Below are 52,538 nucleotides of genomic sequence, written 5' to 3'. Positions count from 1 at the left end.
TTGTGTCAGAGGTTGAGCAAGCGATATCACATAACTGCATCTTGGGTTCAGTGTGGGGCAAAGTCATTTGAAACAAAACCTAAGCAAAAAAGGCAAACAAAAGGCTTTGCACAGCCTAAGCCATCTTTCTTAACAGTTTGTCCTCATGTCTAGAGGGCAGTTATTCACTGGCTGTGTTCAGTAACTGAAAAAGCTGGCTGCCTGGAACACAGTCTTTTTACTGGGAGCAGATTCCTACAAGGATTCAGTTAATGTGCTTCCCTGTGTTAAATTGTTATCATCAAGCTGCCAAACTAGAAAGATGCAGCAGCCAATTGCTTATTTTGCAGAGACATAGCTCCACAGTCAGAATAATATCAATTGTAAGGTAACTGTGGCACATTAAGAAGTGCGGTACTTGGCCAAGTAATGCTGTGGTTGTCAGGTTTGTTTTGTATTAGTGAATATGATTGATTTTATATATAGCATCCATCATTCACACAGTGAGCAAATTAAAATGTATTTATTCTTTGTATCACTAAAGCACTCAAAGACTTCTTCCATTGTAAGAAACTGCTGCTAAAAGCCATAGTTGCACACACAGAGTGAGACTGTGTCTCTGCAAAGAACTGCTTGTCCAGCAGAGGAAGGGTAGGAAAATGCAATTATAGTCATAATTTTGATTAGGGAAACACAGATTCAGAAAACTTTTGTCCCTCTAAGATGCTTATTGTAGGTTAAAACTGATTAGGAAAATTAAGGGAAAGACTTGTGTCTCCGGAATAAAGAAGCTGTACCTGAAGTGAGAAGAGGTGCAACAGGCAACTGAACCCTGCAAGGCTTTGAAGACCCTGAGCTTCCTTTGAAAGTCCAACTGAACTGATGGGTATCAGCTCTTGGTGAGTTCTCTGCCCCAGATAGGACTATTTAAGAGAGCAAATGACTCAATATTATAGCTAGGAAACACCAAGACAGTTAATTTGGTACCCTGACAGGTCTTGCTTCTAAGGGTTCAAGACTTCTGATGCATGGAGCAGTGAATCTCTATGGAAGGTCCCAGCCAAGGCTGGGGCTTTTGTCTTTCCCTGCAACTGTAGCCGGAGTGAGGGACAGCAAAGGCCATTCAGGGATGAAGGCTTTCCCTGAGCTGTGAGAATGGCTGCTTATGCCTCATGCCTGGCCTTCCTCTTGAAGACAGACATGAACAGCAGCAATAAATGATTTTGCACTCCATTCCTAGAAAGCCTTTAGTTTACTTTTCACTTCCCTCTTGCCAAGACTCGAGTATGTTTCATTTGTTGAAATATTCATTCTTCCCCATCCCTTGGAAGGAGCATTACACATGAAAGCGTGAATTGCTTCTAGGCAGATCTCTGCTTCCTTCCCACTTGCCTGCAGAAAGCTGCACACCAACGATTGCAACATCTACCTTGTGCATGTGCCAGGTGGTGGTCATCTGCTGTTTACAGTGTGCAGAAACAACCTGGTGATCAGCCTTTTTCTACCTGAACCATTTTCAAACCACCCTTTGGCAGCCAGAACAGGGACGGTGATGGTTCCGAGTCGCCGATGGTACCTTGCAGCGATGAGCACAGCACGCACTGCGTTTGTTCCATACCCTATCACGCTGTTGCTGCTTTACACCCTATTCTGCATCCTAACTGTTCATTGCTTTGGGTAAGTGAATGTTCCTGAAGAAATGTCTGTGAGGTTATATGATATAGAGTGCAAATCAGTGCAGACTCTGCTTTCACATTGTGTGGCACACGATTGCTGTCTTGAGTGATTTCTGTATTTCTAATGAACAGCAAAAGATGTCAGTTTGTGTAGCATTAATGTAGTGTCATCTGTCTGCCTTTAGAGGAGTAATCCTGTTGGTAAACCTGAGATGACAAATCGTTGTAATGTGGAATTCTGCTTGCAACATGCAACCTCTTCCTGTGCTAGCTGCCTGCCAATGTGTTGAAGAGACAGGGCTTTGTTTTCTTTCAGTACATAAATGGCAAGAATATGGCTGATAGTTGTTTCTTTCCCTGCTAGCTAATTCATTTTGCTCTTCCAGAGGAATGTGGTCAATCAGTGACTGTAATCTTTCCAATCTAACTATTTTTCCACTGTTCTCTGAACTTTGAGCTCTGGTTTCATGCCTCAGTGAGCTGATGAGGTTTTATACTTCCTATATTCCATGTGTTTTTTAATATGCAGTAATGGGAGAGCCCCTTGCTAGGCACTGAATTGTACTTGAAGCTTCAGACGATGCTGTTTCTTGTCTTGGTGGATGAATTGGGAGCAGCCCTGGGGTAGTTTACTTGTCAAAGTAGGTATGAAAAGAAACTAATTGTCAACGTTTTACTAAAGCTTCCCACTTAGATTAGGTGCAACAAGGAAGCATTCGTCTGGGAAGAGGATTTAATCAGAAATACTGAGTCTGTCGAAAGAGTAAGCAGCATTTTAGCAGTGGCATCATGGAAACCTAGGAGACAGTTGTCATGTGAGAGGGCGAGAGGGGACTGGGGTTCAGGTTCGTTACTGAGATGAATGGGATTAATGAGTTAATGATTACTGTGAACTGAGAATAGAGTCTAAAGACTAAAGGGTTTGGCCAGCTACAGAAAAAATAGGCTGCTCAGCAAAGGGAGGTGTTTATGCTGGTTATGTGCTGATTGCACACCAGCCCTTAGCATCAGGTCTGGTGTTTGTCATGGACATGTCTGCCCTTGGAGCTGTTTATCATGTACAGCAGCGAAGTACCAAAGTCCTGCCCATATAGCAAGCAGCAGGGGGCGATGGCACAAGGGCAGCAACTGATGGTGCAGATTTTACTGCTGGCCACTTGGCCAAGTTATTTGGTAGGGCTTGCACAGCTTGAGATAAACCCCTAGGCTGGTGGGGACATGGATTGAGTTTCCATGCTAGATCGAACGTATGTCCTGGAGTCACCCCTGCTCAGTGCTCTGCAGGCTTACTCTTGGGCAGTGGGTCTCCTCTTGGGTATTGAAGAGTGGATTGGGTTTCATGTAGAATCAATACCATCATTAAATCAATACCAGTACTGAAATCTAGAGGCTGCATAGAAGATCTGATGAGGTCTAACATGCATTAGTTCCCTTTAGCCAGTAGTTTTGCCTATAGGTAAGCCAAGTTGCTCTGTCCTCACAACTCGGTGGTTTCACACCCTGAAGCTCTTGTGTCATTGAATGCAGTGGTGAAAAAGAGTCCCTTAACCTCAGCGGTACCAACAAGAGCATGGCCAACAGCAGACATGCCCGGTCCGTGAGTGACCTGCCGCAGCCTCGTGATTGCACACTGTCCGCATGGTCCTCATGGAGCCAGTGTGACCCCTGCCAAAAGAAAAGGGTGAGTGTTTGTGGTTTAGGCACAAAGCCTGAGAAACCAGGCTCTTTTGTCTGTGGGGTTGGGCAAAGAGCAGGGAGCTGCCAAGGAAAGCCCTGTGAGGTGAGACTGCAGGCTTTTGCTTTCAGGTGGCTTTTAGCTCTTCAGCTCACCACCCCCCCCTTACTCCAGGCTGTCTCACTGTCCTGATAAGGAGGTGTAAGCCCAGGCTTTGCAGTACCTTTGTGTCCAACACAGTCCTCTTCCAGCATCAGGGAAAAGCACCATCCCCACTAATGGTCCCCCATGGGACCTGGAGATGCTGCCTCTCAGGATTAAGATGCTTTTTCTTGCCTGCAGTGAGCATTTTCTACCTAAGAAGCCCCATCAAATGAAAGTAATGATCTCAGATGCATGAAGAGCAAAATCCCCATTGCTAAAAAGACCTCTGCTAACAAGTTGGAGAAGTCATTCCCAGGCTTAAGCAGGAATAACCAGTGATGGGAGTTGGGAAGAGTGAAGCTTCATATCAAAGAGTTAATCTGAAAAGCTGGGGAAAAAAGGAGGGCTAACATATTGGACGGAGTAATTGACTGCTTCACAGCAGTGTTGTGGGCGGAAAAAATCCCTAATGATGCAGAGGGCCAAGTAAATACACTGACAGAAAATAACAAGGGATGTCGTTACTAGTGCTAATTGAAAGAGAGGAGATGTAACTGAATCCTTCCTTCCTCTTGCAAATGCCTGCACTACTCTGTCAGCCTCATTTAAACAAACTGTCAAAGAAAAGCAAACTTTCCTTCATCCCTTGCAGTCCTCAGTCCTTCTTTAGTAGAATTGAAACTGTGGCACATCAGAAACCTTTGAGATGAGGCACGTTGCGAGCATCACACTTCTTTGCCGACGCTACGTTTTCTAACATGACAGCACTCTTAGATCAGATCTCCCAACACCAAGTTTGTTTTTTTAACTAGGGAAGCGTAAAATTCCCAATTTCTGTGCACTTTGAGTCAATATTTTTTATTTCATCACAGTACAGATTCGCCCGCCTGGAACAACCTTCTCAGTTCAATGGAGATCCCTGTGATTACACTGATAAAGAAACTGAAGACTGTGTTACAAATAATCCTTGCAGGAATAAAGTCAGATGTGATGGTTTTGTGTGTGCAGTTACAGGTAAGGACTTAGGGGGTGAGGAGTGGTGATGCTCAGGTGGCTTCTCTGAAACCGCTACACTGAACTTTCTGCTTCTACATGAGTTTGCAGGGCCAAAGAGATGTCAGGAGTTGACCTTGGTCCAGCCATGTTTATGCTGTGATTTATACCATGTTTATATCAGTGATTTTGAGTGAGCCATCAGACAACATCTATCAGTCTAAAGCATGCCTTTAACATCTCCAAATAGGAAATTAAAGCCCAGTTCTATCAGCAAAACCTGTAGCACAAGTGGATCTAACAGCAACAGGGAAACATGCATTCTTGATACATGGCATGGGGCATCTTTGACACAACGCCCAAGAATACAGTGGGATATGATGGTGGGCCTCATGCCATTTCCCTCCACCCCTATTAACAACTAATTACTCAGGGACACTGTACCAGCATGGGAAAGCAAGACAGCAGTGAGCTGTATCCGAAGGACAACTCAGTAATTATGTACATGGGAAGGGGGGAGGGAAATAATAGCATATACAAGGTATCTGAACCCAGCATGTGTTCTCAAAACGAAAAGATTTTATCAACAGTCTTTTTTTTATACTTCTGTTGAGGTTGTTGATGTTTTTTATAGGTTGAGCAGGGAATTATAAGATTAGGACAGTTTTTAGCCAAGCTGAGCAGGTGGAGTTTGGCAAATCAGTGCAGATAGAGAAGAAATATCTTCCGTACATTATATGACCATTCATTACAGGAGTTTATCGTTTCCAGGCTCTCAGTCAGGGTGTGTGATAGAATCATAGAATCAAAGAATAGTTATGGTTGGAAAGGACCTTAAGATCATCAAGTTCCAACCCCCCTGCCATGGGCAGGGACACCCAGGGAGAGGTGATAATAGATTGGTTTATGAGCAATTTACACCTTGCACCCTAGGGAGATGCATTCCACGGAGGCTGCTTTGCAATGGGGATGATGACTGTGGGGACCAGTCAGATGAAAAGAACTGCAAAAAAGTGTTTAAGAAATGCGACCAGAAGATGGAGCAATACTGGGGAATAGAGAATCTGGCAAAAGGGTAAGTCAGTGAGCTTCATGAAGTGGTTCCTTAGTTAGGGATAAGAATGATCTTATGTGGCTGCAGACATAAATGTTGAACAGAGAAAAGACGCAGCAACTGCTGTATCCAGGAGTTAAGATGTGACAGCCTTTGGGGTCCTGATCCAAAGCCCGATGGGAAAATCCTTATTGACTCTATGAGCCTTTTAGAGAGAAATGAGGTGAGTAAAAGTCCCAGATATACCCAAGGGCGCTTGTGCACCCTGTGAAGACCATCAGCTCAGTTTACAAATGTTGTGCAAGGGCCTGTGTGAGCTCTTTGTGTTGCCAAAACTTGGCGAGTAAAGAGGGAAGTGTCAGCACTGAAGGTTTCTCTGATGTCTATGGGTACTTACACTTAAATGTATCATTGGGAGAGTTTCTGTAATCCAGTTATTTTGCACAGATGGGAATACAGTTAGACTTTGGCCTAATCCAGTCTGTGGGAAGCAGGAATGTCCCATCCTTTAGGAACTGAGAGACTACTTCAAACTGTGACTTTGAAATAAAAGCAAAAGATGGTTTGTTAAAATGTGAAGATAATGCTATATCATTCATTGTAGAGTGACTTAAATCAGCATCTTTGAGCAACCTGGTCTAGTGGAAGGTGTTCCTGCCCGTGGGATGTTTGTGACTAGGTGGTCTTTAAGGTCGCTTCCAACCCAAAACATTCCGTGATTCTATGATCTTGGATTGTCTAACACTGAAACCTGATTTGTATTTTTGAATTGATATTTTTGTATTGTTTTTGGGGGAGGTGAAAATTCCTTGGATATCTTCCACGACAGTGAGAGGTTGTAGAATTTGTGTCCTTTGTGTGAGTGGGGTAGGATGAACCTCCATGCTAGCAAACTCCAGTTTTGAGGGGATTAAAATCCAAGTCTGAATTGATCCAGCTTTTACAGGCTAAAACTGTGGCAACTTTCTGGAAGATCAGACTGTGTGAAAAGAATTTTTTCTCATTCTGCAGGGAAAAAAATGCTTTTTACATAAAAAAAAAAATCACATTGCAAGATAAAAATGATAATTTCCTTCTTGCTCTCCAGAGATGCGGCTGCCTCACATGGCACTGCTGATGCTTTGTACTTCTGGGTTTAATCAAAATTAAAAATAATGTTGGACAATTATAGGAACATGCTTCTCATCTCTTTGAAGCTACACTTGCTCAGTAATTTGCTTTCAGTGGCCTTCCCTTCTTTCCAGCTGATTCTAAAATTAGAGTTAATATTTTACAGCTTCGGAGTCATTATCACGCAAGTCCCTCTCCCCAAAATAAGGAGAGGCAGATCTAATGGAGAACTGGAGTGCTAATAGGGACACAACATGAGCAATTCACCTTCTTTTTGGTGTATTCTCATCTAATGACTTGTTAGTATTTGGGGGTGAGTTTGTGGAGGTGGGTGCCATGTCCTCAGCTCTGTGCTAAGAGGGTGATGTGAGGGGGTCCTGATAGTGAGCAACAGGAGCAATAGGAAAAGCAAATGATGGGGTTTAATCACCTCAGCTAAAAGGGTTGCACTGCTGCATACTTTCTTATGTTAAGATTACTGTCCATTATCCACTAAAATCAAACGGAAGCTTCCCAGTGTTTTCAAGGACAATTGCTTGAGTACCTTTATTTGTGTTCCCTCTACTGACCTCTGGTTGGTCTTTGACCAGCCTGGCAAAGCCTAGGACTGATAAACCAGAACAAAGAAAGGTGAATTAAAAAATAGTATGGATTAATAATACAGGCTGTCAAATCTGTCTTTGAAGATCCTGCTGGTTGCTGCTATACTAGTGCGGGCATTTTGGGATGCTCAGGGTGGGCAGCCTGGTGGGACAGGGGCTTGGCTGGTCCAGTTTTTTCTGCTCTTCCCAGAGAGTTCCAGTACAGACTACAAAAGTTGCCAGTGCTGGTGGCAGGAATCTCTGGTGTTGTTTGTAGCTGGATGTGTAAATCACTTTTCATATTCATCAAAGTGTCCATATTTGACTCTTTTTCCTTCTTGTTAGTCAGTTTTTCTGGAGCAACTGGGTTGGTCAGGCAGGGAAAAGGCAAAACTGTCTTTTGGGTTTCAAAATAAAGAATCATAGAATCCTAGAATAGTCAGGGTTGGAAAGGACCTTAAGATCATCCAGTTCCAACCCTGCTGCCATGGGCAGGGACGCCTCACTCTAGACCATGTCACCCAAGGCTCTGTCCAAGTATGAAACAAGGAGCCCTCAGCCAAAGAGGACAGTCTTTTGCCATTCTCAGCCAAAGCATTTGATCTTTACTTTAAAATAGGTAATAATCTTGGCATTTTGCTGTTATGCTTCATGTACAGGTTAAATATCTTCACAAACAACTTGGAAGGATTAGTTCTTGATCACAGGTACTATGCTGGGGGGTGTTCTCCCCATTATATCATGGACACAAGATTCAGAAAGCCATACAATGTAGAAAGCTACACACCAGAGGTATGTGTCAGATTTGCCCGCAAATATACATGTGTGTATTCCAATAGATTTAGTGTGCAATACTGATAAAGCTTCATTATTAATCATTTTATAAAGCATCACAAAATTCATGATACCCAATGGAATGAGACTGAATTTAACCCTGCTTCTAGAACATCATCATACCCCATGTACTCCTCTCTGTGAAGTTGGACACATCCCCTTACAATGTCCATGTGCACTTGAATAGATGGAAGTGCATCTTTCATGCAAGATGCATGTTCACTTGAACCTTGTCATTGCGAAAACCGAGCCTAACTATCTCAATGCCATCTGTCCAAGAAGGCCCAAAAGCCACTCAGCATTATAGAGTGCCTCAAGAGCCAGGCTGGGAAAGCTGTCCTCGTGCAACAGGCTAGGATGTAGCCACACACCACATGCTTTGTGTGAAAGCTTCAAAGCTGTACTTCAAATGTTATATATTTGACCTTAATGCTTTTGATGGCATAGCATGATATTTTTGAGTGTTGCCCAGTAGGAAACCTTTTCCTTTTAGAATTCATACTTCAATTGATGTCTGTGTTCAAGATTCACCTTCTTTGCATGAGATTGACATACTAAGTAAAAGCCTAAGGTCATTGCAGTACAGAGGAGGTAGTAGCTTTCCTGCTGCTGTAAATCAAGTGTTCTTGAAGTACCAGTGTTAATAATAATAGTGCTTTGCAATTATACAAGGCTTTTCATCTTCAAAGTGCAAGCATTAATTCACAAGTATATTTGTATCTGTATTCCTTCCCTGTGCTTCAGGTATACAACTGCTATGCAGGAAATTAGATGTGTTGTTTTTGCTTTCTTTTTAGACCAAAGGCAAATATGAATTTACAATGACTGAATACGACTCCTACTCAAATTATGAAAGCAGTGTCCTGAAGGCAAAAGCTTCGCAGTCTAGCTTCAGCTTTGGTGTAAAAATACCACGAGTGTTTGAACTTGGTTACAATTCAAATGACAACAGGTTCAAGAAGTTCATTCAAAGGATGAAAAGGTTTTCTTCAACTGTAAGCACTGCTCCACTTAATCCTCTGCTAACATGTTGTCTGTATGGGTGTGTATATCGGTCTGATCCCCATCCTCAGGCCAGCAGCCCTGACTAGGATACATGACATATTTCATCTTGATGGGACTTTACAGCTTGCGTTGGTCAAGTGTTTACTAAGGCCACAACAACTTCATCTTACAGCTTACATGCATCCAGGAGCTTTTCTGTTCACCTGTCGGCCAGGAACCAGACTGCCTGACCTCCAGAGTCAACCACAATCTATCACAATTGTCCAGTGTCCTGCTAGGCAGCCACATTTGGATGTTTGTAGTGAAGTTATTTAGACAGAAAAGAAACTAAGAAGCCACTTCAAATGACCTTTCTTCCATACAGTGGACTTGCTAGTAGATGTACAAGTGACATTGCTAACAGGGTCTTGGTGCTGTACCCTGGCCATGGGGTGTCGTGCACCTTGCCCTGCCAGCCATTAAGAAGTTCTTACTACTGATGCCAAAGGAGTCTGGCAGGTCAGTGTGCATAAGCAATGCTCCTCCAAGGGAATCTGCACAGGTAGAACTGGGGTTTAGCTAATGAACACTGGAGCCCAAGGTTCTCTGCCCTTTGGGTGGGTTACAGTGACTAGTAGAGAAATATGGGGTGAAAGAAGGGCAAATAGGATTTCTGCAGTTCTAGAAATTCTTGCATCTGTACACACAGTCCAGAAACCAGACTGTGATGTGGATGGCTATTGTCATCCACACAATATGCATTTATTGTATGGATGATATTCAGCAGTGTCTGTGCCATCATTGCTGAATGTCATCTCCCACATGAAGAGCCATCCCTCTTTTAGAGGCATCAGCAAGGCAGGAACTATAGCTTCAGTAAATGCTAATGCAAGCAGCAAAGCCAAGGTGTTCAACTGTGGGGCAGCACTGACAATAAAGTAAAACAAAGACTGCTAGCAGGCCTTCCATGGGTTTAATTTTACACAGACACATCCCATTTTACTTGGCTGATGTGGTCTGTCCGCTGAGTACATCATTGACCACATCATTCACGCACAACACAAAATAAGGATGGCACAATCACTTCCAGTCTCATCTGCAGAGATTCGGTCGTAGCTGTGATCTGAGGTGTACTTTAGGCTGGCTGGAGATGCTTTAATCTATAACTCCTAGGACTGGTTTATGAGATTTAGTCTGAGGTAGTGTGCAGCATCATTTGATTTCTCTTTTTTTATCTGTTATTGCAGTAAACAAACCTAGCTCTTGTCAATGCTTTAATAGTAGCACTGATCTATATCTCTCCCTGCAGTATAAAGCACATTTAGGAATGGCAGAGTATTCCATGTTGCTATTAAACTCGCATTTGCTTCCTGCAAAGAGGCCTTTCCCATGACAAGATCAGGGGTGTGTGAGAAGCATTTACATATATCCATAAAGAAACCCAATTTTGTTTTTATTATTTAACCTACAGTGTTCTACATTGAACCCCCCAATGTGCTTGTCCTGCTGGCCCCCAAAAAATGGATGCTAAATCCTTTGAACATAAAAATATACCTCTTCTTTTCCTGACTTTTATGCCAGATATAATATTTATCCCTGTACACATATCTACACAGACATTTAAATACATGTGTGTTTGTGTTTCCTTTTTTCCTCTGATTTTCATTAATGGCATATTCTGTGGAATATAAATATGAATTTGGATCAGAATCCCCATTTTGCATATAAATCACCAGGATTTTAGATTTCATAATCTTTCAGGATAGCTTGTGAGAGGCAAAGGCTGGTCAACATTATTAGGGGTAGAGCAGTCTCAAGGGATGCTGCTTGTGTCCTTGCGCCCTGCATGTGTCAGAGCAGAGCCTGGAGCCTCTGGAGCCCATATCCTAGTCGAGCCCTAAGTCATCACCTTACTTGTAATGGGTGTCTCCCCCTCTTCCTTCTACCCTAATACCCGTCAGAATCCTGATTTTTGGAAACTTTGCTATTAAAAGGTTTGGTTTTGCTAAATTTAAAGATTTCCAGTTGCAAACTTAAATTGATAAATCCTGACCAGCATTAATTATTTAATAGCAAATAACTACGTGCTGTCACAAGAATATCGTCCCTCAGTTCTGGCTTCTTTTGTGCCTCTGTGTTTCTTGTAGTCCAGCAAATTCATTCATGCCCGTTCTGAGCTGGCTGTTGCTGCTTACAAGCTGAAGCCCCGAGCCCTGATGCTGCATTATGAGTTTCTGCAAAGACTCCATCAGCTTCCATCAGAGTACAGCTACGGGGAGTACCGAGAGCTCTACAGAGATTATGGCACCCATTACATCACGGAGGCTACTGTCGGTGGCATCTACGAATACACTTTAGTCATGAACAGCAGTGAGCTCCAAAAGGCAGGTACGTGGTTGTGAAGAAGCTTTGGAACCAGCTTTTTGGTTGGGAAAACCTCTCTGTAGGCACCCAGTGATGGTTCAGGTCTGAGGTCAGAAAACAGACATAGTGGAAAAAGGAGTCAACAACATCTCAAAGAAAACCTGCAGGAAGTATGGGAGTATAAGTGCTTTATGGCAGTGAGTAAAGAGCCTGGTTTTCAAACCATGCTCAGCATCATGGGCTTCCTCTAGCTCTCAAGCTGTGGGTGCTGCCAGTTCACAGAAAAAGGGCCCTGTAGCAAGTATTTTAGGTGACACATTTTGGAGGCTGACAAGATGTTGAGATGAATGAGAATCGTGTAGCTGAATGCTTTTGTTAGCTTTGAAAACCTTCACCCAAGTTCTTTTTCCATTGCTTTTCAAATGACAGTTTTGAAACACCTTTCGCCTCGAGAGCTTTTCCAGCATGTAGGAAACAGTAAATAATTTGCTGGGTGACTCTTGTGCCTGACATTGCTCTTGCTCTTTGACTCTGGCTTCCTTTTCTGCGAGAAATGATGATTGTTGTGTAGGACAGAGCGCGCCGTGTGACATTAATCAATAGCTGCACTCTCTTATTTATTCATTGGCATGGGAGTGAGTAACTGCCTTCGCTGTCTGTTTGCAAAAGCATTTTGTGGGCTCTGCTGTGTGTGACTCAGTTTGCTCTCTGCTGTCTAGGAAGTTGCTTGCTCTGTAGTTAGATACAGCCCAGAGGGACACAATTTAGATTCAGATTTCAGATATTCAAATCATTAGCACTGCCCAATTTCTCAGCTGTTGGTGTGGGCCCATCACAAGCTGTGTTCCTTTGAATTAATGTGAATCACTGTTTGCATCAAAATGCTACTTGTCAGCATGTGCTGACCTGGATGAGGATCCTACAGTAGTACCAACATTTTCACACTACCCCCAGTGCTGAGCTGAGCTGTAAGCTCTCCCTGGGGATCAGTAGGTCTAGTCTGATAATCCAGGTTTTTCCCTTCAAATCCATTATGCTTGTGCTGGAAATCAGGTCTTCTTTTGCAGATGGGAAGAAATTCTTCCCTGTGAGGGTGCTGAGGCACTGGCACAGGGTGCCCAGGGAAGCTGTGGCTGCCCCATCCCTGGCAGTGTTCAAGGCCAGATAGGATGGGGCATGGAGCAACCTGGTTTAGTGGAATGTGACCCTGCCTGTGGCAGAGATTGGAACTGAATGAGCTTTGAAGTCCCTTCCAATCTAAACTGTTCTATGATTCTATCTACTGTCAAACTAGATACTATATCAAAACATCATGTAGTTAGTACTTGCACTTCTCTTACATACAATCCAATATGCCAGATGTGGATGTGGTTCATGTTTTAATGCTTTCAGTGGGAAAGGTGTCAGGAGAGAGGTCTGGATTGTGCTGTACAAGGATGTCATAAAATAGTGGTTCCTGCCCTCAGGTGTACATGACTATGAACATTAATAAGGGCCATCCTATGTCAACCCAAAACTCAGTGCGTCTTCTCTTCTGATCTTGACACTGGCCAGTATCAAATGTATGAGAAGAGCATAAGAGCACGGCAGGCATACAGCAATACTTGTGTTGTGAGCTATGTAAACTCATGTACAAGGTCATTTGTATCATCAAGACATGAGTTTAACTAAAAAAAGTAAAGAATTCAGGGAGAGATGGGGGATTACAACAAAAAAGCAGAGAAAGAAATGAGATACTTGAGTGTCATGGCTGGAGTTTCACCATGATAACTGCTTAAATATTCTTGAGTGTCAGGACAGCAAGGACTTTGGAGGAGAACACAGGAAGGATGTGCAGCTTTTTAGGGCAAATTCTTATATGTCAGGGAAAACCACTGTAGTAGAGCTTTATGGAGAAACTGCTATGAAACAGTTACGGTTCTTCTGACAGCAAAGGACTGGAGATGTGAGGTACCAAAGGGAGGAAAAGCTGCTTCATCTGGTACTCTGAATAAGCCTGGCTCCTGATGATGGGAGTGAGCAGTGAGTAGTCCTTTGTCAAAGACATTTGGTGTTTAAGTCACAGCCGAGGCTCCCACCCATTGCAGCTCTTCATAACCCAATACAGCTGGGTTAGCAATTAAAAGCCTCCTCTTCCAGCATTTACCTTGCATTTCCCCTCGGTTTCAGAGTTCTAGAAAAGGCAGAGATTTAATTTCATAGTATATAGATCTGTTAAATATTCAAAAAAAAAAAAGGCTTCTTCATCGCATCTTTTTTTCCCAAAGGCAAAATACTTATCAACTCCCATTTTCTGTGTAGATGGACATAAACCATCAAACATTTCTATTAAAACTCCACATTTTTGGTGTCTATTTAAGGTTTTTCTCTGAGTGATGTCCAGAAATGTGCACAGCGTGGCTTTAACATTGGTGTAAATATTTACAGCGTCTATCTGAGTCTTGGAATAACTGCTGCCGGCTGTAAATCCCTTCTAAAAGAGATTGGAGGTAAGCATGAAGCACTTCTCCCATTTGATTTCTAACATTTGTCATAGTGAAAACACGGTTTTGTGGTCTTGTCTGCTTAGCAGAGGTGTAGATGTCTCAAAGCTTGGTTATTTGCTGGGTAGAGAAGAAATATCTGTTCAGTGTCCCAAAGAAAAGCAGGGACAGATCAACCATTACCCGGCTGGTTGATGGTTGCCAATCAACCCATCTCTCAGCAGAGAACCCAGCATGCTCTTTTTTACACCCAAAAAAAAACCCAAATGGGGGAAACAGGGAGGTAATGGTTTTGTGGAAGCCTCAGGGGACATCTGGGAAGCTGGGGTTGTTGCAGTGGGAGGAGGATGCACCTGAAGACATGCAGAGGAGAGCAGGCAGTATTCATGGTGGTGAGGAGCATCGGGCTGTAGAACGACCTGCAAGCTTAGAACCATAGGGAGGAAACTTAGGATCAAGATATATGGTGCAGGACAGGAGTGTGGGAGTGCTGCTGCAAGGAGGGCCCAGGGTATGCAGGGTAGGAAACCAGGCTACAGGTGTGGCCTTTTTCTCTTCAAGAGGCCCATTTTTGCCCTCTCAGTGGGACAGGTCATATACAGGGGTGTTTAACTGTTAGCATTTAACTCAATATCTTGTATTCAGAATATCAGTATCTTGTACTAGGAAGAACTTCTCCCCTGTGAGGGTGCTGAGGCGCTGGCACAGGGTGCCCAGAGAAGCTGTGGCTGCCCCATCCCTGGCAGTGTTCAAGGCCAGGTTGGACACAGGGGCTTGGAACAACCTGCTCTAGTGGAAGGGGTCCCTGCCCATGGCAAGGATTGGAGCTGGATGAGCTTTAAGTTCCCTTCCAACCCAAACCAGTCTGGGATTCAACTGCAATCCACGAAGACATACCTGAGCAAAGCTGGCCACTTCCTGAATGCATTTTTGCAGACAGCACCTCCAGAAAACAGTATGTGGAAGATTTCATCGTCCTCATTCGTGGTGGAGCAAGTGAACACATTACTTCATTGGCTTACAAAGACCTGCCAACGGCTGCGCTCATGCAGGAGTGGGGAGATGCTGTACAGTACAACCCTGAAATCATAAAGCTAAAGGTACTGTACCCATCACTTCATTCGGCCTCACTTGGCAGAGCAGCTTGGAGAACTCTGTGCTTGAGTAAACAGGATTTAAAGAAAACAGGGAGATTTATGGGGCAAATGATAGATGTGTGTAATGCAGATTAGTTTCTCTAAGACTGGGTGTTCAGAAAATCAAAGGTGTGATGTGTTGGAAGTATGTGAAGTAAACAGCTTTAACCCTTCTAACTTGGTGATGCAGATGTGGTCACTTGCTGCCTAACAGGCAGATCAGACGATGAATCTTCTGCTTTACCAATGTATCACTTATCAAATCATACGTATCTGGCAGCTTATATTTTATAAGAACATTTCTGTTCTTGAAACTTCAGCCTTCCATGAGCACTAGTGACTATTCAGCAGCGATTCTCTGGTTCAGAGGGTCAGGTAGCTCACCATCCATGCCTGGGTGTTCGTGCAGCTTAGATAACCTCAGAAATACAAGTTAGGTTTTGAAAAGTGAAAGGGTTTTGATCCTGAAGAGGTTTAGAACTGCAGGGCACTGTAAGAGTAAGTGAGTAGAAGTATGTCGCTATTCTGGCTCATCATTTTTAATGTCAAAATAAGCTCACTCAGAGTGAATAGTACAGAGGTTTGAGAAAATATCCTTTTAAACAGGAGTTTGGACTGGTAGTGTTGGAAGTTAATTCTATTATTGTATTTGATTTAATGGTGAAATTCAATTTTAGGCGGCAAATCTATTTGTAAAAGGTGCTTGTTGCTCATTGAAAATCCCGACATTACATTAAAAAAGAGATGAATTCTAAAAAACTATGAAACAAAGCAAAAATCCCTATTTTGGAAACACAGCCAGTGCCTGCCTAGCACTTGATGCAGCAGAGGTGGCTTTCCCAAACCCCTGGTGTGCTGTGGACTGACCTTTCAGAAGTGCCCTGGGAGGTCTGTGGGCAGGAGACAAGAGAGCTGCAACCATCTGTGCTAGATCCCACGTACAGAAAATGCTCCCACAAGAAATGGTGATGTTCTTTGTCTTGCCTGGCATCAGTGACCAGGCTGCCCAGTGGACTGATGTAATTTGGATCTGGTTATCTATAATCCTTCATTTCCATACCAATATCCCTGTGGGGCTTGAAGATCAAAAGTACCAGCAGAGTGTGACTAAATGTCAGCCCAAGAATGCTTAGTTAGGGAAAACTAAAGCAAATCAGTTCATAAATCATCTGCTGAAGGGACTTGGCAGGTCACTCTTAGTGTATTTCCTCATTTGTATGATCTGAATTCAAAAGGCAAAGTATGGATCACATAATTGATGAAGAGAGGATGTGCAGCAGGAGGAAATGAGCATTATTTTATTGAAACATTCTTCTATTTCTTGTAGACTGAACATGCCTCTGGCATGAGTGGGTGACTGGCAATATTGAGACCATTCTTTAACTTTCCCTTGTTCTCAGGGGAAAAACAGATGAGTAGGTCGAAGTCTTATGGGTCCCTGCTGCATGTTCACTGTATTCTGCACCCCCCATATCTTCTGCCACTGACCCCATCTGCAGATGAAGATCACTATCCTCTCCCTTCTGAAGACAGTGAAAACCCGTATCTTGGCTTCACAGGGAGAAATCAGCCTTCAGATGTGAAGTGGTTATAGTGAAAGTGCCAATTTGAATGCCTGTGACCATGGCTGACTGTGGCTGTGCTGTGTGGCTGTAGGAGGAATGAAGGAGATTCTTGTGAGTGGGTTTTGGGGGGACCTTCTTTAAATCAGAGTGAGAGGCGCTCAGGTGACAAGTTTGAGCAAACTGATAGGAAAATGTCAATATCAAAAGAATGGATGAGAAAGGATTCAGTGAAACTTTTTTGCCATTTTGTTAACTAACTTGTGTTTCGTTATGCATTTGCAACTCCTTTGGTGTCATAAACCAGGGGAAGGATCCCTGTGAGTATTCCTGATGTCGTTACCTTGTCATTTGCAGGGTTTAGGGGAATACTAACGGGAAACCTGGAGCCTTTATTTCCCTCTCCAGCTGTACTACCACCGAGCCCAGCGATGCTCACACCATCTTAAATCTGGTTTTGAATGCAGTTTCTTCCCTCCCTGTAGGCAGAGCCTCTGTATCAGCTGGTGACTCCAACTGACTTGGCTAATGCAATCACCATAAAAGAGAACCTGCGACGGGCTCTTGATGAGTTTCAGATGGAGACGAGTTCTTGTCGCTGTGCTCCCTGCCACAGCAATGGCATCCCCTTTCTGCAAGGTGGGTGGATTTTGCACCTCTTCCCTATGAATGAAATGAGCTGGGAATATGTGGGGAGTGAGTAAGGTTGGTAAGTGATCTGCTCTTTCGTTTCTCCTGTCACTTCTTTTCCAGGTAATTAATTTTTTGTATCTAAGTTGGTCTATTTCTTCAGTGCCTCCAGTAAGTAAAGCTGGTAAAGTCGAGGGATGTGTCTTTGTAAATGGGGGTGACCATCTGTATCAGTTTTGTGGAAGAATTTGTTCCTTCTCAGTTATGCATTAAAAAAAAAAAGCCTTGACATCTTTAAGTCTCCTCCTTTGCTTTTAAGACTGCATCCATCCTCCTAGAGAAGTGACTACTGTCTCAGCATTAATTAGTGTTTGTAAAAGCGTTTTGAAGATGAAAAGCACCATACAAGTGCCAAGCGCAGTTAGCACCATCACCTCCCCCCACTTCTAGTAGAAGCTGTCCTCCTTTGTAAGCAGGTTGTGATTTAAAAATGAAGGGGAAAAATAATCAAATTGAATGAAAACTGCACTGCTTAAACAGAGAGATATGATGTGATGAGAGCTTCTAACAAAAGGACCATTCTGTCAAGTGCCTAATTCCAATCTGCATCTGCAAAAGTCCTGATGAGAACCGTTATCATTTAAATGTATCATCTAATGCAGAAACCATCCTTTCACATACCAGCTAGTTGATTGTAGAACTTAAAGGATTTTTCTCGTGATTATCCTTGTTTAACTAACTTTTTAGGAGCTGAATCAGGTTAGAGTTTCTTTTAGGATCTTCTCAACAAGAGGTTTTAAATGACCATTTATTTTCCTAAGTGGGAGATCCCATTCTGCTGTGGGATGCACATCCCAGCCCTGGGCAGCCAAAGTGGGGTTACACGGACTTTTCCTCTGCCACAAAGCCAAGCTGGAATACTCCTGTCCTAGATGCTCATTCTTGATCCTGCAGTTTGCTCCCTCTCAGCTCTACCAAGATAATCTCCTTTGGAGAGGAGCAGAGGGACTCTGTGGTATCCTGGATTGCTGAATTGCTACACTGATGTAGTTGAGGTTGAGCTGCAATAGCAGCGATGGGAACAAATGACCAGGAAGGTGAGAGGGATGGCAGGGTAGTCACAGCTCCCTGCTTTATTGCTGTTTTATACTCTCACCATTAGAGAAAGATGCTGATAATTCACCTGCTGTCCCTTCCCCACAGAAGATGAAGCCCTGAAAACAAATGGGCATCTGGAGGGAGCTGTGACCTGAAGTCTCTAGTCCCACCATCTCTGCTTACTTTCAGGAACCGAGTGTGAATGCTTGTGTCCCCTTGGCTACAGTGGCACTGCCTGTGAGATCAACGAGAGGAAAGGTAAGGTGGACCCCAGATCCATGGAGACAGTCCCAGATATATTTAGGAGTGTCCAGGGATGGCACCTGATGGATGGGGAGTAATGTGCTGTCTGTCCCTGCTATGCCCAGCCCAATTGACAAGGTGTTAGGGTTCTGCAAAGGTGACAGATATGCTTTGCCTGTCCTCTTCTATATTTCTTTGCCACTCACAGGGGGGTGGCTTTATTTTGCAGTGCTAACATGCATAAATGTCCTGGCATTTGTATCAGAATACAAACTCCTACCTAATTTACAATCCACGACAAGCCTCAGGTTTCCAACAGCTCTGTTTCTTAAGTTTTTCCCTTTGATACAGCCAGTATGTTGCAAACTGGTTTCCCCCAGATATGCTACCATGCATTTTAATCTTTAAATCTTATTATGTTGTTTTGAAGCATTTACTGACGCTTCTTGGTCACTTTTCTATCACTGCTGCCTTCCAACTGATGCTCTTAACTCCTAGTTTAGGATGATGGGTGGATTTAATCATTTTGTTTACTTCTTCCAGCTCGTTGATTTAGGTGCTAAATAATACCAGATCTCAGGCACTCAGAGCTCTGGCACCATCCCACAATTTGATGTACTGCATCTCTCATTGAGCTTTGTTTACAGTCTGTTATCCAGTATTCATTCTGTATGACTGCGTCCCAACTAAGCCAAGCTGAAAAGTGTTTTAAGCCAAGATTTCACCAAGCAGAGGGTCAATTTTGTAGGTGTTTCTAAGGAATTCTACGAAACTTTAAACTGTGGAGTCTCTTACACCTTGTTCCAGTCTGCTTACCACACACGTAATCGAATCTGACCCTCCCAAAGACTCAAATCCACCCACTTGTCAACATATAACTTCTTTCCTCACACCCCTTTCATCCTTTTATGTATTGCCTCCAAGTTCAGCTCCGTGATTCTCAGGATTTTGAATTCATGTCACTCACATGCTCAGGGTCCAGAAGAAATGGTGTAACAGGAAAAGCGATGGGTAGAAAACTGAATATTCAAGCTGTTGTTCATTGAAGAAGAACACTCTAACATTTCCCCTAGCACTTCAGAATGTGGCTGACATGAGTTTAGTTGCTGTTTTTCTTACCTAGCCTTGACTAAGTCAGAGAGAGAAACATCCTACAAGCAAATATAAAGCTAATCGGGTTTTTTCCCTTGTCCTTGCTGTATAAAGTATAGCTTGAATGAACACCAGAAATATTGCACAGAGAATTAACATCTTTAAAACAATCACTCTTTCTTGTTGACTCAAGTATATTCTTTAGTGGTGTGGACAGGGGCAGAGCTGTTTGTATTAAATATGATTCATGGAAGCTGACAGCTATTCCCATGGAAAGAGCTGCTCTATTCTGACAATTCTTCTGGCTTTGGGTTCTTCTTTGCAGATGCTGCCATTAATGGAAACTGGGGTTGCTGGGCCAGCTGGTCTCCATGTTCAGGAGGTCAACGAACAAGGAAACGACAGTGCAACAACCCTGCCCCACAGAATGGTGGTTCATCATGCTCAGGGCCTGATGCTGAGACTGTTACTTGTTAGAGGGAATCATTAGGAACTTACACAGAACTGATGAGCAGTTTGCAAATGGAGTTGGAGAATGTCATCTGACTGGCTTATTAAGTTGGCCTCAATCTGCTTATGAGTTTCACCCAAGTGCATTGAAGTTGGAAGCACTTCAGAAGATGTTGGGAACTGGATGTGTGTTACAAATCACACCTTCAGACATGCTTTGCAGTTGTCTCATGGGACTGAATGTGCTTACTCTTCTTAATAGTTTTACTTTTCTCTGTTTTTATTGCAATGGGCTGAGACAAGCTTCATCTCCTGCCTTCTTTGGTAGCTCATGATTTTAAATTTCACTTGTCTTGTTTGTGAAGGTTCCTTTGAGATAAGGAAAGACTGTTTGATCTTACGTGCACCAGAATGTGCACTAATATGCAGCTTCTGTGAAGGAGCTGTGTGATATGGAGCAAAATACAGCATATTAAAATCTAAATCTCAACAAGCACAATAGTATCTCATGTGACATTTAAAGCTGCTGTGCCTCGTACCCCAGTTTCCCAATTTATTGTATTTAACTTTAAATGTCCATTGTATTAGAGATTGTCTTGAAAGACCGAAAACTGAATTGGGAAGAACAGCCTGGGGACACCAGTGTTGTTAGACTATATAGCAGTCGTATTCCTCCTGCAGCAATGAGCTTCCTCCTGTGCATTGCTTGAAGTAGAACAGATATACTGAGAGTATTGGATATGCCCTGGTATGCTCAGATACACCGAGGCTCTGGTTCTCTTGAAAGGGAGGGAAGGATAGGGGGATGCTGCTTGGATGGGGAACTGGAAAGCAGCTATTGCTCCTTCTGCTTCTCGGGGATATTGGAAGGAAGGTGAGATCGCTACATGTGCAAGATGAGCAGCCAGCTTTTCTGCCATGGGCAGGATAAATGGAACATCTTGGAACAAACATCTTTGCACATCCCCTGAGGTCTTCTGCCTTTAGTAGTTGCCTCTGCCCCAAGCAGGCTCTGGTGCATTGGTTTGATCCCATGAAATCCTGTATTTCAGCAGCTGCATTGTTAATCCACTCAGGCTAGGACATCTGAGATGGAAAGAGTTTGCTATGAAAAGACTCAAAGCCTAGTGAATGGTTTCCCCTTTGTTACTGTCCCTGGAGCTGTGCATTGCAATCCAAGTAAAGCAAAAGAGAAACGTGTAATGTAATACTGTGCACTATTTCATGACTGACCTGAGCCTGGATCATTCCAGGGACTTTTCCTATGGCCCTATTGGTGGTTAATGATTTTTCACAAAGACATTTGATGGGGCACCATGTAAAATAACCAGCAACAGCTTTGCTCCAGGAGAATGATTCCACCAGTGCAAAGTTGTTTATAAGTGTTGTGAGTCTTCTAACATTTGCAAGGTCAAACGCTATTCCGAAGGTTTCTAGCAATGCTGGTGATGATGGGTTGGTATCATCAGTTCCTCTCCTTTCAGGCTGACGTTGTCTAAATGTAACAACTCAGGCTCTCTGACATCTGAACAATGGAACATGCATTTAGTTGTAGCCCTCATGCCGCCTCCACACTTATTGACAAGGTTTCTGTGACAGCTTTAAGAAAGGAAGAGCACATTGCATATGTAAAAGAAGAGTGCTCTGTACTCATTATGGGCTTCATAATGGAGCTGCCAACCCGAAACATTTCTGTTATCCACTGTGTCGCTGTGATATCTTTTGTCTGATAAAGATTTGTCAAAGAGGATCATTTTGGGTCATGGTCAATGAGGTCACTGTTTATGTGAAGTATGTTATTCTTCAGAGATTCCTAAAGGGACACTTTGGAAGCTCTGCAGCAGAGAACCCTGGCCATGGTTCATGGGTGCCTGTGAGGACAGATACTGCAGTGTGGTTGCCTGCCCTTCTTGAGAAGCATCAATGTAATCTGATTAAGGAAATTTCCTAGATGAGTCAAGTGGCTTTGGTAAATGTGACCACCTCTCCGGATCATCAAGCTGGAGCAAGCACTCTGACACATAGCCATGGCACATCTGTCCACTGCTGTGGCGAGGAGAGCCAAATGTAGGAACCTCAATTTGAACTGCTGCTCCCACATCAGAAAAGCCCAGGGTTTCTGAAATGGAAGTGCCTGGGTTTGGATAGTTAGCTGGGGTTTTGGAGGAAGAGAGGGGAGATTTGACAATCATAGAATCATAGAATGTTTTGTGTTGGAAGGGACCTTAAAACTCATCCAGTTCCAACCCCCTGCTACAGGCAGGGATATCTTCCACTATCCCATCTGCTCTTCGATATCAGCAGGACAGTCTAACTGAAGTATGATTTCAGTAGTGGTTGAATATGGAGCCTAAAGGCTTAGAAGGCTCCCATAAAGGACGTAACTTTATCGTGTCCTTGTGATTTTGTGCTTTGATTCAACTAACTAATGATTTATTATGACCTGGAGGGTAATAAAATATACTGTGCTGAAGCTTTTATTGTTTCATTTTGGTATGCATTAAATTTTGGTACTATCTTTTACTGGTGTTTCTAACTTCCCCCTTCTGTGTAAGCTTAGATTAATAACCCACACATGAAAACAGGAAGGCAGCAGGCAGGTTGTGTGCATGTTCTGCACTGGTTGTGCTGCTCTAGACAATTTCTCTGGTTAAACCACTTGTCACAATGGGCTTTACTACATCCCATATCATGTTCTCACATAATGAAAAGATATCTAGTAATTTCTCAGAAAAGAAATACAGGAACCATGGAGAAGCTGTATTTTCTTCACCTCCATGCTTGAAAACATTGCTGCTGTGATTTATGTTGGATCCGGCCAATGTGGCTCAGGCAACTCCCGAAAGAGTATTTTAGGTAAGTTGTAATTGTCACATCGAGATCTCCCAGGACAAAACCAGCTTGTCTTTTGCAGCCTCTAACATCTCCATCAGCAGTGGGTAAATCAGACTGATTTCCAGCCTGGATTCACATGCTCCCTGTCTTCTCATATCACAGCGACACTTTACATTTACCTGTGAGGCTGGAATATGATCTAGGCTGCAGCTGGGGACTTGCAAACCCTGTGGTAGCTGTAGTATTGCTAAAATACTCTACCATGCTCCTGTTTCTCCCACTATCAGATGGATGTAATTGTTCCTTCCCAGGTTCTCACCCTGAAAGACAGTTTTTCTGGAAAGACCCAGTGAGTCCATGCAGAGGTGTTAAGAGTCCCCAGATTTCCAACTCCTAGTTCTTTTACTTTGATGGCTAAAGAGCCCAGTGAGCACCCAAGATAGCAGCCAGATTTCAGGTCCAATTACTCCTGTAGATTTGCCTTCTATATCATAGAATTACAGAATAGTTAGGGTTGGAAAGGACCTTAAGATCATCCAGTTCCAACCCCCCTGCCATGGGCAGGGACACCTCACACTAAACCATGTCACCCAAGGCCTCGTCCAACCTGGCCTTGAACACTGCCAGGGATGGAGCATTCACAACCTCCCTGGGCAACCCATTCCAGTGCCTCACCACCCTAACAGGAAAGAATTTCCTCCTTACATCCAATCTAAACTTCCCCTGTTTAGGTTTGAACCCATTACCCCTTGTCCTGTCACTACAGTCCCTAATGAAGAGTCCATCCCCAGCATCCCTATAGGCCCCCTTCAGATACTGGAAGGCTGCTATGAGGTCTCCTCGCAGCCTTCTCCAGGCTGAACAGCCCCAACTTTCTCAGCCTGTCTTCATACAGGAGGTGCTCCAGTCCCCTGATCATCCTCATGGCCTCCTCTGGACTTGTTCCAACAGTTCCATGTCCTTTTTATGTTGAGGACACCAGAACTGCACACAATACTCCAGGTGAGGTCTCACGAGAGCAGAGTAAAGGGGTAGGATCACCTCCTTTGACCTGCTGGTCCTGTTTTACTACCCCCTTGCTTTTCTAAATGAACAAAAATAGAGAGGAAGACAGTAATTATTACCATTATAAACCTGTATTTTTACTTATTTGTAATGCAGGACCAAGAGTCTCGCTGTTGATGGAGCAGCACAGCAAACGCCAGTCCCTCCACAAGCTCTTCAGAATGATGCGTTTCTTTTGTTTCAGGTTTTTGAGGTAGGATTAAATCTTTTCTATCCTGTGCCTCTGCATTACAGAGTATAAAGAGGAAGACAATATTTTTTTGAGCTGCTCCTGCTGGGGAATTTTTGCCTGCTCTAAAATCACCAGCTCAAAGGGATGCAGGCGTTTGGGCAGTCAGCGTGACATTGACCCCGAGGTAGAAAACAACTCTGTCTCAAGCACTGCCCTTATCTACTCTTCTGTTAGCTGGTTATCTGGAGACTGCACCTTGCCACCTCAGGTGTATTGTCATCAATCATTTGCTATTTTCTTTTGCGTACTGGTTCCTCTCTGCCCTTCCTTTGTTAATAACCCAGTTTGCCTATATCCATAAAAATATCTGATTGTGATACCATTTATCCAAAGCACCATACATCCATCATGTACTTATGAGCGTGATAAACAAGGTCTCCTGGGAAATATGCCGCAAGAAATATATAGGATAAATAACTATATCAAATGTATGTCAGTGTGCAAGAGAGGAAAATCCATTCATTAAAACCAGGGTGGAACTGCAGTGTTTTATTGTACCCTCCAAGCTTTTAGTTTAAGTAAGAAATGCACGTTTTTGCTGCTTATCTCATCTAGCACAACTCTCATGCTGGCCACTTCAGCATGAGATATATTAGCTGCTTTGACTGGCATTGTAAATGTGTAATTGCTCATAATCTGTTTTTCTTTCCCCTCAGACCTTACAGGCAGCTTCTCCCTTTCTTTTGGCTTCAGCTTCACTGCTCCCGAGTTTCAGCCCTGTGGATGCCTGAGCCTGGATGCAGCAGGGGACTGGAGTGGGAGGACAGGGGCTGCATCCAAGCTGCCTTTGGCATTTGAAGGAGACCCTTGGGTTTGTATTTCATTGCCTGGGCAGCAAGGTGAACAGGGAGGATGCACAACTGCAGGTAAATCAGAGGTTATTTGCTCTTATTTTTATATGCTTCATGGTGGTATTTCCCATTTCTTTATCACTTGGATTTATTCTTTTTCTGTGGTTCTGCAGCCTGTGATCTGCCCTTCTAGAAATGCACTAAAAGCAGAGGATGCAGGCTGCCTTCCTGCAGGCTCCATCCTTCCCCAGCCTCCAAGGCATCAGATCTTCCTGTTCATTAATTTTTTTCCCTCTAGTCCCAAAAGGAGCATACTCAGCTTTCTAGCTGAGGTGACTTTATACTCATTTACTTTCAGTCATTGCCCTGAGTCCTAAGCAGTCAGTGTAAAGGTAAGAATTGCCTAAGAGCCAAACTGGTCATTGGTGCAAGAGCACTGTGTCATGTTTCTATATAACCTGCCAGCCCAACGCCAAACAGTGCTGATAAAACCACTGATGGGAAAACTTTTGATCCTTCATTTCACATTTGGGATGTCTAAATCATACCACTATATGAGTGCTTTGTGCTGCTGCATTTTCCCAACATAGAAGGCATCAGATTCAAGCCCTTGGGAGCAAATTCATCTCCGGATGACTTATCACCTTTACCTGGAAAAGCAAAGTTGACAAAAAGGGCACAGCTTTGCCACTCATCATAGGGATTTTTCACAGAACAATTCCATCTCAGTGTTCAAGGCAACCTGGTTTTGTTGTCTTCTTAAACAAAACCAGCCCATAGTTTTGTTTTCAAGCAAAAGTGGTGAAAAAGTCATCCTTTGGCAAACATGCACACTAAAGAAAATACGGGACCAGATCTTCAGGTAGCATATATCAGCTCTGTTGAAGGGGCAACACTGATTTACATCAGCTAAGTGTCAGACTTTAAATCACCACAGACACGCTGTTGAAAAACAAGCATTTCCAAGAAGCAGAGCTCTAGCGGAGTAATTCCTTTCACTAAACCATGATTCCTTCCTACTCCCTCTTCCCATTCACATGTATATAGAAGTGCCCCTTTGTGCTTTGAGGTTTTGTTGCTGTTGTTGTTTTTCACAATGCCTAATTCCTTCTCGGGGCTTTTTCCCCCTGCTTTCCTTGTAATGAAAAGCACACTAAAATGAAGTGCCATTCGCCTTCCATCCACCCCAGGTTTTTGCTGCAGTTCATTAATAAAAGGGAACTGTGGGCTCTCACTGCAGTCTCTGGACACAGTTCAATACTGTGTGTATTCTTGTGCTGAGATTTACATCTTATGCTCAAAAAAGCCCCTTAAATCAAGCACCCTGTTAGCATCTTCTCCTTCTCTGGGTGCCCGGGAGATAAAATGCCTGTGTCCTAATAGTCAATTCATCACTGATTTTAAAGAGGACTAGCCTTCACTTCTGTGTGAGCATCCTCTGCCAAATGATTGTGTTTAAGCCTCTCTTTTTGATCTGTTTAAGATTCTTCATCAGCTTGGGTTCACATTTTGCAGTGATGCTCGGCGTCTTTAGGCTAAATCCTCCTCCCGTGCAGATCAGCATATGGCTTTGCTGCAAACGCAGCCCTGGCCAATATGCTGGGCTTAAAAATGTGACAATGTCAACTTACAAAAGTTTCTTGGCACATATGTCAATACCAACTGCATGGAAATGCAAGGATCATGAGCTTTTAATGTGTTTTCCAAAGACAAATATAAATATTCCTGCAAGTCAAGCATACTTATGCAAACACTTCCAGTAAATTTATTTCATGACAGGGTCACACAGCAGCAAAACCCCCTGTGTGGGTTCTCCACCATCTCCTGTATTGCAGCCACTGTGAACTGATGGGGCTCCCATCACCTTTTGTGGTGTGGGGGCATCTGCATTCAGGCAGCTGGAGCAATAGGTCTGGTTTTACACACTGAATCCATCCTGTCTCCATACATATAAGAATGCAATGATGGTCAATTCTTTTTCCCCAGGGTAAATCCATTGTGGGATCATGCCTGGAGTGCTTCTAGCCCTGCACAGACTCCAAACTGGTCTCGGCCTGTGTAGAGCAATGTGGTTTTCAGCAGGCTTTGCTCTGCAGGTTGCTCCCCATGCAGGGCTCCCCACCGTGCTGCGGGGCCGGGTTGTTGCAGTGCCGCCTGCGCTGCGCTGTGCCTGACTGACAGGGACTCCAGGCTGACCAGCAGCTCCAGCGCCCATCCATCTTGCTGCCTGTAAACACATCAAAAAAGGGGGAAATCCCAAGTATTCAAGTCTGAAGTGCAGTGATGTACTTTGGGTGGGAACAGGGGAGGAGGGGTGAGCTGATTGCCACTGGCAGTTTGTGATTTGAGCAGGATTTCCTTATGCGTATCACCCGTGCCCAGCATATGGATGGCTGTTGAGATCAAGGCACTTTGAAGCCAGGGAAGAGGAAGCAGCATCACGTTCTTCAGACACCAATGTCTGTTTCTTCGTTTCTGCTTATCTGAAATGTTGTGGCTTGGTTTTCCTTTCCCAAAGGGCAGCTGAGAGCTGTATGTGCACTTTCTCACCCCTGATCAAGGCAGAGGGACAAAAGTCTCCTAACGCCATGGAATCACAGAATGCTTTGGGTTGGAAGGGACCATAAAGCTCATCTCTTCCCAACCCCCTGCCATGGGCAGCGACACCTTTCACTCGACCAGGCTGTGTTATGAAAAGTGCCCCTCCTTTTGGAAATGGGTCATTTCAAGGCTTTTTCATTACAGTAGAGACTGAGTTGTCAGGAGTGTTCGATACTATGGATTATGGCAGTGCTCCTGAATGATGAGAATGCTTGATAGCTGTCATTTACTGTCATTTTTTATTTACTCAACTGGCCTTCATGCCTGGCTCGGGCACTTTATTAATCCAGACAGCACAAATGGATGTGTGTGCTCTTACTTTGTGCTGGGTGGAAAGCTGGGTTTCACATCTGCTGTAATATCGTGCTCTAAAAACAACTACATTTGGTCTTAAGTGAGTTTTGGAACTAAAGATTGGAAGCTAAAAGTTGCCCATGGGAGCGTGTCTGTCCCTGCTGTTGCTGAAATCGGGGAGCACAGGGGCTGGCCACCTTGGTAGGCTGCTTTGGGACCGGGTGTGGAGCTTCCTAATCATGTAAGGCAGATTCCTTGGAATTGGAGACAACTCGAAGAACCTGATACTTTTAAAGAAGCCCACTTTGCAGTCACTAAGGCAATGCTGTTGAGTTCAGCTCCATAAACCATCTCCCCATCTGCTCTAACTCCTTATCACAGCTTTGATTTTTCAGTGGTGAGACCCCAGTTTTGAGCACATGGCTGAAGGCCTGGATCTTTGCCTGGTGGAATTACTCTGATGATGGAGTTTTTCTGCCAGCTTCCCGTGCTGAGATGTGGATTTTTTTTGTCCCCACAAATCAGGACAAAAATACCCAGAAAGAACTGTGCCATTTTTAAAAATAAAAGAGCATGATTCAGGGTTGGCTTTTTTGCCACCCATTTGATTTTCTTAGGATAGTTTATAAAGTGACAAAGAAAACATAAATAAACGTCTCTCATTTTGGAAAAAACACTTTTTCTCCCTAAAATAGATGCTTCCCTTTAGTTAAAATGTTTCCTGGGAGGGAAGGTGGGAAATCTGGCAATGTGGCTTTTTTTTTCTTAGTAAAAGAGCATTTTTGGTGGCATGTTGCTTGAACACTAAGTCCGGCTCGCTTAGGCTGACCCTCTCAGTCTCCCTTCACTCCCTGCCCATCAAGGTCTGTAGGTAATGTGAGCCGCTGGGCTTGGCCAGGGTGCTGCTCCTGCATCCCACATCAGCTCTTTGCAACATATTGGTAAGTCTCCAGCTATCAAATGCATCCTTATTGCCACTGATTTACTTATAATAAACACCTGAGCTGCTGATTTCAGTCTGTTATAGGGCCACAAAAATGATCAGAGGGATGAACCATCTCTCTTACGGAGACAGGCTGAGACAGCTGGAGTTGTTTAGAGAATTCTCCGAGGAGACCTTATTAAAAGTACTGAAAGAATGGCCTATAAGAAAGATGGGGAGACACTTCTTAGTTTGGCCTATTGCAACAGGGTGATGGGTGATGGTTTTAAAAAGAGGGTACATTCAGGCTGGGCATGAGGAAGACATTGTTTACAATGAGGGTGGTGAAACACTGGCACAGGTTGCCCAGAGAGGTGGTGGATATGCCATCCCTGGAGACATTCCACGCCAGGCTGGCTATGGTTTTGAGCAACCTGATCTAGTTCAAGATGTCCCTACTCATCGCAGGGGGTTGGACTAAATGAGCTGTGAAGGCCCCTTCCAACCCAATTCATTCTGTTGTGTAGCAGCCAAAGCAATACAGAAGTGAAGGCTTGATTGATGCATGAATGCAAAGAGCAGTTTGTTAACCACGGAGGGGAAAATCCCGTCCCTTTGCTGCCTTTTGCCCTCCCGTGCTGTGGGTACATGCATCTTACCTTGGCGCTTTGTCTGCTCGCAGGCAGGGCCTCTGTAACCTGGTCGACACTGGCAGAAACACGTGTCTCCCACCAAAACAGGTTCACCGTTGTTCTGGCAGGGTCCACAGCGACAGGCGTTAAACTCCAACAAGTAATCATCCAAAGCCCGTTTCAGGTGTTGCCGCTTGGTTTCCATGTCGCCGAGGCTGCTTCTACGGAGAATTTCATGGATGGGCTGCAACTGCATAAGATGGAGATAAATAGCATGGAGACAGTTTCAGCCAAGCATTAACTGAGATGCTACCACGCCATTGGCAGAGAGCTGTGACACTGCTGGATAAACTCAGGGCTCAGAAAAACCCCATTTGTCTTCCTTGACAGCTCCATGTACATCATGCAAATGTGGTGCTACGACTGATGAGCATCAGAAGGAAATCACCGTTCCAAAACCTTCCTCATCTTAGAGGTTTCTGAAGGATAGGCTTTCCTGGACATGCTTTAGGGTTTCAGTGTGGATTCAAATGATAAGTTAAAACACCCCTGTAAGCCAATTTTTTGACTGTTTGCTTAGTGTTGTCCTGATCTTGGGGATTCTTGCATGCTTTTTGCCTTTTTGAACCAAAGTGTTTCGCTAAGAGCTTTTTGGATATCATCAAAACCTAATGCCAGCCCACCACTAATGGTGACCAGATTGTGAGTGCTGAGCATGGAGAATTTTGCCTGCATACTTCTTGTCTTTCAATGCAGTGAAATAATATTGTGCCATCTACAGCTTTAAGCATATATGCTCATAATAGTTCCAGTAGCAGAGTCTAGTTCTTATATACCATTCAGCAAAAATAATCCAGTTTGGGCAACTGTAATTATAGCTCACCCAACTGAGTATTAATATTAGAGTGAATATTAAGTCTAAAAGCTCAGGGCTGGTCTGAAGTCACATAGCTACATATGCCCATCCATGCATCTGTGCAAATGCTGTGTGTCTTGGTTAGAAAGTCCTGGAAACTGGTCCCAGAGAGGAGCTGGGCATCGTCTCATTGCGCAAGATGCAGTGAGAGTGATTTGTGGGGCTTTGGGAAGAGCTCTTAGTCAAATTTGCACAAGCCTGTTTAACAAACGAGAGGGAGCTGCCGATAAGAGCTGCTGAAGTGGACATGAGCGCTTATCGGCAGCTCCTCTTGCAGAGTGACTGCTGAGCTCCAGAGCAGCCAACAGAGAGGTCAGCACATGGTTTACTGGAAAACTGCAGTAAGTTTTGCCCAGAATTGATGGGAACTTGTGCAGAAAGGTGAATAACCTGCATCTGAAATAACCTGCCTATCAGGGCTTTCTGCCTGCAGGGTGCTGCCCAGGAAGGTTTGCAGAGTCCTTCTTGTCCTGCTAATAACATAGATAATTCCTGATTCCATTGTTCTTTCTCCCACCCTTTGTCAGAGCCAGGAGCAGGTGTGCTCTCAAATGAAGATGAGAGGGATGGAAGTGGAAGTGGCAGTGTGTTTCTTTGACTGAGGTCCTCCCCCTCAACCCCCACTGCAGACTAGCAGTTGTAGCATCTCGGGGTAGATGTGGTACTCCTGACCACAGCCAAGGAGTTGTGCCTAGCTCCTCACATCTCTGCAGTCTCTACTCCTGGATTATTAGTTTACCCTTCTGTCTCCCTTTCCACCCCCTCTGCTTGCACCCATCTCCTCCCCATCTATAGGGTGCGTCAGAGATCTTTGCCCTTTGGGGAGGCAAGACTCCTTCCCCAGCCTGCTGTGAGTCCCATTCTTATAAAGGAGGGCAGACAGCATCAAGAGGAATAATAAGGATGAATACAACCTCGGAGAGCCATTCATTGGAAAGCTGTTTGGGGACACATCAAAAACTTAACTCTGCACTAATCCAGCATTAAGCTCCTTGTCAGTCTCCCTGTGGATGCAGTCTGTGGAAGATGTACTCCCCATTGTGAAATGAATAAGAGGTTACCAGATCAGTGGCCCATTACATTTAATCTTGTTCTGTGATGGGATCACAATAAAAATACGAAATGATCTGCTCGACTACACTTTCATTCCTTATAGTGGCAGAGTTTCTTCAACTGCAGAAAAGCCTTACCTCAAAATCAATAACAGCAGGATTATATTTTAATGACCTTCCCCAGTGACGATACATATTGCCATCCCAACTGTTTAAGAGTCCTCCGCTGTAACTGCTATCTCCACCTCTAATCCGGGGAATAATATCTTCTACAACTGCACTGTTGCTCTCAGCATCTGAAAAGTTGAATTACAGCCATATTATTTAGTTATCATTTCCACACATAGACTAGAAACTGCTTAATGGAGGGGAGATCAATTGTGCAAGGAGCTGTCAGAGAGCGGCACTGCTGCTGCCTCTTGGAATCAATGGGAGCTCTGGGGCTGTCTGTAGCTAGCTAAGGGATTTACAAATCTGAGGCTTCATAGCCTCTTTGAGTACTTTTTATAGTCAGTTTTGACTTCTTTAATAGTTGCCATGTTGCCCTTATCATCCATGCCCACTCTGTCATGTGTATAGGGACTGCGGCCTTCCCCACTGCCTCTATTTACATGCATTTCTTTTCCAGGTATTGCTATCTTAATTCCTCCTCTTTCAAGAGCAACCAGGACTCCTGAAGACTTGCACCCAAAGTTGCTTTGGTCCCATGACTGGCCTGATCCATGGCTGCGGATGGCACCAGAGCTCCCTTCTTTGAACCCTTGTGTTACCCTACTTAAATGTCCATGCCCAAGTGACCAAAAGAAGTGATGCAAGATGCCTTGGCAGACATCTGCCCTCATATCCTACCGGTTTTTAGAAATCCTTTCTTTGCACAGTCAGAGGATGATATGGATGCTCCCAAATGCGCTTTATTCATGCTGCCTGTAAGGCCAATTGACCAGCCCATGCAGCCACTTATCTCTTCAGCGCTGATGCCTGCAAAACAGAAAGGAAACCAGTAAAATCAGTGACTCATTCTGAGTGGAAGCATAGGAATTTTCTCATTTGTTGGGCTTTTGTTTGGTGTTTTCTATGAACAAAGAAGATATTTGGTTATCTGCATGGCCTGTTTTTCAAAGTCAAGAGCTATTCTGGGCAGAGGACAGCCTTGCAGTGGAAAAGTCAGTGTTTAATTGGGGTATATCGGGTCCATTGCATAACAGGAATAAGAATTGTGTCCTTGGAAAGTATTAGAAAAAAGTAAAGAGATTAGCACAAGGCTTCAGGTGTGTATGTCCTTATTTGGTCTATTTATTTAAAAATACAACTTTTGCTTTAATTGTTATTTTAAAGCCTAACTCATAATTAGGATAAAGCTGGGAACAGCAGCTGAACTTGATAGATCCTTGCTGATCTTCCTATACTCAGGATCTGACCCATGTATTACTGGCTTAAGTAGCTTCTTGACTAACAACTTGCAGTAGGTTGCTGTGTGTTGAGAGCTGCCAAAGCCTTCCTACCTGCTGCTGGGCTGCTGCTGCCAGCACTGCCACATACATCATGAAAATATGTGACTGGAGACCCATGAAGCAACTGCAGAGGGGAGAAGGGAACTAATGGGGTGGTTTCACCAAGGTAAGCAATGTGCATATTTCATACAGCCCGGGTTTATGTGCTGCGAATATAAGGCTGTCTTCTTTAATAGTTAAAAAATCCATTGATTTCAATAAATACAGGTATTGTAAGTAATAGGTAACTTTTATATTGCCCTTCTTGTCAGAGGGCTTTAAAGGGTTTTACAAAGCAGCCCTGTGATCAATACTACAGTATTGAAAGGGAGGCAACAGAGGTCATCGGGATTTGTGCATCATGGCTTAATGGTCTAAAGATTGAACCTCCAGCCAAGCCCCACTGTAGACTGTTGTCTGCTGAACTGCCTTACCCCAGCACTGGGGAGCAGTGGCTTGCATTGCCTATGTTTAAAATACTGGTAAAACACCCATAGATCTGTTTCTGCTCCCTTCTGCACACCCTGCAGAAGAGGCTGGCTGGAGCAATGTGCAGCATGGATCTGCTCATTGGCTTTGTGGATCCCAAAGATTGGAGGTGCTCCTATAGCCCCTGAGAGAGGGGCTACAAGTCCTGGATTGAAACCTGTGAGAGCTGAAAGATGCTCAAGACTTCAGGAGGAATTACATCCCATTGCAAAAGTGGGCTCTTGAGAAAGACTAAATGTGTAGCACTCAATTACTGCTACTAAACTGCTCAGCAGTTGTAAACACAGTGGGTAAAGTTCATTCACCCAAAGCTACATGAGGGATTGCTTATATTGGTGGTGGAGTAGCATAAAATTAAACTTGAGGAACACCCTGATTAATTGATTTGCCATGGTTCCCGTTGAGTAATTACGTTCAGCGAGGGTCTGTCAATACAATTTGCTATTGGTTGCAGCAAGATCGTGTCTTGATAAATGAAAAGTGGTTATCACTGCAAAAGGGTGGCCATAGAAAATATTGGCACTTGAGGGGGGAGCCCTGGTGGGGTTTTTTATATGATATAATTTGTGATAGTTAAATGTGCTCGACTGATAAGATTTACTGCTGCATTTTGAATTAATCAGAATATATGAAGACTCTCTAATTTACTCTGTGCGTAATGTTTCTCCCATAAATGTTCTTGTAATGTGTGAGCACATTATACTGTTTTCTGCTAAATAATAGAACCATAACAATCTATTTTAAAAACAAGTAATGAAAAATATTGATGGCAGAGCAAGGAGGGACCTCATTCTGACATATGTATTTATTTCACTCATGACCACATCCATGCAAGCCTTTGCAGCCTGAAAGCTAGAAATGGGTCTTGCAGCAAAAAGCAGTCCTAAGCTATGCAGCAGTGAGTTGTGGTCTGTTCTTAGGTATCTAAACCCAGAAGGTGACTTCATTTTCATGCTTAAAAGTCCAGCTTATGCCTATGCTTAGCTAGATACTCAGCAACTGCCCAAGCTGTCTCTTGTTTAGGGAGGGAGCAGCCTAGGGATCTTTTTCCTGGGCATGTGCTTTAGTCACTGGTCTATAAGAAAGGAATGTTTTCTCTTCCAGAGCATTTAACACATAGACTTAAGGGCTAGGTGGGCTCTAAGGAAGCAGTGGTTGATCCAAAGTAGGTGTCATGCTTCTTAGCCCTGGTACATCTCCAGGCATCTCCAGAGCTTCAAACTCATCTTATGAAGCTCTGATTTTAAGACCTGAGCACTTACATCGTGATCCTGACTATTCCTCAGAGGAGGCAGTTAATCCTCTTGCACACACAGCCTTCAAGCATGGCTGTTATTTCCATTAGAGAAATCAGGGTTTTTTACTAAATGCTTTTAGACAGGGGCATATCAGCCACTGCAGGTGGGAATCCTTCTTGGTCTATGCTGTGTGTCATAGAGTGCTGCTGACTTGGTATATGTGGGCTTTCTAGCAGAGTCTGGGTTAGATGAATGTTACGGAAGCATGTTTCATTAGAATGAAAATTACATCATCTCCACTGGGGCACATTTTTGTCTTTTGCTGAACTTCAACATCCTTCTTTCCTAAGATAAGGCATCTCGTAGCAGTAAATCTCCTCCTTATATACACAGCAAGCACAAGATAAAGTAAAATAATAGCCTCCCTCCACATGCTCTGGATTCATTCTTCCTCTGAAATTGGCAGTCTACTTCCTTAAGACTTGCTTGGCAAGATCTTGTTCACTTCTACATCACTCACTCTTCAAAGTGAATAAATGGTGTGAAGAGGCATCATATTTCCAAATATTAGTTCGGGGACTTGATGCAAATTCTCTCAATTGGTAATTTCTTGTGGAAAATTGGCCTGGTCAATACTCAATATGGAGTGCACAGTTATCCTAAGTGCTGCTACCAAACTGTTTCAGACCGGGGGCAGAATTTGGGGCAGAACCATGGAAATTGATGGAATTAATGGAATCACAGCAGTTTGTACCAACTGCAGCAATTTTCATCTCTTGTCCGTGATCATGGTTTTCTTTTGCATAAACGTCCAGCCTAGAGTTACCAAGGAGCCTTATCCTCCACAGAACGGAATGACGTTCCATAGGGAAAGTGGGATCTATTGCATTGTCAACACCTTTGCAAAACTTGACAATCTGGTTCATGTACTAAAGATACTATTGTTCTGCACCTTATTTTTTGGATTAGGAAAAACATTCTGGTTTGGCTCACCACTAACGCCTATTCTTGTGTTGTAGACAACTGTGGTAGATATTTTATGTAACTGAGATTTAGAGGTATGGCTTTTCAGCCTCATACACTCCAATACATTGAGAACTGGAGCTAACAGAGGTCTGTTAGTCTTCAGATGTGACAGTAACCAGAAAAAAAGTGGCAGAGGTATTACCAACAACAGTGTTTTCTTCCCATTTACAGGAAATTGAAACTCTCACTATCAAGATGCTGAAACAAGAGCGGGCTAATTTGCTTTAGTCTGCATGAGTTTGAAGTCCTTGAACATTCGTAGAAATGGCCAGAACAATGACTGTAAGAAACAGCAGAAGTTTAGAGAAGTGACACTGAAAGAAAGGGAGAAAATCATAGAATCATAGAATAGTTAGTGTTGGAAAGGACCTTAAGGTCATCCAGTTCCAACTCCCCTGCCATGGGCAGGGACACCTCACACTAAACCATGGCACCCAAGGCCTTGTCCAACCTGGCCTTGAACACTGCCAGGGATGGAGCATTCACAACCTCCCTGGGCAACCCATTCCAGTGCCTCATCACCCTAACAGGAAAGAATTTCCTCCTTATATCCAATCTAAACTTCCCCTGTTTAAGTTTTAACCCATTACCCCTTGTCCTATCACTGCAGTCCCTAATGAAGAGTCCCTCCCCAGCATCCCTATAGGCCCCCTTCAGATACTGGAAGGCTGCTATGAGGTCTCCACGCAGCCTTCTCTTCTCCAGGATGAACAGCCCCAACTTTCTCAGCCTATCTTCATACAGGAGGTGCTCCAGTCCCCTGATCATTCTCTTGGCCCTCCTCTGAACTTGTTCCAACAGTTCCATGCTCAGGTTCCTTCCTAAACTACCAAAAACTCACCCAGATTCTTTGAAATTAGATCAAGAAGCATATTTTGTGACACTCAAGCTTATGCCCTGCTTTCTGGTCAGTAGTGCATCCATCTTGTGAACAACATTCAGATACCTCTACCTCACTCCCACTGTGCCTTTTTGGGCTTGCGATGCATATGTGTCTATCCTGTGATGGGACATGCCAGCTGGCTCAGCAAAGAGGTGCCAATGAGCACCAACTCTCCCAGGGCTCAGGGAGAGAATGGCAGGTAGAATCAACCAGAACCAGATGAATTACTCTGGTGGAGTGGACCTACACCATGGTGACCAGGTTGGAAATGCCTGGCTTTGAGCAGGATTGTGTGAATAGAGTGTATTTTGTCATTTTCTAACCTTTTCTTCTCATTTCCTCCTTGTTAATGACAAGGATGTACTCAAAGACACCTCCCATAGTGCCAGATGTCATGAAGTGGGTACCATAGTCATTGATGAATCTGGCGTACATGCCATAGTTATAGGTGTCTGGAAGCTCCTGCAGGGAGAGCAACACATCTTCATCCAAAACAATGTTGTCCCTTCTCATCTGGAAACGGGCTGTCTGCACCTTTGTCACACCTCTAATGAAACCAACCTCCTGCAGGTGAAGAAAAGAGGAGCTGCCATTCAACATACATTTTAAATTAAAATAAAATAGAAGTAATTTCTGGTCTATAGATTTGCAGAGGAAAGCCTGAATCTCTGACTGTCAGTGTGTGTTGAAGGCAGGGAAACAAGCCCAGGTTTAAATGAAATTGGTGGTAACTCTTTTAGAGTGCCTCTTCCTCGCACGCTGTGTGAGGTGAGGGCAAAACCATGGGTTTGGGTTTTTTATGTGTGCATATGATCAGAATCAGGCTCCACATGATTCCCCTCCATCCTCCATTTCTGCTATTCCTTTTTCCTCTTTTCCTTTCCGTAGTGTTAATTCCCTTTTGCCTTTTTCACAGCCTTAATCAGTGATGCAGGACAAAGGCTCAAGGTAAGCCCAGCACAGCACTGGAGGAGGAAGATGCTGATTGTGGAAGCATTTCCTGGGTATGCCACCAGCTCCATGACTCCTTTTCTAGATGAACCATTGACTCGACAAGGCTCCAGTGCAACCAGAACAGCCCTTTAAATGATTCCTCCAGTAATTGATCATTGTTTTGCTGTAAACATCGTGTGAGTCTAGACAAGGGCACAGTAAATGCTATAATAGTGCCCATTTCAAGCAGTTTTTAAGGGCATTTTAACTCAGAACACTATCAAAGTAATTCTTCTTTATTGTTTTCTGTCAGCAGCCACAAAAGTAATAGAGACAGGGCATGGCAAATGTGGGAAATGCCAGCATTCATGTTATTAGATTGGAAAGAGATCGCCACAGCTAGTCCATGATGTAAACCCACTATGAGAAATACACCCTCTTACTGGGTATCCTTTTTTTCAGTGTGCTATTTTAACCGCTCATAAAAAGTAGCATATTTCAGCATCATAAGGCAGCTTGTATTAATTTGAACAAAATATATGTGCTACCAGAGATCATCCCCTGAAGACAACTGTTTTGATCAACATCTTGGTATTTCCTCCTCCCTCATCGTCACTTTAAGCATTTTTTTATTTATGTGCTTAATGTAGCCATGAAACAGGATGGGGGGAGATGACATGTGTTGTGGTGCTTCATAGTTCCATTTTATTCCCACTCCCTGTTTGCTAAACCATAAGAAGAACAACAAACAGGATTACTAACGATGATACATTTGCAATTACATGAACAAATTAAGGTACAATTACTATGTGTTAAAAAATGCAATTGAGAGGATCAGCTGACATAAGTTACAGCCAGCCCATGTGACGCACAGATGACACAACTGGAGAATTATGCATCACTGATTTGTTATTTTTCTTTTACCTTTGTAGCGTATTGTGTGAAATTCTTCAGGGATCCTTTGCCACCTGATAAAGTGAAGCCCAGGTCTAACTGGAACGCTGGTCCTGTATACCCGATTCCAATGGTAAAGCCTCTTGTTCTGGATTTATCGCTTTTAAGGGCATCGAGCAGATCCTTTGAATCATCATAAAACTCAAAAGTGAATCCAGAATCAGCATGAGCCTAAAGTGAAAGGAGCAGAGATGAATTTTTAGGTACTTCTCTTTATTTTTAATCTCTGTTTCTTTAAGGAGTTAATGGTGCCTCTGTTGAAGCCTGTGATGGTCCTGACAGCACCAACATTGACTGCAGTGAATGTGGAATAAAGAATTAAGTCACATGCAATTTCATTTGGAAATACGTGAGAAATGTGGATAAAGCTTCATCCATCTCCAGGCGGGGGAAAAGCTTGTGTTTAGCCAACTCAAAACAGTGCCATTACAGCCAGAGCTGGTAATGGTACTTATTAAGCTAGCTTGACACTTCCCATTATAAAACCCTCCTTCCAGTTCTTTACAGCTCTGCCAGATCCTAACGATTTGGAGTGAATTTTTTGTCTCCAGCTTGCTTCTGGATGAATTTATTTAGGGAAAGAAATTCAACAGCAGTGATCCAGCCTCTTGCAATGGCAGTGCTGGAAAACAAACATTGTTTTGCCTGTGTTTTAGAGCACTGACCTTTTCTTTGACAGCTCTACTCTGCTGGCATGTGGAATTGAGCAGCCTTGCTGAATTCAGGCAGTGCCATTTGCCATCCCTATAAAAAGCCAGTTAAATAATTACGGACACTGAAGAAAACATCTCACATTAACGTGACTTCCTAGACCCAGCAGGTAGACACTCCTAAGTCAAGATGCATATCGAGCATGCTCAAGTGTCCCTCAGTGCCTGACCGTGGTGCAAAAGCGGGCCTTCCACCACTAGCAGCAGGTAAGGGGGAAAAGAAAATGTGGTTCATGTGGTGGGTCTGTCTGGATTCAAACTGGGGAATCAGGGGCACAGGGAACTGCTGGAACGGAAAAACCACTCGCATTGAACCTGTGGCTGTAATATTCTCTTGGAATAACGTGTTTTATTCATTCATGTCAAAAAGCATGATAAATGTTTAACAGTGTGGCCAAGGCACCCACTTAATACATGGGAGTCCCAGGCTGAATCCTTGCTCTACTTAGTTCAGTCTCCAGCATCAGATATGATCCCACAGAGTATAGGCATTGTGATACATGGTGATGGCTTTCAGGATCTCTGTCTCACTCAGAATTTGGATTTATGTCCCTTGTAGCCATGCCAAAGACTTAAAATGCTTTCAAAGACTGAACCAGTAGCATTGTTCCCGTTTTACACATGGCCAAATTCATCCCTAGAGAGGCAAGTGTCTTGTGCAAGCTCTACAGTTCATTAATAGCAGGATTTAGAGAAAACCCGTTTCTCTTGGCTCTTACTAGGCCAGAGTAAGCAGTGGCAATGACTGGGTGATAAAGCATGTTAGTTCCTTGATGTGCCATAAAATAGCATTTATATCATCGATTGCCTGTTGTCTTGGGTGCAGCTTGGGTACCTGGAAAGACAGCCTATAGTGAATGACAAAATGTACCTAACTAACATCTTTATGGGAAGTTTAGCTGGGAAAACATTGCTAAATCTGATTACCCAAAGGACTTACTAGGAACTGGTATATGTGGAAGTTGTAAGGCTTGCGGAAATACTTCTCGTCATCTCCATAGTACAGATGTTCACATGCAGCATCGTACTTCAGCTCCCGCCACTCTCCATTGTAGACATACTCACATTGGCCTCCAAAAAAATTAGGGTCATATATGTACTGTTTCCCTTCCTGTGTTAGGATATTGTATCTGGCAAAGAATTAACATTCAGGAAGTTACCCATAGCTCCAGTTTTATTTCCTCACCAGCCTCTGTCACTGTTTCTGTTCTCCTCATACTATAAGTTACCTATCGTCAGGTCTCTGCCTTTGGATAGCACTGAAAATCTTTGGGGTTTTTCTCTCCTTGCTATCTGCTTCCCAAAGCTAACGGGACACAAAGAGCCACTTTATTTCCAAACATTGGTTTGGACTCATATGCTACAAATGGAAGAAATCAGTAAAGGTGTCCAGTCTATTCCTGCAAGTGCGGTTATGAAAGTTCCAAGGTCCTGGAATTCCTCCAGGTTCCCCATGGGCCTAATGCATCTCGCTGTCACAAAGTGTTTCCTGGTATTCCCTGTAATTGTTTTCTATCTTAATTTCATCTTCTTCCCTTTAATAATGCCCTGTTTCTCAGGGGAGTTAGCACTCTCCCTAGACTTGCAGTCTGCTTGTGCTTTGCCAAGTCTCTCACTTCTTATTTCCTTATGCCTCTTTCTTCCTGCTCCTCAGCCATCACAGCTGCTGCCCTCTGAAATCTGCCTATTACTTAATATTCCCTGTAATTCTATGGCTCCAAATGAAAGCATTATTCAAACTAGACAGCAGCATTCCTCCTCACAACAGGGACTTTTTAATGGACAGAAGTATTTACCCTGTATATATTCATGTGGAGCTCAGGCTCTCTGCCTTGAATTGTGCTCCGAAGTCCTAATTCCTGTAGTTAAACCTTCTCCTTAAGAATGAACGCCACCAGGATGCTGCATTTCCAAAGTCTACGGTTGCTTTAATAGATTGCTTTTATCAACTGGAAAAATCTGTGAGATAACTGGGATGTATTTTTGCAGGAGTATAAAGAGGGCATCACAAGTATGGAGTGGCTGGGAGAGGCCAAGGTCAGACATTAAATCCAAAACAGAATTTGAAAGAAACGCTGGGATGAGCCCTCCTGCTTCCGTCATTGCTACCCATGCTTGTGGGGGACAGTACCTCTCCTTTGGGCTTTCTGCAGCACCTTATCGATTCACGGAGCATTGCAATTACTGAAGAAATGCAATATGAAACACTTAATCCTGTTTTGATTGTGAGAGTAGCAGCTATTGAGTAATTACCTACCCTTGGACTGCTTTTTCAGACCCTGGGATTGGGAACAGCTGTTCACAAGGGCTTTCAATGTCTTCATCCTCACAGTTATCCTCATCAGACCCATCTCTGCAGTCTGGCTCCCCATTGCACACAAGATGTCGTTTAATACAGCGACCTAAAGGGCACAGATACAGGTGATCTCACCTACCTGCCCTTCAGAAAACCTTTTCAGCATCTTGCACTGTTTGTGCTGTTCTCCACCCATATCTTGGGGCCACAAGAAGTCCCTCTGGGTGTTAAACACGGGGCTTTTACATTGGGAGCTTGATTTTCCCATCTCCTTCAGGGCAGGTTTTCCTTTGCAAACTGGAGTGAACACAGCTCAGAGTCTGAGCTGACTGCTCCCATGGGATTCCATGGAGTGGGAGTCAAATCAAGGTCACATCTCTGGCCTGATTTTATTATCTAACATCATGCTCTTGGAAAAGAGCTACAGGAAGCAATAGCATCTCCGCTTGGCTCAGGGAAGTCAGCTCCATCTGATTAAAGTGCAGTTTTGCCTCTTCCCTTTGCTGGAGGTATTTGGGAAGTTTATTGCAACAATTATAGCTCAAGAATGGATGTTTGCAGGAAGGGCAAGTTGAAGGTGCTTCCCCTTCTGGGAGTGAGGAGAAAGCCTTGACATAACATTTGTGAGCAGAGGGAACTGGTCCTGCTACACTTGCTACCATGGAGCAAAGAAATCTGGAGAGGGACTTTTTACAAGGGCATGTAGTGACAGGACAAGGGGGAATGGCTTTAACCTAAGAGAGGGGAGATTTAGATTAGATATTAGGCAGAAGCTCTTCCCTGTGAGGGTGCTGAGGTGCTGGCACAGGGTGCCCAGAGAAGCTGTGGCTGCCCCATTCCTGGCAGTGTTCAAGGTCAGGTTGGACACAGGGTCTTGGAGCAACCTGCTCTAGTGGAAGGTGTCCCTGCCCGTGGCAGGGGTTGGAACTGGATGGGCTTTAAGGTCCCTTCCAACCCAAACTATTCTGTGATTCTATGGTTCTATGATAACCTGATCTAGCTGATGAGCTGGTCACAGAGCTGGCACGTAGTTCTAAATGTCAGTAGAATTTTCATTAAATACTCAAGATGGGAGTTTGAGCCATTTGTGTAAAACCAGAAATCTGTCAAGGCTAATGAAACTTTCAGAGAACAGCCGCATTATATCCCAATCCTCAGAGCTGGGGATGGCTAAAAATAAATAAATCACCCCAACAGATTGCTTGTTGGATTTATGATTGAACTATGTCTTTTGCAAGGAGAGAAAGTGGTGTGTTGTGGGCGCGTTGGTGCCCATGGAGGGGAGTGCAAGCATGTAGCACAGCAGTTGGAGCAGAATATTTCTACTCTCTTTGTTCCACTGAAAAAATTAACCTTTTCCATGTCATAGAGCCTTCTTTTCTAGATAAATCTGAGTAGAACATGGGTGGATTTCTATAAAAGTTGGGGGGAAGAAACAAATATGGGGGAATTTCCTTCTTTCTCTTTCACCAGTTCACCATCCAGCTGGCCAGTTGGCAAAGCTCTGCCCATGGTAATAGCATAGACAGGTGTTACCTCATGCCTGCCCACCCAGGACCAAACCCTCTTTGGCAGAAGCTTGTGCTTGGTTCACTCACCTGTTTCCTCACACTGAAAGTCCTTCCCACAGCTGGGGGGTCCAGTGCATGTCGTCTCTGTACGGCAAGCTTGCTCATCCCAAAGATGCCCTGCGCATTGCTGCCCTGCAAACTGCGCCGGCTGCACCAGCCTCCGGTACCGATGCTAAACCCCACAAGAGAGAAAAACATCACCAACACCTAACTTAGATCCTACCAAGACATCCCTCCACAGGCTATAAAGCAACTGAAACTATTGCTTTTATCTATAGTATTATTCTTTGGCCCCAAAACTTTGTACATAATAAATGGAGGGGAGGTGGCAGAGAGGTGGAAGCGCCGGAGGTTTGCTTGAAGTTCACACAAGTGAATGTTGAAGGGGCTGGAATAACTGGTTTTAAGAATCTTTTCCCTATTTTATACCTTAGAAATAATACATATATTTTCCAGTTGTAGGTGCTTCGTCCTGGAATGTAACAGGCTCAGATGGACACAGACACTAATTGCAGCACTGATCCCACACTATTTCTGATGGATTATTAATGAGAATTGCTGCTCTTGAAACTAGTAAATAAAAAGGAAAGAGAGAAAAGCCAAATCATTTACTGATTATAAGCCCAGGAGCAAAAACTGCAGGGATATAAACTCAGTAGAAAGCAAAATTATGCCAGGTATTTGAAAAGAAATTCTTGAATTATGAAGATGCGAATGATATAAAAAATTAAGAACAGGAGCTGATGAATGAAGCTGCTTCTAATTTCTTTTCATTGGAATGTTTGCATTAAGAATCAGCAGATACTTAATTAAATCTGAGATAGAAAAAGAAGAAAGTCTTGGGCAAATATTCTGGCTGGATTCTTCCACCATTTGCCTTGATTTTGCATCTTGATGTTCTGCTGCCTTAAAGGAATCTATTCCCCAGTTTACACCAGGGTAAGAGTCTCTTTAGTAAAGGAGCATCTCCATCATATTTGGATGAGTTTACTGGATGCTTCAGAATGATGAATATGTATAATATATATAATTAATGTGTGTACATCCTCATCACAGACACATCTGAAGATAAATGAATACATTACAGTGGAGTCTTACTTTTTTCTCTTGGCAAGGAAAGCAATCAGTCCATTCTGACCACTGGCTCAGCTGACAGTCAACAGGAGCTGGAGAATTAACATCTCTGCTGCTTCTTCTAAGGAGGGGAAGAGATAGCAGGAAGGTCTTTGAAGTTGTGTCTTATGGAGGGGTGGGGAGTAGCAGGGAGAAAATGATCAGTGTGTGGTTTTCCACTGGGAATCTATTTTATAGGAAATGGGAAGTATCGCTTAGCAGGGTGGCTGTACTACCCGAGATGCTCCATCTGAGTATTCAGCATCAGAACTGGTCAGGGGCAGCAAGTGCACGACCTGAGGATTTTGGGTTGGGTTTCCGGCTCTCCCAAGAGATCCTCGCCCTTCCCAATAAGTAGATTGCAATAAAACCTATATATATCTTATATATAAGACCAAACACACTGAGAAGCACATCGCGGACTCCATAAGTGATGTTTTATTACCTTCGGCCTGTACTGAAACCTACTGAATCAGATTCCCAGAGGCTTTGTGGAGTAGTGGGAATGGCTGCACCAACAGTGCAGAGAAGGGAAGGTAAAAAGCCATGTTAACTAGGAGAATTTGTTGGTTAACTACTTCTAAAAGGAAACATAAATTCTGAGAAGAGGAAAGTAACTAAAAGGAGATTATAAAAGCAGAAAATGGCAAGGGTTCTGTATCCAGAATCCCTTGGATCAGGCTCTCTTCGTGTACACTGAATATCACTATACAACAGCAAGAAAATACTTCTCTTCCCTCCCAGCCCAGAGTTTATGAGCTCTATTTCTGTCCCTACTCCTACAGTCTTTCTTTGTATACTGCCTTTCTTTGTCTTGAGGAGCAATCTGTGGCTTGCTAATACAACTCTGCATTTGCCACAGCCTTTGAAGCATTTTGAGGGGTTATTCTGAGCCAAATGCTGTTATTAGTAGTATTATTACTATTATTTTGGTGATTAACTAATGAGCAATCTGTTTCACTTACAGGCCTGCAGTCCAAAGAGAAATATTGATAATTACTAGAGGTATAGGGCACAATGGGGATTCCTCAGAGGCTGTAGAAGAGAGACGTACTAAATGAAAGCCACAACAGCTCAGCAAGGGAGCCTGTGGACGCAGATAAGTGTGCGAGATAAAACCCCACCGTGGCTTCAGGAAAACAACAGGAGCCTGCAGACAAACACAGAGCTGGAGGACACGCAGGTATTGATGCCTTTTTGCTCTGACAGGAGGATTTGTGGGCTGTATCCTTCAGCACTTCACAAAGTGCTTAATTGGCTCACCTTCGATCGGGTTTTACATTTACCTCTTCATTATTCTGCCTTGTTTGATAAGTTCATCAAACATCAAAAATCTTGTCTTTGTTCATTTTCAAAAGGGATTATCGGAATAAGCCTTCATAATTAAGTGTATCACTACCCCTTTTTTTTTCCCTTTCCGTCTTCTCCTTGTCTCCATGTTCCAATTATCACTGATACCCATTTTGATCCTTCTAAATCATATTTGCCTTTAGAACAAGGCTGAAATTAATAACTGTAGGAAAAAAAACCCAACTGTTTTCCTATCATAACACTATTGCTTTAGAAAAGAAGTAACTTGTTTATTCCCTTCCTTCAAAGCCAAAGTGACACTCCTATAGGTTAATAATATTGTTTGGGGAAAAAAACTGAGGCATGAGGATCTGGCTTGGATTGCAGATTGGGTTATTCCCGTGCACTTGTTAACTTCCCATTGGCAAATGCAACATAATTATATGAAAAGGAATACAAAAAACATTCACTTGTAAATCATCCTATATAGGGAATTAATTTCAAGTGCCCAAACCCAGTATGGTAATTTTGGTAAGGGAGTTTAAGACGGCTTAATAGTCATCTGTGAAAGAAAAACCATTGTGCAAACAATTCCTATAAGAAGGAATTACGATGCCGAGCTTGGGCTTTGGACAACTGCCAGTATGTTTTTTCCCTGGTAGCTGTTTACAGAGAGCACAGTGTGCACATGCCTCATGTCAGGACAAAATGGATGGCCTGACTGACTTGTCTGTAATTTCTGTATGTAAAGCTGGGGGGGGAATGGACTTACCTCTGGGAAGACAATGTCTCAAGCTCCCTGTGTGCTGTAGCTGTGGCCTGACATGCTGCTAAAGCCAGCGAGCATATAGACAGAATCAAAGGAGAAAGCTGACACAAGCCCCACCACATGGTTTCTCCATATGTAAATGTTTGCTATAGATTAGCTGCAGATCTTTAGGCTTCAGGATGCTGTGGGGCAAGCACTGCTAGAAGCAGCATGGAGGCCGCTGGACTCCAAAACACTGAGGTAAATCATTGACAATAGCACAGATCAAATCACAAAGAGTCAGGACACATCCTGGAGGCCTTTGCCCTTTTGGAAAGAAATTCCCAGTTTTCTGGCAGGGGAATTAAGCTGTGCAACTGTTTCCGCATCAAAGTCAGTCAAGTCCTATTGCAGCAGTGTGTTTCTTGTCCAGCCTGCACCCTCCTTTTAATCTGAAGAAGAAGGAAACTAATTTTCTTTCCCACAGTGACTTAACTGTAATCTTGGTGTGTCTGCTTGCTGACCAGGGAAAAGCTTCCCAGGACAGCAAATTGAAGCTTATCATAAAATTGTGTTATGAGGAACATGCACCTTCCAGGTACATCAAGGTGATGTCAATTCAGGTGCTTCCCACTTGCCATCCCCCAAAGATAGCATCCCATCTCCAAAGCTGATGTGAGTTATCACTTGGCTTTTGGATAGTCAGGAATCTAAGTCTTGGGGTGAGGAAGATACCCCCTAAATCTGAAACTGTGTCTAACCTATATGCTGTGCAAACCCATCTGTTAGTGGTGGCTCTAATGCTTTTAGGTGGTTGGAAGTAGTGGATGTGCACAAGAAAGCAATACCAGAAAACCAAGGACACCGTGGGTTGTTTACTATCAAGATAATAGTCACAAGATGAGAATAGTTAGTTTTCATGTGCTGGAAGGAAAAATGGCCATTGGGAAGACACATGGTCATTCTATAGCCAAGTTGCTGCATACCTGTTTCCTCAAGCATGCACATAGCCTGCAAAACTCCCCTGAAGGCTCCTGGGCAGGCACAAAAATGCAAAAGAAATCTGTAACTTCATCAGATATTAGTTTTAAATAAAGAGTAAGAGATCTATGGAGACTTGCGTTCAAACAGGGGTCTGTATTTCCCTGCTTTTTCTTCCACAATAAGTGGGCTGAGATGCTTCATGCATAAATGAAGTGTTCCCAGTAGACAACTGGAAGCTTGAGCTTCAATAAATTCAAGAGGAAGCATAATTATTATAGGGAAAAGTGATCTTACACCTATTAAACAGACAGTGAATGTCCTCTGTCCACAAAAGCCTAGGAGAGAAGTGTCGCGTTGTGCATTTCCCACATTAATTGCAAGGCTCATTTCAATAGCTGGTATTGTATATTATCAAATAAAAGGGCCTCTTACCATGTTATTTTAATGTAATTAAAGTTCAGAGTGACCCTTGGGCCATGCTAAACATGAAGAAATATAGCACATGGGTAAACTGCAGTGAAATGAAATGAGAACTGCCTTTTTGTGACCTTCGAGAATATGTTAAGGTAATCCCTTACCTACTACTGCACTTCAGATGAGTTCAGAAAGTTCTTCTTTCTTCTACACAATAAGAATTCAAATAAGGGTTTTAATATTTTTTTTAATATACTATTAAACCTAAATTGCTTTTGCCTGGGAGAAAAGCAGGGTATTGGAACTGGCCTAAGGCAATCACCACCATTACCTCCCTGTTATGCATTCCAGCCTCTCTGCTTATCGCTGTTAAGACAGAACAGCATTAAAAGGTTTTAGAATACGTATAGAGATCTGATAAGGATGGACCCCACTGTCCCTGTGGTTAGAACCTCCCTGGCCATCTCCCAAACCTATCTTTGGCTCAGACTTGGGTCATCCTGTGATATAAATGTCTCCTTGCACAGTCAAGTGCCTCCTCAGCATCTAAGCAGGACTGTCGAAGCATTATACCTTTCCATCTCTGACAGCAGCATCAGAAACACCACGTATATGTAATTAAAGTTATTTGTGCCACATCTCCCAGGTAAAAGGCTGGGCTGGTTTGTGCAATCAGGCACAACAACAATTTCTCACTGATAGGTGAGGTTGCTTGGGGGGAGGCAGGTGAGAGAGTTTTAATCAGCAAGCAAGGCACACCACCTTAGAGGTGAAATTAAAGAACTTTTCTTATAGGTGTTATGTTCCAGAAGTGGGGTATATAGAAGTTACGGGTCCATTTGTAATGTTATGAATTGAAATTGTCTAAAATGTATGTTGGATCCTTGCCTCTAAACCTGACTTAATTCTCTGGATCTCTGGCATGCAGTGCCAGATAGCAACACGGTCACCTTCAGGAGGATGAGGAACTGGGGGCTTTTCAGGAGCATGGACATAGGGGCTGTGAGCAGGCTGGGCTGAGCATCGTCACCTTGTGACTATTCCCCTCACAAAGCTCTTTTCCCTGACACTGAAGAGCTCTTCATTGCCAGCCTCTAATTAGAAGACACATAACTCCTCATTTACAGCTATTCTGTGTCTAAAATCAGGGGCAGATGAACTCAGGGTAAACAAACCTGGGCACCCTCTTTTCCTCACTCACAGCAATACAGGATTTTGTTCCACTACAAAAGGTCTCTGATTCAGACATACTTGGCCCAACAAGAGGAATTAATTTCTGTGTGCAGAATGCATTGATCTTTTAAATAGCACCTGAACAGCACATTTGGTAATGTATCTGTCTACAAGAACCTAGCTCTAGGGTGAAGTTATATTACAAGAGCTAACATAATGTTGTTGTTGTCCAGCAATTTGCATTTGTACTTTCTTTATACATAGGTTTTTATTTTTAGTACAGTCATATAGTTTTTGCTGCAGGGGATACAGTTACTTAAAAGAATAATCTTTTCTAATGCCTGTATTCTATTTATAATTTTTTTGTAGTACATTATTCATGCACTACTGTAAATCTGGATTTCATTCCTGACTTGAAGACCATGAACATCTAAAGGCAGAGCCCTGTTCTGTTTTATTCTCTTCAATACATCATACCCACAAAGTTGTATCTGAGCTTCTTGCTGTCATGCATTAAGCAATGTGACTGACACCTGCCATGTGCTGTTTGTTCCCTTGTGGTTCCCCAGGGAAAAGTGCAGAGCAGACAGCCTTTCATTCAGAGTAGGGTGGTGGTTTCTAAAACATAGAGTTTGCTGCAGTGCTCAGGGGTTATAGAGATGTTAGACATGGCAAGATCAAGAAATGATGCCTAGCAACTGGAGCGCTGCCCTTGGAAAGTTTGCCATTTCACACGTGCTTTCGCAGCACACATGGGCTTTCTGAGCTCATCCTCTCTGCAAGCACTGGAGAGCTTGCTCTGCAAAGCAGCTTGGTAAAATAACATCTGTTTTGCCAAGGAAGCAAAGCTGGTTATCAATCTTCATCTCTGAACTTCAAAATCTCAGCAGAGGATATATTCAAGAGGTATATTCAAGAGGAGGGTTTAGGTTTGGAAGATGGCTATGTATTGTATAGAAAACATAAGACATGAGTAGAAGCATTAAGAAATGTGAGACAGATGTAATGTGTTTGTTATAGTTTATGCTGCTGAGCAGATGCTCTGCTAGATGATATTTGTGCAGTCCTGAAGGCTTCAGGCCTGTGTGTGCTGCATTATTGCAGGGCAAAGAAAGGCTGTACCTGACCCTGGTCATCATCTCTGTGTCAGTGGGGTGAAAGCAAGCACTGCCTTCAGACACTGACAGGAGTGGTCACTCTCACAGTGATGGTTCCACTCCATAGTTGTGTCCTGATAACGGGCTGACCACCTCTGCAACCACCAACATGCTTTTCCTCTGTGCATTAGTTGTACATCTTGTTTATTCATAGAATCATGAAATTATTTGGGTTGGAAGGGTCCTTAGAGCTCATCTAGTTCTAATCCCCTGCCACAGGCAGGGACACCTTCCACTAGAGGCAGGTTGCTCCAAGCCCCTGTGTCCAACCTGGCCTTGAACACTGCCAGGGATGGGGCAGCCACAGCTTCCTGAGGTTTATCTGGTTTTCATCCCCAGCTTAAATTCTCTGGCTATTGAGTGCTCACAGTGAGATCATACCTTGTAAGGACCAACAAAACCATGTGTCATTTATGCGTGTTGGTCTGTTACTGAACCTGGTGAATGCAGAGGTGTGAAAAAGGTCCACCTGAGGACCAGAAGAAGCTGTGAATGCTCCAACCCTGGCAGTGTTCGAGGCCAGGTTGGGCAGAGCCTTGGGTGGCATGGTTTAGTGGGAGGTGTCCCTGTCCATGGCAGGGGGGTTGGAACTGGATGATCTTAAGGTCCTTTCCAACCCTAACTATTCTGTGATTCTATAAGCACAGCTTTAGTGCTGGATGTGCCAGTCCTCATTTGGTGTCACTGAACACTGAGCTAGTTGGGTAACATTCCTTCTACAGCATAAACAGCCTTGAACACACAAACAACTATATGAGCTATATTGCTAAGAAAGAAGTATGCCCTTAAGTGTGGGATCAAGGCCATACTGCAGATACAGCCTTGTAGTTTAGACAGATAAAAAACCTGACAAGTTGCAAGACTTTTAAATTCATTTTCTTAGCTACCACAGTGCTTTGATGGGGCTGATCTTAAAGCTTCTGAAGGAGCCACATGGGTACCTACATTGGCTCCTCCTAAACACCAGTTTCTCCTGGCCAGTAAAAGGGAGCGTTAGCTTTTTGAATGCAGGGATCAATAGTACTGCATTTTCTCATAGTTCTTATTAATGCAAGTGATGCAAGACGGAGCAAGCGGCTCGATGGTGGAACAAGTGATCCTATCTCCCCCTCTGCTGGAAAACCACGATATGACCTCCTGGCAGAAAAAGGATGAGATGTGCAGGGAAGCAGGCTGGAGTGACTGCTCTGGCCCTCCTGGGGCCAGAATACAGCATAAAACCTGAGCTGTAATCCCCCCTAGCACAAGGTTGTGCTCTCCTCTCTGTTTTTGTCCATTTTTATGGGTTCCGAGGTGTTTTCTCAGATATACAGACTCCACTGTATCGGGTCCAGGAGCAGCTATTTCCCTCACCCTGTGTCCCATCTCCTTCACACAGTGCTGTCCCCCATGCAGGGCCAGTGCTGTGACAAGGAAAAATCACTCCTCAGACCATCCCCAATCCATAATATTATGACACTGAGCTAACGTCATCACCGATTATGTGATGGGCAATACCTGAATTCAGTTGTCATCCAAAGAAGACTTTGGATTGCCCCAAAATTTCCCTGGTCTTCACCAGTCATGCTGCCCTGCCTTCCTAAAAGCCTGAAATATTAGGGATAAATCATATTCCTAAATAAGTCATATTAATAAATAAGCCATATGGCAGGGGCGTTGGAACTAGATGATCTTTAAGGTCCCTTCAAACCCAAACCATTCTTTGATTCTATGATTCTGTTCCTAAGATCTGCTGTTGCTTCTGATCTCTAGTAGCAGCTCTTTGAAATCTAAAATCACATAAAACTATCCCAAATCTATATAATATAACACATAACAAATCCCACCGGTCACTAAGTAGCTGAAATGAATAATGCAGGGACAAGAAGTCTGCTGAATGCCACGCTTGCAGCCCTTGCACTGCTGCATCTAGATAAAGATACTAACTGCCCCACTGCAAAAAAAAAAAGCCCAGTCCAAATCGTAAGATTTTACGTTTTTAAACAGGCTGAAATTGTTTGTTCTGGGAGATTTTGCATGCTTAGGAACTGTTTTGTGCTGTTGCTCTCAGCAGTGGTGGTTAGGTTTATTCCAGTCAGGGTTGGGCCTGGGAACGCCTGTTCTGGGTCAGTGCGTTTGATACACAAACGCTGAGCTCCTGCTCCAAACTGCTGCCTGTAACAGGCGGCGGACAAGGTGGCCATTGTGTTTTACTGGGACATCATCATTCATGGCAATTTGCGTCTTGGTGGGGACCGATGGGAGGCACCAGCACTGGGGCAGAGGTGGGGCAGGAGGGGAAGGGCTATCCAAGGCATTACCTGCCCTCCCTCTGGCATGTTGGAAAGGGCATTAGGTCCTGTTCTGTCATCTCCTGACGTATCCGTCTGGGTCCTCTAAGGAAATTGTGCCATATGGCCCATTAAAAGGTGACTTACATAGAGCAGCGCCAGCTCTTTTACCGTCAGGCATTCCCCAGGAAGGTCCAGAAGCAGGGAAAAAAGCCGGCTTCCACTTCTGTGGTGTTTGATCTATACAACACCACGGCTACGCTGTGCTCCCCCTGCAGTTATTAGAGCCTGGTGCGATTTATGGCAGCCCTGGGGCTGCTGGCAAAGGGAGGTGAGGCAAGCAGGCTCCCACCAGGGCTAGCGCTCACAAA

The 52,538-nt window shown here is 43.6% G+C and overlaps 2 protein-coding genes across 3 annotated transcripts; one reads left to right on the top strand and one right to left on the bottom strand.

Moving 5' to 3' along the window:
- The first annotated feature begins 1,423 nt into the window (after window positions 1-1,423).
- On the top strand, window positions 1,424-20,579 carry C8B (complement C8 beta chain). Its single transcript, XM_061353362.1, has 12 exons — window positions 1,424-1,656; window positions 3,183-3,336; window positions 4,347-4,488; window positions 5,401-5,542; window positions 7,872-8,004; window positions 8,844-9,041; window positions 11,178-11,418; window positions 13,755-13,883; window positions 14,814-14,977; window positions 17,061-17,214; window positions 18,493-18,561; window positions 19,964-20,579. Exons 1-12 carry the CDS (start codon window positions 1,532-1,534, stop codon window positions 20,113-20,115), a joined length of 1,803 nt encoding a protein of 600 aa, XP_061209346.1. The 5' UTR covers window positions 1,424-1,531; the 3' UTR covers window positions 20,116-20,579.
- A 6,171-nt stretch (window positions 20,580-26,750) lies between these two features.
- C8A (complement C8 alpha chain) lies at window positions 26,751-46,445 on the bottom strand. 2 transcript variants are annotated; one of them, XM_061353363.1, is made up of 11 exons: window positions 46,194-46,445; window positions 44,117-44,213; window positions 43,046-43,190; window positions 41,409-41,553; window positions 40,092-40,281; window positions 38,412-38,612; window positions 36,878-37,118; window positions 32,278-32,406; window positions 31,567-31,724; window positions 29,488-29,710; window positions 26,751-27,238 (listed from the first exon to the last, which is right to left on the bottom strand). In XM_061353363.1, the coding sequence occupies exons 1-11, from the start codon at window positions 46,310-46,312 to the stop codon at window positions 27,087-27,089; spliced, it is 1,800 nt and encodes a 599-aa protein (XP_061209347.1). In that variant the 5' UTR covers window positions 46,313-46,445; the 3' UTR covers window positions 26,751-27,086. The 2 variants fall into 2 exon arrangements, with proteins under 2 accessions (XP_061209347.1, XP_061209348.1); XM_061353364.1 differs by having other exon boundaries at window positions 36,962-37,118.
- Between the last annotated feature and the right edge of the window lie 6,093 nt (window positions 46,446-52,538).

This window comes from Neopsephotus bourkii, unplaced genomic scaffold (assembly GCF_033783945.1).
Source record: "Neopsephotus bourkii isolate Nb327-2 ecotype Australia unplaced genomic scaffold, CSIRO-AGI_Nbou_v1 NB_673, whole genome shotgun sequence".
NCBI classification, from domain to species: Eukaryota; Metazoa; Chordata; class Aves; order Psittaciformes; family Psittacidae; genus Neopsephotus; species Neopsephotus bourkii.
The sequence above is the reverse complement of the archived record's forward strand: the minus strand, read 5'-3'. Positions and strand labels throughout refer to the sequence as shown.

Bases quoted from the DNA above. Each gene is read 5' to 3' on its own strand.
- C8B (XM_061353362.1), top strand. From the start codon at position 1,532: ATGGTTCCGAGTCGCCGATGGTACCTTGCAGCGATGAGCACAGCACGC. The intron at 8,005-8,843 runs GTATGTGTCAGA...CTTTCTTTTTAG, and splicing joins TAGAAAGCTACACACCAGAG to ACCAAAGGCAAATATGAATT. The intron at 17,215-18,492 runs GTGGGTGGATTT...GCTTACTTTCAG, and splicing joins TGGCATCCCCTTTCTGCAAG to GAACCGAGTGTGAATGCTTG.
- C8A (XM_061353363.1), bottom strand. From the start codon at position 46,312: ATGTGGTGGGGCTTGTGTCAGCTTTCTCCTTTGATTCTGTCTATATGC. The intron at 37,119-38,411 runs GTAAAAGAAAAA...CTTCACCTGCAG, and splicing joins TCACACAATACGCTACAAAG to GAGGTTGGTTTCATTAGAGG. The intron at 32,407-36,877 runs GTTAGAAAATGA...TCTGTTTTGCAG, and splicing joins GGAGGAAATGAGAAGAAAAG to GCATCAGCGCTGAAGAGATA.